Source organism: Gastrolobium bilobum, unplaced genomic scaffold, assembly GCF_033153095.1.
Source record: "Gastrolobium bilobum isolate Gb01-03AN ecotype WA unplaced genomic scaffold, APGP_CSIRO_Gbil_v1 utg15944, whole genome shotgun sequence".
NCBI classification, from domain to species: Eukaryota; Viridiplantae; Streptophyta; class Magnoliopsida; order Fabales; family Fabaceae; genus Gastrolobium; species Gastrolobium bilobum.
Genome location: NW_026895277.1, coordinates 77,931 through 149,081, shown reverse-complemented (window position 1 = coordinate 149,081; position 71,151 = coordinate 77,931). Strand labels below are relative to the sequence as shown.

Genomic DNA, 71,151 nt, shown 5'->3' with positions numbered 1-71,151 from the left:
TTTCTACCTGATTGACGCACCAAACCACACAATATCGCAAACAAACCAAAACCTAGCCACTATTTTGGATTCAGAAAAAGCCAAACAAAGATCCGTTACTTAGTGGATGCTGGAGCGATTGTGAGCACACGTCAGTGTACGGTTTGAAGGAACGACAATTCCATCCGATTTGTAAGAGCAGAGGAGTGGAGCACTGTGGGGACCACTCATTTGCAGCAGCGCGTCATATTGCTGAGCTGGAGAAAAAGAGGATAGTGTGCAAAGAGCCCTATAAAAGGGATATAGGAGTGAGTCATCGGGGAGCTCTCTTCTGTTTTCTGATTTATGGTTTTTCTTAGTTTTTGTTTTCTGAACAATTTTGAGTTTCTTTTAATTTCTGTTTTGTAATGAGATTCTGGTTCATTTTGATGAACTTGATGCATGTCTTTACAGCACTGAGATTGCCGGTTGTTAGGCCAGTGCTGTAATTGTAGTTTTTAGAATTTTTATTTTGTGAATTCTGTAGTTCTGTTACTGTTTGTAAGCCTCACCCCTATGGATAGTGGCTAACTTTTTAGAGGTTGGGTTTAGGTTATACCCAAACCTCAGTGCTTGTCAAATATTTGATTTCCTGGTTTTAATGTTTATATCTCAGTTGTTTAATGTTGTTTCTAATGTTTAAAATTATCTGCATTTTGGCCAAATGTCAGATGTTTGGTTAGGATTTAGTTGTTGAGAAACAATTAATTCTGGATTCTGCATTAGACACATGAACTTAGATGAGAAATCATCTAAGGGATCTCAATTCAGAAATGAATGAGTCCTCATGTAATAGTGGACCTGAATCTCAAGAGTCCTAATCCCACTTGGCATAGAGATATGGAAGTGGGCAACTTTGGGATAAAATAATTTTTAAGAGATTAAAAATTAACAATACAGTCCTGTTAACAGAGAATCTTAGGATGAGCCTTTTGTTAATCAAATTATTTTTCAAGCATTGTGGGGAAGGAGAGCCAAAAACTCAACCCACCTTTTTAAACATCTTTATCAATTCAGATTTTCCAATTTCCTTTGTTATTTCATATTTCAATCTCTATTCCGTTTTCAAAATTTTTGTCACATTTTTCATTTAAGTTGCTCCATTCTTCATTCTTATTTTATAACTTAAGAAAGTAATTCAGAAAATTTTAAAAGAAAAGTGAACAGTAGTGTTTTAGGTCCATTCTAAATTATTTTTACTTTACAATTTTATATCTTTTATTTTTAAATAGTAACTCAATTTTAAGCAATTACAAATTTTAGTCATTTCAAAACGCCAACGATCCTTGTGGGAACGATAACTGGGACTTATAACAGCCCTATATTACTTGTTGTCGCGTATACTTGCGCGCATTACTTGCACAACTGTTAGCAAGGCAACAGACCTCATACTTGTTGTCTTTGCAATATGAGATAACCAATCTCCTATAATAAGATAGTTGTATTTCTCATAAATGTATCTATGTAAAAAGGCCAAAGGAATATAGATATTGGGAAATAATATTAAACAGTGGCATTTGAAAGAATCTAGAAGGCTGAAATTGATATATCGATTGAGCAGCATCCTTAATTGTTGTTTTCTAATGTCAAGCAACATTGATTAATTTTGTACGTGTTTAATACTTACGCATATATGCAGCAAATATATCATGCTACCGGACCAATGCATCCGGAAAGAGTGAGGGGGAAGGAGAGAGGAGAAAGAGAGGAAGAAGGAAGAGAGAGAAGGGGACTGGAGAATTTATTTTCGCATATATGATATCATGTTTTCATGATTTATATTATTTTACTGTATATTTAGATGTTATCGTTTTATAAGAAAAAGAAAAAGAAAAATAAAATCCCCCTTTTTTGTTTTTTGGGTTATGAAATTCCAAACTAGAACAGTAAAAGGCCCTTTTGGACTATGGACAGAGAGGTCCGTTTAATATTTGATTTATTGATTAGACCCAGCCCAGCCCACAAAATATTCCTTTGTTTGGTGATTCCTTCCCACCACTGCGGACTGAGAATCAGAGATGGCGGTGGCGGCCAATTCTGCAAGGAAAACCCTCCAAATAGCTTCATCTTCAACCAGAACCCTATTATGTGCTCGATCTTCATCTGCTTCTGCTTCTACTTCACACGCTGCTAAACTCAATGGGTTTGCTTCTTCTTCTCGAGCTTCTCCCCAGAAGCGCTCACTCTCATTTTCCTGGTAAAGCTCACTCCTTTTTCCCCACATCATCATTTTCTCCCTTATTAGCCTTACCCCTTTTAGTCTATGGTGATTTCATAACTGTACTTGGATATTAAAGTGGATAACTTTTGTTTTTATGCATATGAAATGAATAATAATTATGGTTGCTGTTTAGGTTGCCGGTGCAGTTGGCAGGTGCACAAGTGTCTTTGACTCCATTGCATAGTGCTACTGCTTCTGCATTGTTCACTTCTCTGTTGTCTTTGCACAATAACAAGTGGGGTTGTCTTTCAGAAGGTACCCTTCCTTCCTTCTTGCCTCTTCATTCACATTTTGGTTGGATTATCTTCCACTATAACTTCATGACAACTGCTCTTTCTCATTTTATTTCAATTGTCAATGCCATACTTTTATCTTGAAAATCACAGTTTTGGGGGGAAAAGTAAGAAGGGCTATAGTACATACTTCATGTTTTCTTTCATTTGGAAAATTTGCTTTTTGCTTTAATATGGTTGTACTTTTAACAGCTCTGATTTTGAAAGAATAAGATAGTAAGTCGAGAATTGTCAGGTCTAGTGCTATGTCCTTCCCCCAACTAGATCGTGGGTTGTTCACTTGTTTGCATGTATTAATTTGTGAATTACCACCAGTCCAACATACAATAAAGAACAGGCGTGATGATACTCTGCAATTTTATTTGTTTTCGCATTTCAGGTATAAGATAGTATAAGGATCATTCAAACATTAACATCATTAATTTTCCTTCATGTACAATGTTCTTTTGTACATTTCACAGTTTGCCACAAGATTTATAGTATCTTGTGGCAGCGAGTACCGAAGTGGTAATAATCTTTGGCACGTGGCTAAAGTATTTTCCTTCTTAAATTTATTTTCTGGTTAGTTTTTTTTGTAATTGTAACCATTTCATCACAACTCACGCAATTTCATTAGCAACTGTAGTTGGTAAATTGGTTCCTATTTATTATTGTTAGAAGAGTTTAAGTGTCAATTTAATTCAATTACAGCGCATATGACATCAAAACAATGTTTAAAATACTTAGGCAGGTAAGTTTCAACTTCTACTTCCTTAACAGGAAACTATATAGGTTGCGTAGCTCAGGTTAAGGATACATCATGTATAAGCAAATGAAGTGACAAATGAGTTCAAATTTTAGCCTAAAAGATTTAGTCAAATTAACAAGGGCTCAATTAATGTGAGTTTTTGGAATCAATTTTAATGACATGAGGTAAAACAAATGTGAATTGAGAGATAAGCTCTGACTTGCCAAGTGAAGAAGCAAAGCTGTGGCTTTAGGAATGAGGTTATATTTATGCTGAGGTTGGGGAGGAGGTCCAGACCAACACCTGTGGCATAATGGTTATATTCGAATAAGAGCCTGTTTGTGCATTTGCCAAAAGGGGAAAATGGTTGCTTATAACACTCCTGTAAACACTTCTGAAGACCTACCAATGCCAGCTTGCACTGAAAAACAATCTTAAAGAAGCACGCACTAAGACTTTTAGTATTCAAATGGATTGAGAGAAGAATCTTGTGATTCATTATTATATAATAATTTTTCTTTAATTTAACTAAATTAAGACTTGGTGGAAGAGAGGCTGCATTTTGTTTTGTCGTTCCCCTAATTTTCAACTAGGGCAAAATGAAGACAAGGTTGGCTTGTATGATGTTGTTAGAACTGGATCAGTGTAAGATTAAGAAAAGAACACTCGGGCGTATTGGCCCAGAATATTTCTGGATGTTCTGTTTTAATATGGAAACGAAAAAGACAGATTGTAGAAAAAAGTTACAGATTAAGATATCCACTATTCTAAATACAGAAGAAAAGGAGACTCTGAAATAAAGGAAGAAGTAATAGTTCAGTACATTCGAGAGGTACTGATCTGATCTCTCCTAGCCCAAGTTTCCAATTCCCAGCCTTCCACCTTTCACTCTCCCACAGTTCTTTATCCCCCTCTGTAAAAAACTTCCATTCTAACATCCTAGAAGAATATTCTCCTATCTAATTAATCGGCTGACTCAGCAGGTGCCACAGATCCCCTGCATTTGCGTCTAGAATATTCTCGTAGGTCTGTGGCTGTATCAGATGTGAAAGGCTTTGCAACAGAACTGCAGGCTGCACTGAACTCTATTCTTATTTTCCAAATTAAGTGCTTAAATACAACTGTTAAGAAAAGGGTTTCACTAAAAGGATTGGCTAAGCTCCATTCTAACCGAGTTAGGGCTATCTGGCATGGAGTTTTATTAGTTGTGGATAGGGTTGATTGATAAAGTAACATTGAGTCGACTAATTTATCTAATTATTTATGTTTGAAAAGTATACTTTTTTTTCTTTGCTTAATAGTTCTTACTGCCCTTTTTTAACTTCTATTTTTTTTTCTTTAGATGGTAGCAAAAGTTGTTGCTTTGTAACTTTTTTTTTATGCATCCTATCATCATAGTACTTACCTAGAGTTGATAGGATTTTTGCATTTTGAAGTCCTGCATTGTAAACCATGTAAAAAAAATAAAAAAAATCAATGTCATTTTGAATATCTCCATCCTCATGTTTCTCTATTCTTTAGTATATAGATTGCATTGTCATGTTTGTGTTGGGTGAATTAATTATATAGTGCCCCTGTGGTTGGTAACCCTACCCAGTTGGCAGTATTATTGATCACTGGGTGACAGTTAGATGAATTTGATTGCAGAATCTAATAATAAAAATATAGAGGTACCCAAAAACTTGGGTACCTTAGAAACATCCTTTAATGCTCAAGAACCCTGACATTTACTTTGTTAATGTTGTGACAGGTTTTGCAACGCCTCTATAGCATGCAAATGATATATTGCTTTTAGGCCATCCAGATATCATTGGTGCAAGTTTTGTTTCAATACTTGTTTCTTGTAGGTACTATGATTAATAATGTAATTTGATTATTTTTTCTTTATTTACTGAGACTGTTAAAATGAATTGTTGGCCTGTTGACATTTACAAGTATTTTTGCTATATAGGTTAAACCTTCAATTTGGGAAAATTTTCCATGTAAAATGCATGGCGTTTTTTTAAGTGATTTTGTTTTGCATGAACCTTCAGTTGAAATTTGTATCTTGTCATATCATCTCCTGTTTTTTGGTGATCCACTTGAATTTAAGCTTCAATTTATTTGTTGAGGTGATAGTAGTTGACGACAAGTAATTAAAATCATCAAATTCAAATTAGAAGTTACAGTATATGTTTTGCATTTATATATTTCTCTAAGTTTTTGCATTTAATCTCAACCATGTTATCTATTATTCAAACCTGGGCCCAGTCTCCCAACGTTAGTCTACAGGTTGTGTGCGCTCAACGTAGTTAAAATCGAGTTTTTACTTAAAAATAAAAAAAGGGATAAAAAATTGTAAAAAAATAAAAGTGTTTAGAATTTGATAAAAAAAATCATAAAAATATGAATTTTTTAAAATTAGTGTTTTTTTTTTTTTTTTTGGTAATCTTTAAAATTAGTTTTTAACTATCATGGTTGCGCTCAGACTCAGGAGCGAGCCTCATAATTTATTTTTATCCTTTTAATTCTGAAAATTGTATGGAATCTGCCATTTTGTTTTTTGGGCTAAAGCCATGACGCAACTATTAATTTTGGAACAGTGTCTTATCCGTAATCATGTTTTCTACGTCCTCTCTCACAAATGATACAATATGTTAGATAAAAAAATTGGAGACATAAGATGGTATAGGAACTACTAACTAGTACATATTTGATAAAATTGTTTTGAAATTCAAACCGGACTAGTGAATTTGATTGAAAATTGACGAACCAGTCAGGTCACCGGTTCGGAAAACTCGTAAAATCTAATAAAAAAAATTGTTAAACTTATTCAAAACTGGCGGCGAAAAATTAGGAGGTAAGTTATATTTATAATCTTTTACAAATATTTTATTTTGTTAGATTAAAATTAAATTAACCACTTTCACTTGATATGATTTTATAATCTTTGATTTTCAATTAAGAAAATAATTATAGGAAATTATACGAAAATAATTATAAATATAACCTCTTCTAAAAGAGTAGTTACATTTTCTTTTGTATTTTATTCTTTTGCTATTCTTTTATGTTTAACTATTTTTTCTGATAAAAAAATTTTACATACGTATTGTTATTATTTACTCTCTTTTTTTTTGTAAGCTATTATTTACTCTTTTATTATTGAATTTTTATCTTTTCTATTTTTAAAAAATGTACCTAATTTAATTTATTTTAATTTTATGTTAATTTTATTACTTATATATTATATAATAATAATAATAAATTTAATTATCAGTTTGACCATAATTCAACCAAGTCAAACTATAATTGTGAATAAGTACTTTACCAGTTTGATGGCGTTTGGTTTTGAAAAAATTTTGGTTAAACTTTGCATAATATTGTGTACACTATGGTTTTTATTTAATTTTTCCATGAATATTTACCTATTTTATGAGTTAAAGTTTGATTTTTAGTACGAAGTTTTTAATACTGTCATCAAACCTTATCAATAGTGAAAAATAGATACTTAGGACTTGCAATACGACTCCAGATTACAGAAACCATATCAATCACTTGACTTCTTCTTTTTTTATATTCTCTTCTTGATGGGCAACAAGTAGACAAGTAATTAAAATCTTCAAATTCAACGGTGTATGTTTTGCACTACTATCTTTATTTCTCGAGGCTTCAAAAATCAAAACCATCCTATCTAATATTCAAACCTGGGCGAATCTCCAAATATTACGCTCCAGGTTGCTGTCAGATTCGACAGAGCCCCATAATTTATTTCAACCCCACCTTTTAATTCCGAAAATTGTATGGAACTTTTAATGCCATGATGCAACTATTAATTTTGGAACCCTGTCGCACAATCACGTTTTGTGCCCCGAATTAATAAATATATACTATATTAAAATAATAATTATAATATTAATAATAAATAATATGTTCAATACAAAATCACTGGGAACAAGGACTGCCCCTTGTCTAACCTAGAAAATTTTGATTTGTAGACCGAGGCCTCTCTCAAATAACTCATACGACATATTAGAAAAAGTGTATAGAAGTGGGATCTGGATCCTCTAATGTGAAAAATCACATGACTATGTCATGTGGGAAATCATAACCATACAAAAGTAGATCAATAGTAATAAAAGAGGAGAGAGAAAAATATATTAAAATAGGTAGTTACAAAATCATAACCGTTGATTTACCTTTGTATGGTTGTGATCTTCTCACATGACCATGTCATTTTTTTTTTTCACATTAGAGGATCTATTTCCATAGAAGTGATAGAACTACTGCATATTGGTTAGCATTGTTTTAAAATTCAGATTGGACTAACCACTTTGACTGAAAACCGATGAATTAGTAAGGTCACCGGCTTGGACAGTCGATCCAAAATTGTTGGTGAAAAATCGGTTTGAACTTCTTCTTTTTTGGTATTTTCTTGTTTTATTCAACTAAAATACTTTTATACAAATAAAGTGTACGTATGTACTATTATTATTTGGCACTTTATTATTAATTTTTTATCTTGTAGGATATATAATATAGTCCCTTTATACTAATTTAAAATTTTATTTAATCCAATGGTCTTTTTATTTTATGTTAATTTATTACTTAATATATTATATAATAGTAAATATATATTTTACTCTCATTTGTTTGATCATAATTCAACCTGAGTACAGTCGGATTATTAAACTGTGAATCAGTACTTTTACCAGCTTTAATGACGAAATATTGGTTGAACTTTGCTCTATATTGTTGAGCACCCAATATATGTTTATAATTTTTATAATGCAGGTTATACTTATTAGAAAATAAACATATTATCTATTATTGTCACTTTTATCACGATTATATTAAAATTAAATCAAGCGGTTATGATTTGATATTAATTTTTAGGGTTTTATAAGAGTTATATTGTAGAAAAAATAATTGTGTAATGTTATAGAGATTCATTTTGCGTGCCATAGTTTTTTTTTTTAAATGTGGGCCCCACAAAATATTGTGTGTGTAGGAAAATTTGTTGTGTCAGGTTAAATGACAAATGTAAACCCCTAATTTTTATCATCTTTATGATATTTACAAGGTTGTACTTTGCGTTTTCTTCCATAACAAGGCAAGAATGGAGAAAATGAAAAAGAAGAGATGACAAAACAATGGGAAAAAATGGTGGCGGAAACTTGATTTCTTGCACACAATTTCAAATTAATTTCAACCGTAACGTTTTATTCATCAAACTTATGGTGGCGGAAACTTGATTTCTTGCACACAATTTCAAATTAATTTCAACCGTAAGGTTTTATTCATCAAACTTCTAATCAAATAGGCAACTACAAATAAGAACCATGTAAGAGCAATTTAAAAACCTGCATAAAAATGTTGGAATGGGGTCCCTCAATCAGAAGCGAATCACACGTCATTAAATACAGCACCGACTCAGCACTTGTAGGTCGACCCGAAGTCTACAAGTCGCCCAACGCAGAAAACAAAAAATAGAGAAATTGAGAAGAAAACACAGCAAGTTTTAATGTTGAAAACTTTTTCTAATTCAGAGAACTAAAAACCACAAGATCTAGTCCAAAAAATCTTCTACTGTGAAATAGTATGATTACAATAGTCAAGCTCAAACCTCAAGCTCCATATTCTTTTGTATAGGTGAGGAAAAATTCTTCACTTTTTTCAAAAATCTTCTTTAATAATGAGATAGGTAATATTGATTGATGTGGTTATTCAGACATTGAGCCATGCACCAATAAGTGTGGTGCATACTCAACCACCAAGCAATAATAGAGGAACACATGCAAACAAAAAATAGGACCGACCTTAGACTACCTCTACCTACGTGTATAGCAAAATACTTACTGTTAGGCTCCTAGAATTTGCCAAAACCTATTCAAATAAACGTAAAACAAATTCAAATATTAGTCTAACAACTAATTGGCAACAAAGATAAAATAAAAAATAAAATTAACAAATTATTAATATTCTCTCCCCCTAAAAATTACCCTTGCCCTTAAGAGTAATCTCTTTTACTTCAATTATATTTCCACCTACATTCTCTCCCTCTAAAAATTACCCTTGCCCTCAAGAGTAATCTCTTTTACTTCAATTATATTTCCACCTACAGGAGGCTCCTCTTCCAACTCCATCTTAGCTTCTATGTCACTACCCTCCGAGATAGCTTGAATTGCAAAAAACTTTTTACAATGGTGACTAAGTGCTTAAGTCTTATTGCATAGAAAGCATAAGCCTTTTCATTGTCGTTATGAAATTTTATCAAAAGACAATTGTTTGACCGATGGGTTGCTCTGAAATGGGTTATTCATCGTGGAAAAGGTGGGACTTGTAGTGTTAGAGGATATGCGGTTATTCCGATCCTCATACAATTTAACAAGCTCAATAGTATTAAATAGGAAAGCAAGCCGATTTTCTTGCATATTAGTCTGAAGCATCTCACAGAGCCCACTTATGAAGCAATTTACCTACCTGAACATCTCTAATCATTTGATCTTGGATAGCAACCTCTCAAATTGACTTTGGTATTTCGTACTATACTAATTTTTCTATCTAGTTGTTCATACCTTTATTACCAATAAGAGAAAATGATGGCTTTATTAAGGAAGCATGAGGTGATTCACACAACGGCGAATTAATTTTAACTATAATATTTTATGGTTTTAAAATTTTTAAAGTGAATGTAGATAAGTTATTTACATTCACTCTCAAAATGATGTCATTTTGGGTTGAACGATTAAAAAATTATAATGAGAAAAACTATTATAATCCTGAAATAAATTATAATTATAAAAATACCTTAATTTCCTTCCCAAAACGATATCATTTTCTGCTCAATGTAGATAACTTATCTATATTGATTTGAACCCACATTTTATTCATCAAAACTCTAATTAAATAGACAATTACACATAAAACCAACTAATAATAACTTAAAAACTTGTATAAAAATAAAACCCACCTAATACTACATCTACCCACCTCTACAGCAACAAACTTAAGTTAGTTTTTTGGAAACTTTCAAAACTAAAACTTATTCAAATAAACATCAACCAAATTTAAATATTAATCTAACAACTAACCAGCAACAGAATTAAAATATTAAAAATAAAAAATAACAAACTCATAACATTCTCTTCTATCTAAATCTCTCTCAAGTAAGTTGTGCCGATCACCACCTACCTATTATTGTCTCCGTCCGCTCCCCTCGCAGGAGCAAACTTTCAGTACGGCATAGGTATGAAAATTAGGTGCAACGGGGTATTTTATATTATATATTTCTGAAAATACATAATGTAAAATACTAAGATTGCTATTTTATTCTCTCTCTTCTACAAAATGTTGTTGATGTGTCACATATTCATTGGTCCGTCGCAGGTACTACGTGATTTGGCCCCGCGCATTCTATTTTTTTTTTTTGGAAATATTTCATCGGTTCATCGCTTCGCGATTAGTCCGATTCGGAGCGGGTTCAGGATTAAAGCTTTAAACCACTCCCAAAGGTGGTACTGAAAAGATTCGAACACATGCCCTCACCCCCACCTGCTCAGCCGCCGTGCATTCTATTTCATTGCCTTGTTCCTTCTTTTAATTTCTCCCAAACCCATAAATTAAAAAAAAAATCACAAAAAATTATAAAGGGAACAACGAGCTGAACAAAAGTGCAGGGATGAAAAGAAATCGAAGATAGGAAGGTTCCTAAATAATATTTAATATAATAATCGTTGTAATATAATTATTTTATTGATTTCTTCTCTTTTGTTTTTTCTTTAACAAAAAGATAAACTTGGTAATGCAACCTATTGATATTATTCAAGTGTGCAGCCTTTTAATAGGCAATTGGCAAAACAGATACACGATTTGTTACAGAGCTTTGTTACAGAGAAATGATAAGAGATAAAACAACTATCTAAATTATCTAACTATCTAGTAACAAACTAAAGAATCTGCAATATAACAATCTAACCGTATAATATATCTAACAGTATAATATCCTAACAAATATTGATATCCTAACAATCTCCAACACTCCCCCTCAAGTTGGAGCATGCAAGGATGAAATGCCCAACTTGGGAAGGAATTCGAAGAACGGACGTTGTCCCAATGCTTTAGTAAACAGGTCCGCAAGTTGGGATCTTGAACGGACGTGAGCAGTGACAATGTTGTTGGCAAGAATCTGTTCTCGCACGAAATGGCAATCTATTTCGATGTGTTTTGTCCGTTCATGGAAGACGGGGTTGGCAGCTATGTGTAAGGCGGCTTGGTTGTCACAAATAACTCCATAGGACCTGAATGTGGAACACCAAGGGAAGTAAGAAACGATTTGAGCCAAACTAACTCCGAGGTAGCTGCTGCTATGGATCTGTATTCTGCTTCTGCCGAAGAACGGGAGACCGTGACTTGTTTCTTAGTCTTCCAAGAGATTGGGGATGATCCTAGCATAATAAAAAAACCAGTAATGGATTTACGAGTGAGAGGACAAGATGCCCAATCCGAGTCGCAGTAAGCATGAAACTGTAAGTCACAATCAGACTTAAGAAGTAAGCCTTGGCCAGGATTCCTTTTGAGATACCGAAGGACACGAACGACAGCTTCAAAGTGAGCTTGCTTGGGTTGTTGCATGAACTGTGATAAAATATGAATGGCATAACTCAAATCAGGTCGAGTGATGGTGAGGTAAATGAGTTTACCTATAAGTCTTCGATATCGTTCAGGATTGTCAAACATAGGGCCATCATCCAAGGCGAGGCGATGATTCTGTTCGATGGGAGAGTTCGCAGGCTTACTCCCACTCAAGCCTGATTCGGACAGAAGGTCCAAAGTGTACTTACGTTGACAAAGGAAAATGCCTTGCTTGCTACGAGCAATTTCAATACCCAGGAAATACTTCAGCGGACCTAAGTCTTTGATTTTGAAACATTTGTTCAGATACTCCTTGACTGCTTTACATGCATTAGGATCATTCCCTGCCACTATTATATCATCAACGTAGACTAGGACTGCTAGGAAAGCGTCCCCTCTTTGGAGAGTAAAGAGCGTATAATCTGCCCTTGATTGTATAAAACCATAATGTGTCAAGGAAGAGCTGAGTTTGGAGAACCAGTTTCGTGGTGATTGCCTCAGTCCATACAAGGATTTGGTAAGACGACATACTTTGTGATTGGATCCGTCACTGAATCCGGGAGGAAACCGCATGTAAACTTCTTCACTTAGGTCACCGTTCAAGAATGCATTGTGGACGTCGAGTTGATGTAATTCCCAATTTTTGGCAGCTGCTACAGCAAGTAGTGTACGAACACTCACCATTTTGGCCACTGGTGCATATGTCTCACTGTAATCCTCCCCAGCAATTTGATGATTTCCAGCTATCACCAACCTTGCCTTATAGCGTTCCACCGTACCGTCAGAACGGTATTTGATTTTAAAAACCCTTTGCTTGGGAGAGCATGTTTGTGTGGAGGCAAATCTGTAATGTACCAAGTTTTATTATCTTCCAAAGCTTGGATTTCGTTCCTCATGGCAGCCACCCACCGTGTATCTCGCATGGCTTCTCGAAAATTTCGAGGCTCTTGATTGGCGTCAATTGCTGCAACAAAGGCTCGATGTTCTTTAGAAAAATTAGTTAAACTGACATAATTGCATATAGGATACTTAATACCTGAGGTGACATTGGTTCGGATGAGAGGAGGTGAGTGTGTTTCAGCCATGTGACAAGCATAATCTTGCAAATAAGTGGGAAGTTTTCGTGCTCTCTGGTGTCTTGTAGGCACAACATCTTGAGAGGAATATGGCATTGAAATAGCATCGGAGCTCCCTCTATCGTCCGTAGTGGGTTGCACTATTGTGGCAGTTTCACATGACTGCTCTTCATCGTTTTCTGCAACTACAACGTTTTCAGTTTCATCAGGGAATGATGTAGGCAGCTGAAGGACAATAGGTTCATTCTTCTTTACTCGGAATGGAAATTCTTGTTCTCGAAACTTGACATCTCTTGACACAAAACGTTGTCCAGTCTCGATATCTAACAATCTCCAACCCTTTTGTCCTGTTGGATATCCAATTAAAATACATCGTCGAGAGCGTGGAGCGAATTTGTCATTGGGTTTGGGTCTGAAGTTAGCGAAGCACAAACATCCAAATGTTCTCAAGTAAGTGTATTCTGGTGGGGTTCCATGCAATATCTCATGTGGTGACTTTCCTCCAAGAACCTTTGTAGGTGTTCTATTGATAAGATGTACAGCTGTTAGAATGCTTTCTTCCCAGAACTCAGCTGTCATACCTGCATGAAATAATAAAGCACGCGAGACATTAAGAATGTGTCTATGTCTCCTCTCTGCGCGTCCATTTTGTTCGGGAGTATGTACACACGTTGTTTGTTGTAAAATGCCTTTTTCACTCAAGAGTTGCATCATTTTATTAGACTTAAATTCAGTTCCATTATCAGAACGAATTATTTTGACATTTTTCCCAAACTGATTCTGCACCATAGCCATAAATTTACACATTCGATCATAAGTTTCACTTTTCTTGGCCATCATATATACCCACACACTTCTACTAAAATAATCGACAATAGTTAAGAAATAGTAAGCACCCGAAGAGGAAGGAGACTTGTAGGGTCCCCAAGTATCACAATGAACCAAATAAAAACTTTCTTTACTGCGTGAAGTACTCAAAGGAAACACAGATCGAGTTTGTTTGGCACATTGGCAAACATCACATGCCGCACCAGTAACATTTTTATTCAACGAAATATTAATTCCTGGAATCAAAGACAACATATCATAAGATGCATGACCTAGTCTACTATGCCACAGCTCCATAGATTCTTCTGCTCGAACTGCTGAAACCGAAGCATGCTTGGGCTGAAACACATACACTCCTTCCTTGAGCTCACCCAAACCAATCTCCCTCTTCAGTATTTGGTCCTGCAAAAGGCAATTTTTATCAGTAAAGGTTACCATCCTGCTATTATTTCGCAATAGCTGTGAAACAGAAATCAGATTGCATCTCAATTGGGGAACATATAACACATTGGATAGTTTGAATTGTGCATTAAACATCATTGTTCCTTCTTTTTCTGCAAGAGTAACAGATCCTTTTGGTAAAGTGACGGACAAAGGATTAATCTTTCTAATTTTAGTCAACAAATTCAAGGATCCCGTCATGTGGCGAGAGGCTCCGCTATCAATAAGCCATTGAAAGTGTGTAATCTTACCAGACAATTTATCATTGGATGGCTGTTCAACCAAGGCAATGAGCTTGTTCATAATTTCAGGTGTCAACATTGAATTCGCTGTGACCTGCAGAGGCACATTATTCTGGTAAGAAGCTGCTGCTGCAGCTTGTTGAAGTGCATCACCTTGATAGGATGCTACGGCTGGTTGAGAGCTTTCCCAAGTCTGCATGGCATGAGCTTGTTGATGTCTTCCTCCTGATCGTCCCCTTCCACGTCCCCGTCCACCAAATCTGTTTGCTGGAAATCCAATGACGTTCCAACAACGTGAGGGATCATGGTTGGTTTTCCTGCAATGAGGACACAGCACTCTCTCGGCTTGTTTGCCAGAGATCGTGTGCTGATCATGACTTTCCATCTTGTCTTTCAATCCAACCTGAGCTACATATCCTACCACATTTTCTCGTTCTTCCTGATGGCGGGCAATGTTACGATGAGTTTCTTCTTGCGTAACAATTGCATACACTTTGTTGACATTTGGCAAAGGTGAGGTGTTCAAAATCTGTGAACGTAAATTGCCAAAGACAGCCTCATCAAGTCCCATGAGAAATTGATAAACACGGTCATGTTCCTTCTCTTCTTTGATCTCCTTTGCGTAAGCACACTTGTCTCCACAGTCACACGTCTTGCGGGTTTTACTCCCTTCAAGTTCGTCCCACACAGCTCTTAACTTGGTATAGTATTCACCCACACTATTTCCAAGTTGTTTTATATTAGCTAAACTGGTCTTGAGTTGATATTGACGTGGAGAATTTTCCACGGCATATCTCTCCTTCAAATCATCCCACAAATCTTTTACTTCATCAAAACATTTGATGAATGGCTGCAATTTCGCATCAATGGTATTATGTATCCAACCATTGATCATCGAATTGCACATCTCCCACGCTCGCCATTCTTCCTCGTCATCTTCCTCTGGTTTCTTTACGGTTCCAGTAACGAAACCTAACTTATTTTTCGCTCTTAGTGCGTTTTTCATGAGCTTTGCCCAATTCTCATAGTTGGCTTCTCCACGCAGCATTACAGTTGTAAGCAAAATTCCCGGATTATCCGAACCTGCCAGATGAAATGGCGATCCAGGATCCGAGGGTTTCATCTTGCTGCTGGCCATCTTCCGTAGGGCAAGCTTTCGCACTTTTTCTCACACTGCGGAAGCGTTGTTTAATTTTGGTGGGCTCTGATACCAAGATAAACTTGGTAATGCAACCTATTGATATTATTCAAGTGTGCAGCCTTTTAATAGGCAATTGGCAAAACAGATACACGATTTGTTACAGAGAAATGATAAGAGATAAAACAACTATCTAAATTATTTAACTATCTAGTAACAAACTAAAGAATCTGCAATATAACAATCTAACCGTATAATATATCTAACAGTATAATATCCTAACAAATATTGATATCCTAACAATCTCCAACACAAAACTCATCTTCTCTCCTATGCAATAGTGGAATGAGGAAAGGGGTTACCTTACCTCCTTTTAAATTTAGGATTCAATATTATAAAAATTTTTGACACTTACTAAAAATAAATGGATTTCATATCGGACCCAATCATTTTTAAATGAATGAGATAGAATGTAACCCATTCACTTTTATGTGAAAATGGTAGAAATTTTTTTTTTTGCACTAAAAGTAAAAATATGTTTTCCTTAAATTTATGTGGACATTTAATTATGAGCGTCAATTATGTTATTTTTTGTGAGAATTAATTTTGTTATTTTGGTTACTAAATATTATATTTGTGATACCCTCGCCCTTCACAATATTTTTTGATTCGCCCATTATTTTTAGGCTTCTTCACAAATTCGAAATCTCTCTCTAATTCAAATGAGTCTTTTTAGATAGAAGAAACCGAATATTCACTTCTTCTTCGTTATTATTTATTTTATTTTATTTTGAGAGTAGATTTTTTCATGTTGAGAAAGACATGACATGATTATGTGAGCAATTGTAATCATATAAAAGTGAATTAATGATAAAAAAAGAGAGAGAGAAAAAATATATTAAAATAAGTAATTATTAAATCATAATGATTCATTTACCTTTGTATAGTTATTATTATCCTATATGACCCTCCCATGTTTTTAAAAAAATGAAAAGATCCATTTCTTTTTTATTTTATAGATAGAAGCTGGTGAACATTTATGGCAGTGGGAGAAGGTGCAAGGTTGATTTAATTTTTAGACAAACTTCATTTTCAAACCCTCGTGGATTAATGGTGTATCACTTAACTCTTTATGTTTTCAAATTTATCATTCATATCCATTATAGTTAAATAAGTTTGTCATTTAATCCTATGTGATTTCAAACATTCACTTAGTTATACCTATCCTGATAACAAAAATATATCACTTAGACCCTTATGGTCTTATAAATATAAAATTATTTATTTTTTCTACACTTTATTTTTTATAATTATGATATTTTCAAATAAAATTTATTATTAAAAAAAATATCTAAAGTTATTTATTTTGAAATTATTTTAAAAATCATCTTAAATTTTTAACAGTAATAAGTGATAGAATTAAATTATTTGAAGCATTTTACTGTTTTTAATACTATCACTTAATTCTATCACCAAAAGAGATGACAAAAAAATAGAAGTTTTGAAGCATAACAATATATGATTGAGCAATACTAAAATAAAATAAAAATTATAACAAAAATGTATCAAAATTAAATTCATTGTCTAATTGAACATTGTTATTTATCAAGGAAAAAATTTCGGTGAACAAAAAATTCTTTGAGGTAATTGTTAGAAGCCTTTTATGAAAAAATTTCAAAGTTAATTTATGGGAAAAAAAAAGAAGAAGGGAAAGATCCGTTTACAATTTTTTTTTAAATTTTTTTACAAATTACACTAGGTTCTTCTCGGGAGAAGATAATATAACGAGTGTTCTCCCAAGAGAATACAGTGCAGTTTGTAAACAAAAAAAATTTGTAAATATAAACCGTGCAAAACAAAATTCATAAAAATAACATTTTTATTTTGGTTGGTTTGGTTGCATTATGAATGAGGCTCCAACACAATATGACCGTTAGTCCAACCATTATGAATATTTATGAATTTCAAAAAAGTTTGGCCCTACTTACCGTTGCCAACAGCTAGTTGTTTCTTTCCGTGAAAAAAACTCAGAAGAACCCTGTGAACAAAAACATCAAACCTCCTCATCAGGTTTCTTTAACTCATCTTCATTCCTTTCTTGATCCTAATACTTCTATGCATTATTCATTTCCCTAATCCATCTCATACCAGGTTTCTCTTTCCTTTGAAACCCTTTTCTTTGTTTACGCTCAAAACATTCTTCAAAATGGCAACGCTTGCACCTGGAATTCTATTGAAGCTCCTAAACGGTTTGAACACGGGTGTGAAACCCACAAGCGAGCACCGAAGCTCGCTCTTGCAGGTCACGGACATTGTCCCTGCTGATCTCGACGAGAAAAACCTGTTACCCAAGCAAGGTTTTTACATCAAGGTCTCCGATTCATCACACTCCATCTATGTCAGTCTTCCCTCTGACCAAGATGACTTTGTTCTCAGCAACAAAATGCAGCTTGGTCAGTTCATCTATGTCGATAGATTGGAACCGGGGTCACCGGTTCCGGTAGTCAAAGGGGCTAAACCACTCCCCGGAAGACACCCTCTTGTTGGGACCCCTGAACCGTTGATGGGTCTGAGAGAAAAGGGAGGGAGAACAGAACAACACAAGCCTTCGTCCACTTCAGCCCCTAGAAGAGGTTCTTGGGGAAATAATAGTGTTGGTCCCGATGGCATTTCATCTCCCATGGTTTTCAAGCCTGTTAATTTGGATTTTGATCAGTGTACCCCAGTGAAAAGTTCTATGTCACCAATGATTAGAGGGAGAGTTGGATCAAAGGAGGGAACTCCAGTTTCTGGTATCAGATGCTCTGTTGGTGGAGGGCTTCTTGCAAAGATGACAGATGCTAAAGGAGAAAGCCCTGCATTGCTTAGAAAAAGCTGTGTGGTAGCCACTTCTTCTAACACAAAATTTTCCAGGAGCAGGAGTGTATGTGAACGAGAGCCTAGGATACCTTTAAGTCCCTTCAAGTCATCTGTAGGTACATTGTTCCTTCCTCTTTGATATTTAAAAAATGCTTAGTTAACAATCAATGCTTAGATAGACTTTTATTAAGTGATAAAGTTTTAATTGTAGGAAAAGAAAAGTGGCACTCCCCCACCCCGTTTGAGAAATGCAAGAGTAGCAACTTCCATCAATGTTGCTGGAGATGCTCACAATCAGGACTTGAATGTGTCTTGTCAACCACAATCTCAATCTACAACTAATTCAGCTTTTGATAACTGCAACAATCTTAGCCTCCCCATGAATTTACCAGGAAAGCTGAGCTCGCTGGGGAAGGTAAAAAATTTAAAAGCCATTATTTAGTCTTTCGCATTGGTGTATCTATAATCATATTTATTTTATGTTGCTTGGTTTTTACATGATAGGAAGCTGTACAACAAAGAGAAGTGGCTCAAAAGATTGCCCTTCAAGCATTAAGAGATGCTTCAGCTACTGAGACAGTAGTTCGGTCCCTTAAGTATATTTCTTTCAATTTTACTTTATATTATCTGTGCACTTTTTGTACTATTCTTTGCCTATACTAAACTTAGCAACTGATAAATGAAATTTCTTGTTTTGTGTTGTCTTTCAGGATGTTCTCAAATTTATGCAAATCAGCTCGAGCTGATGCTCCTGCGGCCAGTTTTGAACGGTTTTTGGAATTCCATAACGATATTGTACAAGCAGTTAGTGATATGATGTCCATTCAAGCAGCTACTTCAGCTTCAGAAGTGGCTCAAAAATCAGATAAACAAGCTAAAGAAGAGTCACAGGTTTCACATGTAGTTACGCACAATTCCATGGACCAATTGGGTAATTCTGAACCAAACTCGTCAAAAAGAAGGTATGCTATGTACAAGTCAATGGCTGCCATTCCTGAAAGACATGAGCAGAAAACAAATATGGGGAAGCTTCTGAGATTCAGTACGAACCAAAAGGAGATTTCGGAGAAGAAAGGTTCCACTCCGCTTGCAAAAATGCCACTGGAAACTGTTGTTGAAAATGACGAGAATAAGAAACCAGTATCAGGCAGTTTGAGCAATACAATCAAACTGGGAAAGCAGATTGAAACAGAAGCTGGAAATTGGTTTATGGAATTCATAGAGAAGGCCTTCGAGACAGGTTTGAAGAAAACAAAGGAGGAAGCTTCGGTTGGGGATATTCGGAAAGTTCCTCAATCTCTCATACTAAAAGTTATAAACTGGGTTGAGGTAGAACAGTGCCACAGCAACAAACGGCCTAGTCATCCTAAAGCAGCACAGATAGCACGAAAGTTAAGGATAAAGATGAAAAATCCTTAATGTTTTTGTTCAATTGGTCAAAAATTCTTCAAGATGGTGTGTTCTGGGTTTGGAATAGCAGTTTAATTCTTATGTCACGTGCCACTTAAAGCTTTTTTAAAGTGGATGACTGTTTGCAATATTCAATATATATAGGTATTGTTTGATTAGAACTGAATACTGAGCATCAGGTTTGTGCATGTAGGTAGTTTAAGAATAAATATGAAAAACCCTTGATATTTTCAAGTAGATGATTGTTTGTAATATGCATATATAGCAGTAGTATTTTAGGTATTGTTTGGTTAATTTAATTTTATTGTTGAATAGCAGTAGATGATTTTTTTCTTTTCTTTTCTTTTTTATCAACTTTCTGAAAAAGATTCTTAAAAAACATTATGCAGGCTTGGATTAGTTTAATTGTAGAATTTTCTTTTCTTTTCTTTTCTTTTTTATCAACTTTCTGAAAAAGATTCTTAAAAAACATTATTTTCCTAGAAAAAGTTATTACCAACAATGCAAGCTCTGGCCACATCTCAACTCAGCACAATCCTATAACGATTCACCCAAAAAAAATACACATAAACATAATAATTCTAATGCAATTCTGGCACGGAGCAAGCTGGCTAGTTTAGGATAAAGATACGTGCAACGTTGCAAAGGAACCATGAAATTGGATGCTGCAACGTCGAGCAGTAAAAGAAACTAATGATATATATGAAAAAACTAAAACTAAGGAAAACCGTTTTGTTTCTGCATTTTCCATCCCTTACTTACTGTGAAACCAAATACGCAATAACATTTATAACTAAATAAATAAGGATCGCGTGTACACGCGCATAACATTTCGTTTCTTCTTTTTCCATCCCTTACTTACTCTGAAACCAATTACGCCATAACATTTATAACTAAACTAAGATATTTAGGAAAACACTAAAACTAAGGAAAACCGTTTCTTTTCTGCATTTTCCATCCCTTACTTACTGTGAAACCAAATACGCCATAACATTTATAACTATATAAATAAGGATCGCGTGTACACACACGCATAATACTCGAGTGAAAAAAATGAATGTCATCTTGGCGGCACCGTTTGACGTTCATAACGGCCATTTCAGAAAACTTGCCGTGTGCCCGTGTCCATAAACTCCTTTTAATTTTTCATTTCTAGCTGATTCAGCTTTCGCTTCAGCTTTTCTTTCTCTCTCCTTCTCTGTAGCAAAACCTAGCAGCTACACTAGACTTTGCTCCATTCTCTGCTCTTCTGCCTCACTCGATGATCACTGACTCTGCCATGGCTGTTCCTGTTTCCACGAACGACTCCGTTTGTCTCGAAAGGAAATTCCTGAAACACATTCGCGACAACGTTCACGGCAACATCTTCCTCGAGCCGGTTATCGCTTTTTCCATTCTTCGTTGAAACTTTCCTTCTCGAATAATAATGCGTTTCTACTTAGATTCTCTCTTTGTGCGTTGATTCTATAACTTTGACTCTTTGCGTGAGATTGATTTTTTATTGTTGATCTAGCATATATTGAAGTGGATCCTGTGTTGTTAGTCACTGAAAGAAAATGTGGAACTCTATAGATGATTTTGATGGACTACTAGAATAGTAGAATATGTGTACACTACTTGAAAATGATTGAGTTTAAGCTGCTTAGGTCAATGCATTCATTGTAAATCTTGTACAAGAGTCAGCGACAGAGATTAGAAAAAAGTAATATATGTACTCCTTGAATCAGCTAGGGATGCTTTTTTATATGGAATAGTAATGTTTGAAGTTTACCTGTAAACATAATGAAATTGTTGAATGACGTACTTTATTTAGTGGCACTTAGCTGTCCGGATTGTGTGGTATTTTATAATCATCAAATAAGTATGCACTTTCTTTTGATTCAAAAGTGCAGCCGAGTTTTATTTTTTAATTTTTATATTTTTGCTATTGATTTGCAGATCTTCTTGAAGTTTGTTGACACCGAACAATTTCAAAGGCAAGTATGCCTTACCAAAAACAGAGTCAAATAGTTACGGCGGTTAATGCACTCTGACTTATTTTTCTTCTTCTGTTTCTTTTTTTACTTTTTCAACTTTGTTTATTATGCAGACTTCGTGATTTGAAGCAACTTGGTGAGTAACGAATGAGAATTATTAGAGGAATATATGAGTAGAAAATAATTAGATGTGTTTTAAATGCATATTTATAGGAATGATTTTATCATGGAAAATCATAGTAAATCTTCTTAGCTTCCCTTAGCCCCTTCCTGTTACAAATCTGCTAACAGCAGTTTTTATTTCTGTGCTTTTGCATGTTAGATTGGTTGGCTATAGCTGTAATAAGCATAAACCATAAAGATAGATAGATACAATAGATATTACTTTTCCCTAGTTCAATAGTTGTCAATCAAGCAAGCGTTTTTTGAAACAATATAACCAATCTCATTTTAAATGAACCTAACTTACGAACTTATGTGATCCAGGCCTAAGTCATATGGTTTACCCTGGGGCTGTACACTCTCGTTTTGAGCATTCACTGGGCGTTTATTGGCTGGCTGGCAAAGCTATTGATATCATTAAAAAATACCAAGTAAATATACTTTTTAAATTGTCTTATTTAGATACTGCTTATGAGTTATGAGATTATACTGCTAACCAATCATTTCATGCTTTTAGGGCCCAGAGCTTGGTATTGAACATTATGATGTATTGACAGTAAAACTTGCTGGTAACTGACATCTGTACCTAATTAGTTCTATGTTTTGTTTGATCTAATTTGATTACTTTATTATTAGTTATATCTGTGTCTAGGATTACTGCATGATGTTGGTCATGGGCCCTTCAGCCACACTTTTGAGCGTGGGTTCCTTCCCCTGGTTCTTAATGGCTCCACTTGGTAAATCTGTTGTTCTGTATAAAACATGTTTTATGGGTTGCAATACTTGCATTGTCTATGAAAATGTGTTCTCTTTATATACTAATATGTAGATAATAGGCACATGAGAACTGTTCTTAAGCTTGTATCTATTTTTCAATAGTCAAAGAGAGTTTCAATCTTTTTGTGAGTTCTATTCCAAGCCAAGAAAGATTATAATAGCCAAAAGCAGATAATCCATTATTCCATTATGTTGAATGACCAAGAATATTGTGTGTCCAATTATTGAAATAGCATATTATTTTAGTAGATGACCTTATACATGTGGAGTTTTGTTGTAAACTTTGTTGCTTTACTTTCATTTTTCTGTTAGAAGTTTCATTAGCAATAGTTCCCAAAAATTGTAGTTTGAGACCATTATAATTTATGAACTTTGAGATCATAAGAATGTCTCATATAATGTGTCATTTTAATCTAGCGATTAATTTGATAGTTTTTATGATTCTTTATTATGACTGTTTCATCCCTTTTATTTTATTTTCAATATCAAAGAATCGCAAAACCACTTTAAAGTTTCAAGAACTCACGTTTATTGTTTACAGCAGAAATCAGCAATTTGATAGGAAGCCAAGATGACATTTTCCTAGGCTTGTAACTGTAGCAAAATTGCTCTTCTCTGACACCTTATCTTATAGCTCATTTAATATATTACTTTTTCACATTCCTTTGACTTGAATATGACCATCATAGCTCTTCCTCTGCGATATATTACTTGTTATTATTTTGACTTTGTAAACAAAATATTATGTTTTCTGCAATAGTTTATTGCCTCTGTTGGAATTAACTAGATCTTCACAAAAATGTAATCATTTATTTTTGGAGAATCCATCCTTTTGAATTATTAATGTTAAGACTTTCAGGTCTCATGAGGAAATGTCTGTGAAAATGATTGATCATATTGTTGATCAACACAATATTGATGTGGATGCTGAACTCCTAAAAAAAGTGAAGGTTAGACTGTAATGATCACATGAATCTTCCTCAATGTTTCTTTATGTGGTTTTTCAAAACTGAAATTCAATATGTTAGAAATGTCTGTTCTCTTGATACCCTTCAATATGACAAACAAATGCTTGGGGATCACTGATGCAGTCTGTTCTTCCAGTGCTGGAAGTGTTTTAACTTTTAATGAACACCTTTCTGTAAAGCCTCTACTTTCATTATTTATGTTGCATACTAAAAATATTCCACTTCTAAAATTTTTAATTTTGCTACTTCTTAGTATGTAGACAAGAAAGAAGCTTTGATGCATTTCATTTCTTTATGCAGGAAATGATCACTTCTAGCTCTGACCATCCTGCAGAAAGAGTAAGTCATCTTAGTGTCCAAGGGTTTCTTTTGATTATTATTATTATTTTATTGATGCCATACCACTTTTCTTAACATTATTCTTATACTAATTTCCTTTAAAAAAATGTCTTATGTAAAGGAAAACAAGTTCTTGTATGATATTGTTGCAAATGGTCGCAATGGAATTGATGTTGACAAGTAAGTTGATTTTTTCTGCCTTTCTTTCTTCTCTTGTGTAACTATTATTGCTGCCCAATATCTTGAAGGTAGAACTATAATTAATTCAACAATTGGCAGGTTTGACTACATTGTTCGTGATTCACGTGCTTGTGGCCTAGGGTGCAACTTTCAGCCTGAGAGGTGTTTATTCTATTTTCTGTGGCTTTATCCTGTTGTGCTGGATGTTCTGAGTTTGACAATTTGCACATCACTGCATAAATGCTTGCTTCTTCTTGAAATATGCAGCACTGACTTCATTCCATGGCCGTTTTCTCTAAATGGGGTTGACAATTATAACTAACTTTAATTTTTATTGAATCTGCAGATTAATGGAGACCATGCAAGTTATGGATGATGAAATATGTTATCGTGCTAACGATTGTTAGTATTTACTGAAAACTTAATATCATTATTGTGTGAAAGACTGGAAGTCAATTGTACATTATCCCTGTTTGATATGTTGGTCAGATCTGACAATTCACAAGTTATTTGCAACCCGAGCTGATTTGCATCGAACAGTCTATACACATGCAAAAGTAAAGGTGAGTGTTTTCGCAAAATTTAATGATATGAAAACAAATTATTTTTGTGTTTCAAAGAAAAAACATATTAATTTTATGTTGTTTCCTTTGTCAGGCAATAGAATTAATGGTCGTAGATGCACTGGTGAAAGCAAATCCATATCTTGATCTTGCATCCTCAATTTATCAACCATCTGACTTTTGGAAGGTCTAGAGTATATTGCAAGTTTTTGGTGTTGGGATTTTTTTATTTGGCCTTATGGAACTGTCACTCTTTCTTAAATTTCAGTTAGATGACTCAATTCTTAAAATAATTGAATCTTCTTCCGGGCAAGAGATGAAGGAATCCAGAGACTTGATCCTACGGATCCGCAGAAGGGATCTATACCAGGTACTCTAGCTGATAAATTTTTGAGTAGGGTTCCTTACTCCTTACCTCTTTTTCTTCTGTGATTGTCTTTTTGATTGGAGGAGAGAATTTAATATTCATGTGTAGATATACCAATAATACAAGCTTTGAATATGCTGACAAGTTGATTAAACCATATCTTAATTTTTGTAGTTCTGCAATGAATTTTCTGTTCCAAAGGAAAGACTGGAACACTTCAAAAGCATAACACCCCAAGATATTGTTTGTTCCCAGGTTGAAAAAAATCATATGTCAATAAGATTAAATGTCCATTTTCACTCTGTATATCCATTATATGTTTGTATGCTTTCTTTTTTTGGGTGGCTTGCGATACTCACAATATCTAAATGCCAGTTTTTTTCTGAACAGACAAATGGGGTTACTATAAAAGAAGATGATGTCGTTGTGAGCAATGTTAAAATTGATTTAACACGTGGAAGGGAAAACCCTCTTGAAAGGTACTTGCTAAAGAAACAATTATTTGAGTTAAAGAAACAATTATTTGAGTTAAAGAACTTCGGTATTACTAAACATTTGCTAACTCCGGACATAATATGACAAGTGATCTTTCTTCTTTTATGCATGCACTTCCTGATCCAGAATTAAATTTTTCAAGGTACTGAATTCACTTATATTCTCCAGAGTCATCTTTCTATTTTTTTAATACATTGATTAATAAATACCAATTATTATTTCTTAACTAGGAATTGTAACTATTACAAACTGTGAACACTTTCAGCAAGTTATCTTATAATGGTGTATGGCAACTAGCTGCAAATCTTGTGGTGCTGATAAAGTAATATTGTACAAAGGCAGACAAAAATAGTAAAAATTTGGAGGAAATATAGTATCTGTAATAAGTTTTTTATTTTGGTTCAATAAGTGGTTAGGAGGTGATTACAAGTGCTGACTTTTGTCATCCTTGTAAAAAGCATAATCAAGTCATAATATTTCAAATTACATCTTGTATGGTAGGAAGTATATGCTTATCACTACCATTTATAATTTGTTAAAATTGTTTTGGTTCCTAGTCTTCTTATTGCATGAAGTATACATGGCAGTGGGCTCAACAACTTTATATTATCGTATCAGGACTATGAGAGCAAAGAAAAATTTCCGATCTCAGACGACCGCATCAGTCATTTGTTGCCAGCATTTTACGAAGACGTACTAGTGAGAGTATACAGTAAGAAGCCTGAGCTGGTTAGTAACAACAAAAAGAAAAATAGTACCTTCACAATTCGGAATTGTTTCCAATATGCACTTTATGCCCAAGAACTGATTTTTCAACATTAATCGTAGGTGGAAGCTGTTTCTTCAGCCTTTGAAAATTATCAGATTAAGACGTTCGGAAGGAAAGCACAAGTACACGGAACTCCTTCGAAGAAACGCCATACGAATGGAATCCACTACTTGAACAATCTTCATCATACGCCGTGAGCGGCTCATATGTCTGGCCGCAATAACAAATATAGTAGTTCATATCATGCACTCTACGTTGCGTTGTCTAGAGTTTTTGTGGGAACTTTTGTACGTGCCTAGATCTTTTGTTTTGTACGTAAGTGCTGACGGATGTCTCTTATTGGTTATTTTGCTAGGACAGAAAATTTCAATCTGGTAAGAAAAAGCTTCCAAGCTAGTAGATTGTTAGCAATTTGATGGTTAGTATATGATATGAAGGATGCTATTGATTGTAACCATAACTAAAAAAAGAAATGAAGGATACTGTCGAGGAGTTCTGTATAAGTAAATATCATCCATCTTAGACCGCTACATTCTATTTCTTGGGACATAATTTGCTAACCAAAATATTGTTGGGTCTTTGGCAAAAATGGGAGATAGGAATATTGGAATCTGTTGGGCTTTTCCTCCTTAAATGTTATCAAGGTCCAATGTCTTTGCCTGGCTCAAGAAATTCTAATATCTGCTTTTGATATTTTAGAATATTTCCTCCTCTCTTATATATACTTGTATTATATGAGAGGTTAGGGTTAGATACTTTGAGATAATTTTAAGAGCACTTTTAGGGAGAAGTTTGAGTGTTAGACCTCCTTAGAAAAGTTTGAGAGAATATTACCATTGAAGGTGAGATTTAAGTGTACCGCCATTTGTTGGTGAAGTTTGATATTTTGTAACCCATTATTTGATTTTGAATTAGTGTCTCGTGACTTTTTTACCTGTTCACATTAGAAAAGGTTTTTTCGCGTTAAAATCTTTCGTGTTTTTCTCTGTCTCTCTTCTCTCTGTGTTTTTAGTTTTCCTGTTGCGCTGGCTGACCTAGAGATATACGCTGACCTCTAATTGTGATTGCCGAGCTCCGAGTTTGCATGTGACTTTCGCAAAGGTTTATTAGCTGATATTGAGGTATCAAGTTCTTCCCAATAAAATCTACTTCAAATAATTAACTTTGGACATATCTTGTTTATTTTTGGCCAAAAGTTTTAACTAATGCACAATGCCATATGCCTATTAATTCTTTTGTTATCAATGGCGATTGGGATTTGACTTGTTTAAGAAAATTATTCGTCAATATGAAGTTAACAAGTTTAAGCAAATTCCACCGCCTTTAAATATTTGTAGAATATGAAAAAAATTCTACAAAACCCGGTATCAAAGGTTAGCATTTCTGACTTGGAATAGAAGTAATCCCGAGTGGTAAATAGACATAAAAGGTTAGCATTTCTGACTTGAAATAGAAGTAATCCCAAGTGGTAAATAGACATAGTGTGGCATAACAAGTTCAAATCAATGTCATTACCTGTGATATCTTGCAGTAGTTATGAATTGCCACCTTGCTATATTGGGTGGAAGAATATATTGGCTGCAGTCTATTAATTGGCATCTTAAGTTCGATTGAAGTAATAAATGGGCTATTACATGTTGACATCTACATAGATGGCTTAATTTGGAGATTTACGACCAAAAATTATGTTGCCACCAAATTCAATTTGATACCTCTCTTGAAATATAAGAATTTGTTTATAATTAAAACTTACAAGTCAGGATTTTGCACAAATCCCAAACAAATTATAATAAATGAGCTTTCATTGTATTAAAACATAATAAATCGTATGTTAGCTCGTATAACACTACATTCACAAAATTCACCTAAAATTACTAGCACGACAATACTCTTAAATTTCATCTTTTGAATTTTTTTTAATAAGATATTATGTTTACTTTTTTTCATACATGCTCTACCTATTTCTTTCCATCATTATTAGATTATAGTCTCAATAGACATTTATCATTTCTTTTTTCTCTTTAAGATTGTGATCTCCCGAAAAAGAGTGAGTAATATAGACATAATATCCTTTTTTTTTTAAGGGATAACTTCATTTTCACCCCAAGTGATTAAATGGTTTATCACTTGATCCACTGTGCTTTCAAATTTGTCACTTAGACCCAGTGTTTAAAAATTCGGCCTAGCCATCGACTCGACCGATACCAGGGGTCACAGGGTCACTTCGCTGATCCGATTTTATATATTAAAAAATTAAATATATATCCTATATGAAAAATTCAAAAAAAGTCAAATCACCCATCATCAAACATTCAAACTATACTTAACGTAATTCAACCAATTATTCAATATTACACAAGTTAATCAAAGTATCAAACTATCAAAGTATAAAACACATATTCCAATATAGTTAATGAAGAGTTATATCATTAAACTCAGGCCCTCTTTGTCCTTCTCACGCACCTACAATAGCATGTGAAAGGAGATCCCCTACTAAGAAAGCGACGGAGGAGAGGCGGCGGCACGACGAATCAACGGTGGGAAGAGAAGAACCAGTACAGCGAATGAGATTACCGGATCAATGAGACCAGGTTTGGGTATGGGAGAGAAGATTGGAAGAGAAGAAGAACAATGATTCAGATTTCAAATTTAGTTCTAGATTTAAGCATCAACGAGTTTTTATTTTATTTTATTTCTTTTACACACCAAACGACGTCTTTTCGTGTGTAATTTTTATTTTTTAAACATGCAATGATCCTCTCTGGCCCGGGTGTCCCAGGTTCAACCGAGGGGTTTTAGGGGTCAGAGGGTTCAACGTTCATCCAGGGTCTAACTGCTGACCACAACCCTCAAAGAGAGGGGGTCGGTGACCCGGCGAGGTCGATCCCAGGGCGGGGTTGGATTTTAAACCACTGCTTAGACTCATTGTGATTACAAAGAAGTATCATTTAACCCCTTGTGATTTCAAAGTATCACGTATAGTCATTGTGATTATAAAAATGTATCACTTAGATCCCTTGTGATCTTTTATACACGCATGCGTGCACACGCACACACACATATATATATATATATAATCTTTTTTAAAATGTATTATATAGATATGTGATTAACGATAAAACTAAATAAATTATTTTATTTTATTTGAATTAAATTCATGAGATGATATGCATTTAAATCTTGTGGTATTATATTTTTATAGTAAAAATAAATTTAAGCTAAATATTTATTTATTTATTTCATTTGATATAGTTATAATATCATATTATATAAAATAAAAGTTAGAAAAAATAAAGAGTTTTATATTTATAAGGTCTAAGTGACATATTTTTATTACCATGATAGATGTAAGTGAATGTTTGAAGTCACATAAGGTTAAATAATAAATTTATTTAACCACGATAAATATGAATTATAAGTTTGAAACTATAAAAGATTAAGTAATATATCATTAAATCACAAAGGGATAAAAATGATATTTTCTTTCTTTTTTTTGGGTAAGCAAAATTTCCCTTTTTTAAAAGCACTTTTAAGAAACTTCTAATATTTATATAGAGAAAAAAGTATCTAATCTTACTTTAGATAATTCTGTCTAATGTTCATTGAAACGACGTTATTTTGGGATTGAAAAATAAAAAAATTAGAATGATAAAGATTATTATAACCCTGAAATAAATTAAAATTTCAAAAATACTATAATTTTCGTCTCAAAACAACATTGTTTTGGTGAACATTAAATAAAGTTATCTAAAATAACTTTATAAAAAACAAACCCATTTATATATTTGAAAATACTTGTTACATATTTTGACCTCAGCAATTCAAAGAACAAAAAAAAAATAAAAAAAAATAAAAAATGAAGAAGAAGTAAAGCGTGTCACATTTGTCTACTAAAAAAAAAGCTGTCACATTTTAGAGAGATTTATTAAATTGCGCGAAGCAGGGGATCACACTCTACCTACTTAAAACTTAACGGAACCAGCCTACGGAAACAGAGACGTCAGATATAGGGCACTGGAAGATCATCAACCATCTTAAAAACCAATTTCACCTCTCACTCTCTCAACCTCAATTTCACATAACAATGGCTGATTCCGCCTCTTCTCCTGCAACCCATGGTCTAGAACCCGACCCGAAACACTCTGAATCTGGAGCTCCTAACACCATCCACAACCAATCCGATCCAGTTCTCCCATCAACGCAATCTTCAGCACCATCATCCACACCCCTTGCGCCAAACCCTAATCCCAATCCATCTTTAGCCTCTCCACAGTTACTGCCGCCTCCGCCGCCTACTATATCATATGCTGCTGGGGTTCCGCCGCACGTCCCCGGCGTTCTCCCTCCGTCAATGCCGTCATTCAGGCCGCTGGCTCCCCAGTTCTCTCCCTTGCCCACTCCAGGTGGCGCGCCAAACCTAACATATCAAAATCCAGCTGTTCCGCCGCCTGGTGTGGCCAGCGCTGCCGCGCCGGTTCCGCATATGCCACCGATGTTGTCGTATCAGGTTCCTCCCGGCCAGCCAACTAACCCGGCCCTGCGACCGTTTGTACCGTTGCCAAATGGTTACGCAGCAGCTCCACCACAGGGGACCATGACTCTCCCGGGTGGGTCATTCCGTCGTATGATATTTTATTGTTTGTGTGATTGAAATTGATTTTAATGCTTCTTCATTGGTTGTTCCAAGGTTTTGGACTTTGGAGTTAATTTTATCGATGTGTTTCTTTATTACTTGCGCCGTGATTAGCTCTTTAACTCTGTGTGACATTTTATATTAGTGATGTGAAATGTGTGGAGACTGTTGTTGAGTGTGTGTAGTAGCACTAAAGAAGACTGTTTTGGCTTTGATTGATAGCTGTAACCTTAATTTCAAGTCATGGTTTTATAAACGGGGATGAGTTTTTGTTTTTGTTTTGGGTGAGTTTGGAGAGGTTTAGAAAGTTCTTCATGGTTGGACAAGGGGTATCGATGACAGGATGTTTTCTCCTACAGTGTCTTGATTGATTTCGGTGAGAAAGGTTGGAAGGCTTCATATTGCTTAAAGACACCCCCCTCTACAACTCATTTTTTGGTATGCACATATTTGCCTGGTTTTTTGCTTGTCTTTTACTAAAATTGGAAATGAAGCTTGCACAGAGTGATATTAACAATGAAAAAAAAAAAAACATTTGTTCTTTTGTCGATCTAAATAATGTATGGTTGTGTCATGCTCGTTTTAGTAGGCCACTTTCTGCTAGTTATAAGAGTACTTTCCCTTCAATGGTTTTATGAATTCCAGAAGCCGACCATGTTTGCAACTGAATGCACGTTGACCTTGTGTCATGAGGTATTGCAATCTTTTCAATTCTCTTTTATCTCTATTGCAGTTTCATTCCATTTTATATGCTGCAACATGGGCTGCTATATAAAAAAACCTCATAATTCAACTAGAATTTCTTCTTATTAAACCATGCATGCATGAGATTATGAAAGTTACTATTCGCAATTGGTGGATGGGATAGTTTGAGAAGCCTGCTATATTGCAAGTGGTCACCAAAGGTAAGCACTTTTAACACATCCGTGAATTTCAAACTTGCTAGTATTTCTTATTGTTATCTTCAGGTTGTCATTCAGCTGGTGATTGTTGGCTGTGCTTCCATCTCTATTATGCTTTTGATGTGTGGTAACAGCATTCCATTGTTTTTGTCGCATTTTTTCCCCATATATCTTTAGTGTTGTATTGATTAGTTTATGTTTACATTCACTCATGGCGTGCTCTAATATATCCAGCATAGATGTTTTTCTTCTCTGTTCAGGAATTTCTCGTTATCCCCCTCCATATGGAACAATGGTTCGTCCTATATACCCTCCACGCCCTCCTGGAGCAGTTAATGTAATTCCAGTATCACGACCACCTGTTGCAGGGGTCCCTCCAGTTCGCCCTATTATGCCTCCTGTTGTCAGACCTGCGGTTGCTCCAAGTGTTACTCCAGCTGAGATGCCACAAACCACAGTTTATGTTGGCAGGATTGCACCAACTGTGGAAAATGAGTTCATGCTCTCTCTCCTTCAAGTAAATTTCTAAGTTTTGTCTTTTCTCTGGGGAGGGATGATTTTTTAATTAATTGTTCTCTTTCCAACCTTTCATTATATCTACTAGACAATATGCATTATTGAATCATTGGGTATAATTATAAATACGCTGATTGTGTTATTTCTTTGAAGTTATGTGGAGCTATCAAGAGCTGGAAACGTCCTCAAGATTTATCAAGTGGAACTCCCAAGGGTTTTGGGTTTTATGAGTTTGAGTCTGCCGAAGGGGTTCTCCGTGCCTTGCGTCTCCTTACTAAATTGAATATTGATGGGCAAGAACTAATGGTATGTCTTCATCTTTTATTATTTTTTCTTTGTATTTTATGTTATACTGCATTTAAGTCTTCGCCTTTTTATTTTACTGTGAGATTGAAGTAATCAATATGATATTTTGCTTTTCGGCACGACTATTATAGTCAATGGATCTGAGTCATTTTAATGATCTGAAATTTGATTGAATTACTTGATAATTGTTTGCCACTGGTAAGTAAACAGAAAGGTCGGTACTTCCTTTGTCGTGTAATGGTTTCTTGATATCCCTTCAACATGATGGTATGTGCTTCACATATTCCTGTGGAATTTTTCTTTTGTTTGCCTTTTATTTTTAAGGATGGGAGGGTTTGTTTGTGGAGGATATGTAAAATCTATTATTGGCATCAATCTGAGTCATTCTAGTAAGAGATTTGGGCCTAAACTAGTCATCATTATTTTCTTACAGGTTTTTCAGCCTATTTGTTCATTAGTCCTTACTCCTTACTTACAGACTCTGAAACTGACTGGCATTTTAAATGAGAATTTGCTTTAATATGTTATATTTTTGCTATGGCTTTACATAGTTTTCGGTTTAAGGTTTTTTTTTTTCCGGGGGGTGGGTGGATGGGGAGGGCAGCATTTGGAAGGTTTCATGAAGCGAAGACCCATGTTCCTCTGTTATACAGGGATCTTAAACATTTGGCACATACCAATATTCTGATGTTCTAACTTTCTCCCAAATATTTGGGAGTTGGGACACAGCTTAGAGTGAAGAATGAAATATTTATTAGTTATAATTGGAGTTTTGGAAACTATTTCATTGCATAAATCATGCTTTTTCATTAATTCTACGTTTAGTTGGTATATAGCTTATGTTTTAGACTTGACTGTTTGCTTTGTGCAATGGAGGCTGTACTCTATAATTGAACGTTCTTACCATTTTGGGCATTCATATAAATTCCTCTTATTGCATCAGCAACTTTCCAAATAAAAAGTGTACAAAATTTCTTTGAATAAGGCACATTGTTGTTATTTTAAAAGTCATGTTGGCATAAATTATTTTCTTTTCCCTGGTTGTACGTCCGAGACTTTTAGTCATTTATCTGCTATATTTTGCTGACAGGTCAACGTGAATCAAGCTATGAAAGAATACCTGGAGCGCTATGTTCAGAGAAAAACTGAGAACTCGAAGAAAACAGAAATTCAGGCAGCAAGAGTTGAAAAAGACGATGAAGCTGAACAACCTCCTGATGCAAAGGAGAATGCAAAGCCTGATGTAGAGCACTCCAATAAAGAGGATAATGATTCAGGGAACAAGGATTCCCACGATGTGGCAAACTTTGGAATTGTCACAGATGAAGATAGGGAAACTGATCGAGAGGCTTTAGAAAAGATCACGAAGATGATTGAGGAGAGATTGAAGACCAGACCTTTGCCTCCACCACCTGCACAGCCACCTGGTGATGATTCTGTAAATTTAACTTCAGAGCAACCTGCTACTACAAGAGATGGAGAATCTGATGTGGATACAGAGAAGAATGGTAAGGGAAAAAGACTTCGATTGCTATGTCTATTATCTGTTTAGTGTTGACACAACAGGGCTATATTTTACCATCAGAATACATTTTGTCCTCGGAGACAGTCCTATCTTCTTTTTTTCTTTTCTTATCTTATCTTTTTGAAATAATTATAAGGAGCTTTGCTTTTCAAATTATGTAGAAACAGCTGAAGATAAAAATGAGAAAGAGGCAAACAGTGATAACAAACCAATCAATGAACATGATAGGGCTGAGACCCCTGATAGAAGACATGATAGGAAAAGCAGAGAGAGAGACCGAGATAGGGAACAAAAACGAGAAAAAGAAAGAGAACTTGAAAGATATGAAAGAGAAGCAGAGCGGGAACGTGTTCGGAAAGAGAGGGAACAAAGAAGGAGGGTTGAGGAGTCTGAGCGTCAGTTTGAAGCATATTTGAAGGAATGGGAGTATAGAGAAAGAGAGAAAGAGAAAGAACGCCAGTATGAGAAGGAGAAGGAGAAGGAAAGGGAACGCAAACGGAGAAAGGAGATACTTTATGAAGAAGAAGATGAGGATGAGGATTCTAGGAAGAGGTGGCGTAGAAGTGTGCTAGAGGAGAAGAGAAAGAAGAGGTTGCGTGAAAAGGAAGATGACCTGGCTGACAGACAAAAAGAAGAGGAAGAAATTGCCGAGGCCAAGAAGAGAGCCGAGGAGGATCAACAATGGAAGCAGCAGAGAGATGCATTGAAGCTATTATCAGAGCATGTGGTAAACAATGGTGATGAAATTAAGGCTATTGAAGAGATTACTAATGAACTCAAAAGTATTGTTGCTGAACAAGATACTGTAGCTGATTATGGTCTTGAAGTTTGTATTGGTAATTTTCATAAATATTCTCAATTTGCGTTTTCCTCTCTCTCTCTCTCATATTATTAAAGGTTGTGATGCTTTACATGACAGGTGATGGTAATTCACTAAATGGCATGAAAGATGAAGTGGCCATGGCATCTGTTGCTACAACTGATACACAGTCAAGTGAGAATGCTCCTACAAAGAAGTTGGGATTTGGTCTAGTTGGGTCAGGGAAAAGAACAGCTGTCCCTTCTTTTTTCCATGAAGAGGAGGATGATGATGCACACAAGGACAAAAAAATGAGGCCTTTGGTTCCAATTGATTATTCAACCGAGGAATTGCAGGCTGTTCAAACTACTGCTTCTGGGCCAACTCCACCAAATTTGGCTGCTGCTGCAGAATTTGCAAAGCGTATATCCGGTACCAATTTCAAGGAAGAGAAGCTGGATGGGGAACGGGATAGGAGTAGGCGTTCAAATGAGAAGTCTAACCACCGGGACAGGGACAGGATTGACGAAGATAGCACTCACAAAAGAGATGAAAACAAGGAGAAAATTCCTGACCGTGGCCGGGATCGGGATCATGGGTGTGACAGACTTAAGACTTCTGATAACAGAAGGCTTTTGGATGCAAAACAGTTAATTGATATGATACCGAAGACCAAGGAGGAGTTGTTCTCATTTGAGATAGACTGGACAGTGTATGACAAGGTACATGATCCTTTTCTGCAGATTTTGAACTGTGTAATTATTTGTTCCTGTACTAATCAAAAACATATTTAAGCCATTTGTTTTGTGCTTTTTGGGAATATAGAAACATAAGAATATAAGAATGACTAGAGTCCGGAGAGGGACCTTCTCATTTTTTTAGGAAATTAATCGATGTTCTATTTTATTTTATTTTGAAATTTTATTCTTTAAGATTTCCTTTATTTTTTTCAAAAAGGTTGCACACTCATACAGCTCGTGTTTTGGGGTTTGCCCTTTTTCCTCATACAGCTCTTGCACATTAACTTTTTTAACGTTCAAGCTCCTTTTGTTTGTACAGGTTTTGATTGTTTCGGTTTATGTAGGCTGAATAGTAGAGAAGGTAGTTTTATGTCTAAATCTTTGGTTTTATATTATGTTCTTTTTCAGCATCAATTACATGAAAGAATGAGACCGTGGATTTCAAAGAAGATCAGAGAGTTTTTGGGTGAAGAAGAAAATACATTGATAGATTACATTGTCTCCAGCACACAAGAACATGTGAAAGCATCTCAAATGCTAGAGCGTCTTCAGATCATTTTAGATGAAGAGGCTGAAATGTTCGTTCTCAAGATGTGGAGGATGCTTATCTTCGAAATAAAGAAGGTAGAGACAGGGCTTGCTTTGAGGTCAAAATCATGATTTGTTGATTATTGTGTTTCCTCCTTCCCTTTCCTTTCCTGATGGATTCATATTTTAACCACCATCCCTTGGTATGTCTTCACCCTAAGTGTAAAATGGCTGCCTAAACATAAACGCTCTAATGTAATTTTTCAGTCTGTATTGTTTCAAGATTCAATCAATCATCTGGATAAAGCCCCGTTTTCTTTATGCATGAGAATCCGGTGGCAATTTTTGTCATGTGAATAGTTAGAACTTTGGTTTTGTTGATGACAGTCCTAGACTCCTGGTCCTTTCATTTTTATTTTTATTTTTTTTAAAGAGAACAGTCCTTAATCTTGTGTTAAGAAATAGTGTCATCAAAGATGGTATGCCCTCCCGTATGTAGACCAGTCAAGATGTTGTTTAAAACTGTCAAACTTGATTTTTGTTACCTGATTATTTTTCTAGAATCTTATGACTGGTTTGGTCACACTCGTCGATTCAAGGTGGCTTCTTTGGTGTACCGTTGGTAAAAGGATCACAGGTGGTTCTTTTAATCTTGCTTGCTATACAGATTTTTATAAATATAAACTAGGTCTTTTTATCATTTATGTTTCAACCTTGCATTTAAAACTCTGCTTGAACCGGCTGGTTCAACCTGAAAATCGGTAAACTGGTACCTTTGCCGGTTCGAGTTACAAACTGGATCGGATATGCATTCAAACTGTTTTGGCTCGGTTATAATCGGGTTCAACCGGCCAGTTTTGAAAAAACAGGGACCCACTGGGTTGTTAGTAATACAGCCGCTAATGGTAGAAAAGCAATGCAAGTTGGTACAATTTTATCCGAAAAGGTTTATAAATTGATTTCTTTTTCATGTCCTGGTTGACGTGGAACATAAGCTTCCCACCTTTGACCAGATATATTGGTAAGCTCTTTCCCACTCAGTGAGAACAGAACGAAGCCTGGAATTTGCCACTGCCTGAAGCTTTTCTCCTTGTTGCTTGTGAAGTGGTTGCACATCCTGGAGCAATCTTCTTGTCATCATCCTCTTTTTTTGTCTCCTCGTCTATGATTTTGGACATTGTTTCTGATGTAGGAACTTCACCTTCTTCATTTCCAACCTTGTTGGTCCAGTGCAAGTGCCTCTTGGAGGGTATGTCTTGAGTGTCTTGAGGGGTTAAGGTTGAGGTGGTATCCATGACTAGTGTCTTCATCTGACAAAGGAAAAAAACAAGCTTTAAAAATGGTTGGTAAAGAGAGACAGAGACAGAGAGAGAGAATAAATCTGGTTTCTTCTTTTTACTATCTGGGATAAATATGTTGGGCTTTTAAGTTTAATTAATTGATTCTTTGTAATTCTAGCTATCTTCCCCTTTGATATATTGAGTGCAAGAGAATCCTGACAAAAGAAACATATGCAGCCCCAACATCCACGGTTTCTTGATATTAATTCTTAATTATTCTTGGATCGATATTTGTTAAATACATTAGTTTTGATTTTCTGTTTGTGAAAATTGATATACTTACTTGGGTTGTTTAAGTTAATGCCATCCAAAGTATTCAAATTTCATGTCCATGACTTGTTTGAGGAAATGCCAAAATCAGCATTTGTTATTATTTTAAAATCCAGTTGAACCACTGACTCAATGATCTAGTACTTTGACCGAGTCGATAACCAGTCCGAGTTTTAAACACTAGTTTCAATTTTACATTTATTCATTTATTATCTGTCATTTTATCTTACTCAATCCTTGAGAGAGGCATTCTTGGAAGCTACGGTTACTACCACTACTAGCGCCTGACTGATGTCCAACACCATCTTCTCTAACCCACCACCGTGACTAGTGTTGTCTTTACCAAATCTGAAGCTGCACCTGAATTTGATGATCGCGGTCATGAAGTTCAACAGGCAATACATAATGGAATCCATGAACACGGCACTTGTCAACACCCTCAACCGAATGGTCATCGAAAATAGTTCTCTAGCACCATTGCCGGCCCGCATGATGTGATAGGTAAAAAATATTGAAGAGTTGATCATATGTATTAAAGGAAAAGAAAAAAGATCGAATGTAAAATGAGAAAGATGGGGGAAAAATGAATATATCTAGCATCAATGAGAATGTTATGATCCGAGACCAATAAGAAATACTTGTATGGTATACTCCATTCCCAAAGAAGTGTTTCTTTTTTTTTAATCTCAGATCGTAGTTTTCTGACAAGTACTTGTGTGATGTGAGATTAAATACTCGAGTACTATTACACTTGGAAGACCCTCTCAACATTTTTTTTCCCCAGAGGTTTTAACTTTGGTCTTTTTATGGAAAGCGTGGTTTCTTGCCAGAAGAAGTATTTGACGTCACACCAAGGATAGCACCCAATAAGCAAAATGCCATCTGCACAGCAAGTTACATGGCCTGGAAAGGCACTTGATATCTCGTTACAAGCGAAATATTTTACATTTGGTGCAACTGAAATAAGGGCTTAAAACTTTTGTCTTGGAGACAGGAAAAGAAGGGGAAAATCTGAATATTTTCTTGATTAATAATAATAGACATGATACAGTTTTATTTTATTAATACAGACAAATGAATTACAATAATTTGTACAAGCTTCATCGTTAAAAACAGAAGCTGATCAAGTTATTAGCTCTCTAAAACATGAGCTAATATCAAGAGTAAAAATAACAAAATAACAAGCACATTTATACAACAGTATCTAGAATTCATAATTTTAAAACAAATCAAAGAATACCCAGGTGGAAAAAAATACTGGGTTACCACACATGAATGGATTGTTCTTGTGGAATAGCTGAAGTCTTGAATCCAGAGGGCCTCCTTTCGTAAAAATCATGGAGGACCCTGATGAGGGCACTGGCCTTCTTGCTTGCTCGAGACGTGCCTTCACTGATTTGGGAATATAAAGATCCCATAAGAGAAGGGTTCTTCACTAACTGAGCAACCACATCTACTCCTCCATTTATTGATAGAGAAAGCAATAAAGACACGCAGTGCTCCTTCCCCACCCTTGAAGTGGAAGAATTCAAAATTTCAACCGCTACATGCAAAGCTCCAAATTGAAGAATTGCTAATGTTCCATCACTTTTCTCTGCCAGACTTGCTAGAATTGCTAGCGTATCTGTGACAAGGTCTTCTTTTTCACATGATTTTAAGATGTGAACGAGTAAAGGAATTGATCCAGCAGCAAGCACCCTCCTATGGTTTTCAGGGTGCTTTAGGAGGCCAAACATCGCAACCAAGCCATTCTTTTTACCTCGATCAGAACCATCTTCGATGAGCCTGATCAATGATGGGATTGCTTCTGGTTCCTCCCCTATCAATTTCCCATACTCAGCATTTGAAGCAAGGTAAAACAACACAGCAGCAGCATGCTGACGAGCTTCAATCTTTAGCCCCTTCTTTAATACCCCCACAATCAATTCCAATCCACAATTCTCAACCATCTCATCTCTGCTCTTGTGGCATTTTGAGAGGTTCAAAAGGGCTGCAACGGCATTCTCTTGTGCCGATGAATCCCTCGATGAAAGCAACTTCAACAAAAGAGGGACCGAACCAGCTTCCACCAAACAAGACCTGCTAAAAATGCTTGTTTTGGAAAGAAGCCTTATCTCAAATGCAGCTCGGTTCTTCTCTTGTACTGCTCCATTCTCAAGCCTGCCACTGAGAAAAACAGCCACCATTTTCATGGCTTCCTCTGCTGCTAAACTTCCAGGCTGAACTGTCCTAGTGATGTCACGATTCCGACGACCCATGTCAGCAGCAAAAGGAATCCCATTCTTAAAGCAATACTGCTGAATCAACCTCCGAAGCACTAAGTTTGGAACCAATTCAGTGCTGCTAAGCCTTTTACCTGTCTTGGGACATATTGCATTTCCACTTCTGAACCATTTGAGAATTGAAGAACGATCATAAGTATGACCTGTCTCTATTGTCACAGGATCACTCATCAAATCCAGAGAGATTGGACATCGAAAATCATCAGTGTTGAGGCAACTCAAATTCATCTCACTCTCAATTCCTGCTTCAGATTTCTTGTTACCTTCTTCACCATCATCAATAACTTCCATCACCACGCACCTACAGTAGCTCATGAACCCCATTAAACTGCTCAAAAAACCCACCTTTCTCTTTCCCTCATTCAACCACTCAAACCCAATTTCACCATCCAAAAACTTCACCTCCTTGTTACACTCACTCCACCTACAAACCCCAATATAATCAAGAACCCACTTAAGATCACCCTCATTCGGAGCGACCCGGTTCTGAAACCGGTTCAAAACCGACATAACAACCATCACAGCCCGTTTATCATCGGGCTCAACTTCAAACCTACCCTTCCTCGCTTGCTTCATCAGCAGCACAACCTGCTCTCTTGCTTCCTCCGAAACCTCAACAGAACCGAAAGGGAAAACGTCCAGAGCCGTGGCCATGGATCCGGATAAGACCCGAAACTGATTGGCGACCCGCTCCGACTCCATTAACATCAGCAACCGGGCACCCTCTCGAGCAGAGTCTTCCAGCAAGAAACGAAGCTTCTGGAAGGCCAGATGGAGCTCCGACAAGATCAGGGTCGCCGGATCCGGTAGACCCGACTTCAAGTCTCGGATCTCATAGAGGAACGGTTGGAGAAGCTGAATCAAACGAACGGCGTTTCTCGCGTTTCGCTTGTTACATGGGAAGAATCTATATTGGAAATTCGAAATGTCGTGAGAGAGAGTGATGAGAGAAGAGACAATGGTAGAGAGAGAAACGTCCTCGCAGGGATGAACCGCCGGGAACGACAGTATCCGGCGATCCGACCCTTTTATTTTTCGGATCATAGAAAGAAAGAAACAAAAGAAGAAGTTCAAAGGTTTTGTGTTGGGATTTAAGTCGTTGAGTTTTGTTTTGTCTTGCTTTCATGAGGACGTAGGTTTCGGATATTTATAAGAAGGGAAGTGATGGACACGTGTCGAGATATGGTTTGGTGTTGGACCTGCTGTTAATGGAGGCACGTGGGGTTTTGTGGATCTGTGAAAATGAGGTTTCGGAAGAAGTGACGCGTGGCGCGATAAATGTGGAAAAATATCGTGCTTTTGAAGGTGCGTGGAAAGATAGAGTCGACAGCAACTGAGGTTTACAACGTGGAATTATAAGTTCAACGTCAACATTACAATTTTTTTTAAAAATTGCGGCATTGGGTTGGCAATTATTTAGATTTTAGATTAATTAATTATATCCAATTTCTGGTCAAACCTTTTCTCTTTTTTGTATTTTTGGTCTTTAGATCTAGCTTATGTTAGGCTTTGGTTGGGTCAATGGCCCATATTGCTAACCCATAATGTTCATTTAAGAGTGGACGTTTGTCCAAGTTCAAGAGGAACCATAACTTAAAAAAAAAAAAAAAAAAAAAAGAGGAACCATAAGTAACCAAAAAAATGCTACCCATAGTCTCCGGAAATCGTTGTTTGCAGAAATAGTAACGACGTATTGTTTTTAATTTTCGTTTTATTATTAGGTATTGATTTCATTAAATAGAGAGTAAGTTTAGAAAAATGTGTTGTTGGTATTCTTCTTATTTGCAAAAGAAGTAAAATGGGGTGTCAAATGTGCAGGAAAATGAAGAAATTGTATACTAAGAAGCAGTGGTGGACCTATTCGCTTGCAAGTGAATGCAAGTGCACCCATAAAGTTTAGTTCCAGGACCTTTTTTATACTCCTTTAATGGTCGAAAAAATTGCACCTGTCATTTTCAACTTCCCCGTCTTCCTCATTGTTTGCGCGTTGTTGTACACGCGCTTGCTTGACACACATGTGAGTGTTCTAATACCACTGTGTCCAAAGTTGATTGGTTCAATGATTTTACTATTTTTAACGTTAATTATTTTATTTTATTTTGAATATTTAACGTTAGTTATTTGTCCATGTCTATTCCAGGACCTTATTCCTTCGTCCATCACATTGCTAGTTTTTGGTAGAAAAGGCATAACAAAGGAGGAAATAGTGACCCTTTTGGGTGCACATATTGTTAGTGTTGCATACTATCATTTCTTTTCTACTAGACTTGGTGGAGTACCTGATCAGTGGTGAACCTACTGTTGCGCACTTGCCCACAAGTGTGCAAGTGATCGCAATTTTATTTTATTTTTAATGTATTTAAAATTTTGTTTAAAAAAAAAATTCAAAAACCTTGCCCCCGAATCCCAAAATCCTGACAATAAATATGCAGATATAAATAAAAAAATTTAGGTCCGCCGTTGCTAAGAAGGAAAGATTATTGTTATTTACTAAACATTCAGTTTATTGTTATTGTTAATACATCCATGGACAAGCAACAATAACATGGATAAAATAATTTAGAAGTGGTTATATAATCAATTATTATTTTAAAAATTCTTGGACTTTGTTTCGTCTAGTTATCTCTTCCTAAGAATTTTGTTTTTATTGAACTAAGTGTAAAATTCATAATTTAGAAGTGTTTCCTCTCTTTTTTTAATTAACTTTTATTACAAATAATTGTTATATTTAAATATTAATTTGTATTAAATAAGTGTTTCCTACTCCCTTTCTATTTCTATTCACATTTTATCGGATCAAACATATGATGCTAGATATATTCTAATGATAACAAACAATGGATCAAACATGATGCTAGATATATTCTAATGATAACAAACATTGGTAAGTATGATCATGGTGTAAATAAAACTTTTGTATAAATGTATATTTGCTATGAATGAAAAGCTAAATATTAGATCAAATCATTAAAGTGTCAAGCGACAAAATCAATTCTGCATTATTTTAAAAGATGATCAGTACGTTTTCAAAATATTTACGAGTCAAACTTTTTGGAGATAAGTTATCAATGTGAGATAATCAACAAGGATGGGATTCTCTGGGATATGCTCTTTACAGACTATGGATCATAAAATAAAATAGAAAGAAAAAGAAAAAGGAAACTTAAAGGCAAGGGAAAACATGATCCAAATTCCTATTGTGCGGCTGATAGCTGTCTTCTTTTCAGGTCGAATTGTCCACTAATTATTTATTTATTTAATTATTTTCTCAGCTGACAGTGGCTTATCTACTGCGGTGTAGCTTGATTTATCTTCTCGATTTTCGATAAAATGGGAGTAGGTATTTTTTTATGGGCTTTATTAATCTCCATTAATAGGAGGTAAGATATCTTCTATCACTCTCACAATCATGTAGTGGGATTCACATAATTATAAAATAAAAAAATAAAATAAAATAAAAGCACACGAATCGATGTCTTAACCAGAAAATGAACATATCTTCTGTGGCTGAAGATTAGTTTTTCCCTTCTTTTATAAAGGATATAAAAAAACGTAAAGATAAAGATAGTATAAATATGCTACACTTTTATATTTAATAAATGATATATCCAGCGATCAATATTTGATATTAGTATTGAGAATATTTTCATCTCACAGTTATCTCTGATTTATATGGATTTGATATTTATTATGTTGTATGAAATAAAATTATTTCTTATAAATATTTTAAAATATGTGAAGTCCATATAGGATAATGTGAAGCGAAGAGAGAGAATTTTTTTTTGTATAATTTTATATGTATATAAAAAATAATTTTATTTTCACATTAAAAACATTGAACGCATATATTGTGTGTGATCAGACCAAATCTTTACAACTGGGCCGATCATGTGATCTTCCTCTACACAGGCCTGGAACCGTCTTGGGTCAGAGCATCTTGCAGTTGGGCCGCTTTATTCCATGGGTCTTCGATGGAACGCGATGAGGGGTGTACCTGCAAGACACTCCGACGCTCAAGTCAGATATGGTTCAAGCAGGTTTAATTATGTAGGAGAAGATTATGTACCTTAGTGTTGATACATGTATTTATAGTGGAGATATGAGCAGCTTGGAGATGTCTTAATGCTGAAGTATACTTGGAGATGAAGTATCTTGAAGTTACTTGCTGCCATGTTGCCTTTAATGTTGAGGAGCTTTGCTAAGATAAGCTTTAATATTGTGGTGCTTGATGGGATAAAGCCATTAATATTGTGCAGTTTGATGGCTGTCATGAGCTTGCTATTATAGCAGCTTGTGAAGTTTGTTGTCTGTCATGGTGCTTTTAATATTGTGGAGCTTGCAGCCTTCTTGGACTAAGGTTTTGCTTCATTGTGAAGGCTTTAATTATGGGCCTTGTATTTGTATAATATTTATCCAGATCAGTGGAAACGTGCTCGTGACATATCCTATCAACTTTTTAATTTTATGAGATATTGCTTATATCATTATTCTATATTTTAACCATGAAGATTCAAAAGTCTTCAAAAAGTCGTCCCATGGAAGGCCATCGCGCGAGCATTTAATTCTTCAAATTGTATAGGCCTGTGGGCATAATACCATTGCGTAATAATCATATATTGATAATGTTCTTACACGCGACCATTGCTCAATGGTTTGAGAACCAGCTTTAGATACCTCTCGCTTCCACAGTAGTTAATCGCTTTAACACTCTAAGAATTTAGACATGTCAGAGTAGATACCCTAAGTTGCGCTTATTAAGATTAGTCATCCTTAAAGCTGATATATCTTTCTGCATAATCCTCTCTATACTTAAAACAATATATATCCCCATGTGCCTTTATTGGAAGCAACACTCTAATCCATGCTTCTCTGAACTTAAGATCATATCCCACCTAGGGATCTTTGCTTTGACCATCTTTGAGATAGCAAGTCCTTAGTAGCATTCTCCACCAACGTGCGGAGACACTAAAATATTGGTAGCATCGTGCAAGGTCTCCAACATGATAGGTCCAGCATTGAAGAGATCCATTTTCATAATATCAGGAAAGATACTATTAATCATATTTTCATAATACGATTTCATCATCGCGCATTCTCCTATAACCATACGAATACATCCCCCACAGGTTTTACCATGTAGTTTATGAAGAAGTAAGAAGTTTTATCATGACACGTGTAAGGAGTGAGAAACGGATAAGTAATTGGATAAGTTCGAATAAGATATTTGAAAGGTTGGTATATAGGTTCTTTTGGAGAACTGTGTCCTACTAAGGAACCAATACTAACTTCCTGAATCTTACACGTGAGGAGTTTGAACCTTTGTCGGGCCAGACCGTTTCGTTGTTCCTTTAAAAGGGGTTGTGTACCATCGCGCTGGAAATGGCGAGAAGTTTTACCATGACACGTGCAAGGTTCTTCTGCGCGATGTGCAGCATCCATGGCGGGATGGGTAGCTTCTTTTGCGCGATGTATAAACAATGAATTATATATTTTTTAAACATGTTAAGCTATACTGTAGAGAGAGGTAACGATGAAGACCAGTATTTTTTTTAAAAAAAATTAATGACCCAAATCGTGCCACTTGATCGTGGACTTGTCTTCAGTGCCATGCCACAAGACTTATATGTGTTTTTGGTGATATTCCTTCAACTTGATGTCATATATAAGCAAGATACCGTTAATCCATTTTGTGTAATACTGGCAGCAGCGCGCGTAGTACCTCCCAGCATCACGCACTACGTAAGGTTTTACTGGTATTGACTATACGTTGAACGTATACTTCTTTTCGTGACACTTTGGGATTATGATTTTAGGTCCTATAAGATGAACCTTGTGCGTTGGGATTATGGAAACCACAACTGTATAAGGAAAATAATGAAGACTATGTAGACCAAATAAAAGTGCCATCGCGCACTTGGAATGTGACCTCAGGTTCTGCCCAATAGATAGCTTAAAAGTAATCTTGACATCGTTTGGCGTTCTGCTTACACGATGTGATATTGAAATTAATCAATGTAATGGAAAATTCTTCCAAGAAAGCATGGCAACAAGGGATAAACATCACGCCCCAAGGGATAAGCATCACGCCGTGATACTTAGATTCATAAGCCCCGTACTGGCATCGCGCCATGATACTTTGGATGGGTATTATCATTACGGGATGACTAACATCTTTGCGAGATGATATAAATTCAATAACTACTGGTAAATAAAAAGCTCAAGGCAGATTACATGTACCTTTTGGGGTAGGAATTGAAGTTTACCTCTTCCCACAGACGGTGCCAATGATCAGACCAAATCTTTATAACTGGGCTGATCATGTGATCTTCCTCTACACAGGCTTGGAACCGTCTTGGGTCAGAGCATCTTGCAGTTGGGCCCCTTTATCCCATGGGTCTTCGATGAAACGCGATTGGGGGTGTACCTGCAAGACACTTCGACGCTCAAGTCAGATATGGTTCAAGCAGGTTCAATTATATAGGAGAAGATGATGTACCTTAGTGTTGATACATGTATTTATAGTGGAGATATGAGCAGCTTGGAGATGTCTTAATGCTGAAGTATACTTGGAGATGAAGTATCTTGAAGTTACTTGCTGCCATGTTGCCTTTAATGTTGAGGAGCTTTGCTAAGATAAGCTTTAATATTGTGGTGCTTGATGGGATAAAGCCATTAATATTGTGCAGTTTGATGGCTGTCATGAGCTTGCTATTATAGCAGCTTGTGAAGTTTGTTGTCTGTCATGGTGCTTTTAATATTGTGGAGCTTGCAGCCTTCTTGGACTAAGGCTTTGCTTCATTGTGAAGGCTTTAATTATGGGCCTTGTATTTGTATAATATTTTTCCAGATCAGAAGCCCCCCAGCTCGTTGCTTATGCCGAAGGCATAAGGAGCGAGATGTAAAAATGCATTGCGCTTGTTCCTTTATCTGGGACTATGGTCTGTACTTTGTATGAATACCTAAGAGCTTCATATTTGTATCCTGCAGTTTTATACAGTTCATAATTCGTATTTCATAAAGTTGGCATACCTTGTGCATGTTTTGGGGTTTGATGTTGCTGAATATGTAGCTATAAGTGTCGCGCTTTTGGAAGGAATTTGGCCCTAGGTGGGGTTCATCCTGCCTTGTATCGCGCTTGATCATGGAGGATCGCGATAAGACTTGGAGGATCGCGATGTGAATAGTTCTGATCCGTTGAGAGGATCCTTGAGAGGAGTCCTATTGCTTGGAGGATTCGTGGGAGAATCTTGTTATTTGATAGGATCCTTGATAGGCATCCTGTTACTTGGAGGATTCGTGAGAGAATCCTGTTATTTGTTAGAATCCTTGAGAGGAATCCTGTTACTTGGAGGATTCGTGGGAGAATCTTGTTATTTGCTAGGATCCATGAGAGGAATCCTGTTACTTGGAGGATTCGTGAGAGAATCCTGTTTGTTGATAGGATCCTTGAGAAGAGTCCTGTTACCTGGAGGATTCGTGGGAGAATCCTGTTATTTGATAGGATCCGTGAGAGGACTCCTGTTACTTGGAGGATTCGTGATAGAATCCTGTTTGTTGATAGGATCTGTGAGAGGACTTCTTTTACTTGCAGGATTCGTGAGAGAATCCTATTTTTTGCTATGATCCTTGAGAGGAATCATGTTACTTGGAGGATTCGTGGGAGAATCCTGTTATTTGCTAGGATCCATGAGAGGAATCCTGTTACTTGGAGGATTCGTGAGAGAATCTTGTTTGTTGATAGGATCCGTGAGAGGACTTCTGTTACTTGGAGGATTCGTGAGAGAATCCTGTTTGTTGATATGATCCATGAGAGGACTCCTGTTACTTGGAGGATTCGTGAGAGAATCCTGTTTGTTGATAGGATCCATGAGAGGAATCCTGTTATGTTCTTCATTGCGCTTTAGCTTGGAGGACTTTTCTTCTGTTTGGTGAAACCTGTAATTTCCATAGATCTCACAAAATAATAACATTATATCATGGAGATGATAATTGTAACAAGATCATGTTAAAATAATAATGTTGTTGATAGGAAATGTAGCATTTGTTTTTGAGTTTGTCTGTGTTCTGTGTTTCACGCGAGATTTTTGTCTTCGCCTTTTAGCAGTCGTGGAGCCCTGCAATCTCTTATGAATTTCACAATAGAAGTAGTTAAGATACCTCAAGATAAGGGCATATAAATCAGATAAACTGTTCTAAGTCTATCTTCATTCTCAGTAAGATTGAGATCGTCACTGTTCATGATCCCTGCAACTTTCATGAGTTTTCATAACAGAGACATAAGATTGTCAAAATAAGTCATATATGTCACAATTTGTATCGCTTGAGCATCCTGCAAGTTTATGTAATCTCTGTGATCTTCAGTAGTGATTTAAGCATTCATGATATCTTCTGTCGATAAATGGTACTGATATGTACATCTCAGTGGTCTGGAGTTTTATGCGAAAGCGAATGGCGATATATTGGCTTATGTCTTGGTCCCATCGCGCATTAATCAATATAGTGCCCTGTCATTTTGTAAGTAGTACCAATACTACAGGCATTATAATCAAATATATGCTGGGTCTCGCAAACTTTATCTAATCAAATATATTTGTAAGCAAAGTATATGTTGGCACGAGCACGATGCTACGAGGAGTCTTATGTCGTGAGTTGTCACCGTGGAAACAAAACGGTATAGACCGTAGTTCCAGATTGTTAAGTTAATATATGTAGCTTACATGCTTCCACCCTGTATCGCACGAACGAATACTTCCATAACCTTGGTTATGATACATGTAAGGTCATCTACAAATCGCGCAATGGTACTTGAGTTGGGTAAAATATGCCTTCCTTTTCGAGGGAGTTCCTTGACAAGCTACAACAGTACTTGAGATATAAACCTTCTTAAGGTTTTAAAATTGTTTCGTTTGTTGCTCTCACAAGTCATAATCGCGCAACATCTGGGAATTATGCACACATATATGGGAGATGTAATGGTTTTGGTAAAGAATCATATGAACTTTTCCAACTGATATTTTCACATGAATTTTCCAGATGATAAGAGAAAGCAGCAACCGAAGCTCGATGATTCGAGTACGTGCACTGATAAGAGACGAAGATGAAAACGTATATGTGTAGCTATATTCATCCATGTACTATTCCTTCAATCCTCTAAGGAAGTCCACGCACATGTTTTAGTTTCCAGAAGCCCAGGATAGGTATCTCTTTTTTAGATTTTTGCGCAGTGCTATTATAATTTACGCAATAGTGTAACCAGCTCATAAAAATCATGTATCAAGTCGCATGATTAAGTACATACAACATGTATGCATGCAGGATATCATGGTGTCTTTGTTTGCCACGACGCGATACTCTCTACTTGGAAATAACCAACAAGAAATATAATGTTTAAGATTGAAGTCGGTGAAGCGGTGGTCTGATAAAGCATCTGTAACCAAATGAATCTTTAACCTTTATGAAATAAGTGGAAACGTGCTCGTGACATATCCTATCAACTTTTTAATTTTATGAGATATTGCTTATATCATTATTCTATATTTTAACCATGAAGATTCAAAAGTCTTCAAAAAGTCGTCCCATGGAAGGCCATCGCGCGAGCATTTAATTCTTCAAATTGTATAGGCCTGTGGGCATAATACCATTGCGTAATAATCATATATTGATAATGTTCTTACACGCGACCATTGCTCAATGGTTTGAGAACCAGCTTTAGATACCTCTCGCTTCCACAGTAGTTAATCGCTTTAACACTCTAAGAATTTAGACATGTCAGAGTAGATACCCTAAGTTGCGCTTATTAAGATTAGTCATCCTTAAAGCTGATATATCTTTCTGCATAATCCTCTCTATACTTAAAACAATATATATCCCCATGTGCCTTTATTGGAAGCAACACTCTAATCCATGCTTCTCTGAACTTAAGATCATATCCCACCTAGGAATCTTTGCTTTGACAATCTTTGAGATAGCAAGTCCTTAGTAGCATTCTCCACCAACGTGCGGAGACACTAAAATATTGGTAGCATCGTGCAAGGTCTCCAACATGATAGGTCCAGCATTGAAGAGATCCATTTTCATAATATCAGGAAAGATACTATTAATCATATTTTCATAATACGATTTCATCATCGCGCATTCTCCTATAACCATACGAATACATCCCCCACAGGTTTTACCATGTAGTTTATGAAGAAGTAAGAAGTTTTATCATGACACGTGTAAGGAGTGAGAAACGGATAAGTAATTGGATAAGTTCAAATAAGATATTTGAAAGGTTGGTATATAGGTTCTTTTGGAGAACTGTGTCCTACTAAGGAACCAATACTAACTTCCTGAATCTTACACGTGAGGAGTTTGAACCTTTGTCGGGCCAGACCGTTTCGTTGTTCCTTTAAAAGGGGTTGTGTACCATCGCGCTGGAAATGGCGAGAAGTTTTACCATGACACGTGCAAGGTTCTTCTGCGCGATGTGCAGCATCCATGGCGGGATGGGTAGCTTCTTTTGCGCGATGTATAAACAATGAATTATATATTTTTTAAACATGTTAAGCTATACTGTAGAGAGAGGTAATGATGAAGACCAGTATTTTTTTTTAGAAAAATTAATGACCCAAATCGTGCCACTTGATCGTGGACTTGTCTTCAGTGCCATGCCACAAGACTTATATGTGTTTTTGGTGATATTCCTTCAACTTGATGTCATATATAAGCAAGATACCGTTAATCCATTTTGTGTAATACTGGCAGCAGCGCGCGTAGTACCTCCCAGCATCACGCACTACGTAAGGTTTTACTGGTATTGACTATACGTTGAACGTATACTTCTTTTCGTGACACTTTGGGATTATGATTTTAGGTCCTATAAGATGAACCTTGTGCGTTGGGATTATGGAAACCACAACTGTATAAGGAAAATAATGAAGACTATGTAGACCAAATAAAAGTGCCATCGCGCACTTGGAATGTGACCTCAGGTTCTGCCCAATAGATAGCTTAAAAGTAATCTTGACATCGTTTGGCGTTCTGCTTACACGATGTGATATTGAAATTAATCAATGTAATGGAAAATTCTTCCAAGAAAGCATGGCAACAAGGGATAAGCATCACGCCGCGATACTTAGATTCATAAGCCCCGTACTGGCATCGCGCCATGATACTTTGGATGGGTATTATCATTACGGGATGACTAACATCTTTGCGAGATGATATAAATTCAATAACTACTGGTAAATAAAAAGCTCAAGGCAGATTACATGTACCTTTTGGGGTAGGAATTGAAGTTTACCTCTTCCCACAGACGGTGCCAATGATCAGACCAAATCTTTATAACTGGGTTGATCATGTGATCTTCCTCTACACAGGCTTGGAACCGTCTTGGGTCAGAGCATCTTGTAGTTGGGCCGCTTTATCCCATGGGTCTTCGATGGAACGCGATTGTGGGTGTACCTGCAAGACACTTCGACGCTCAAGTCAAATATGGTTCAAGCAGGTTCAATTATATAGGAGAAGATGATGTACCTTAGTGTTGATACATGTATTTATAGTGGAGATATGAGCAGCTTGGAGATGTCTTAATGCTGAAGTATACTTGGAGATGAAGTATCTTGAAGTTACTTGCTGTCATGCTGCCTTTAATGTTGAGAAGCTTTGCTAAGATAAGCTTTAATATTGTGGTGCTTGATGGGATAAAGCCATTAATATTGTGCAGCTTGATGGCTGTCATGAGCTTGCTGTTATAGCAGCTTGTGGAGTTTGTTGTCTGTCATGGTGCTTTTAATATTGTGGAGCTTGCAGCCTTCTTGGACTAAGGCTTTACTTCATTGTGAAGACTTTAATTCTGAGCCTTGTATTTGTATAATATTTATCCAGATAAGTGTGTTTATCAAAATAGCTTTAATTTGTATCGGAGAATATACTAAAAGAGAGATTGCGTTATTAAAAAAAAAAAAAAAAGGAGAGATTGCGCTCTTTCGAAGTTATGGAAAAGTATGAATTAACAAGATATTCTTAGAAATTATTTTGAAAAAGATGGTTGGAATTATTAAAAACTATGTGTTATTAATTTAGATTAAATTTTTAAAAATATAAATGAAAATTTAAAATTATTTTTTATAAATGCATAATTTATTTAAAAGAACTTGCATTCAAATTTTAAAAGAAGAAAAATTGAGTATAAATTATTTTTAAGATGGTATATATAAATTAAAATATTTTATATTTAATACAATTGATACAGAAATAATTTTATTTATGAAAATTCCATATTTAATTAAACACATAAATATAAAATATTCAAATAAATAAGGAATTAGAATTAATTAAACAGATATGAAAATAGTCTAAATAAATTTTATTTATAATTAACAAAGAAAATAAATAAAAGAATTGAGAGAGAACTGAAATTATTAAACGTAAAATGAAAATAAACATAAAAAAGGAAACGAAATAAATCATGTATTCAACGAATAAAAATAATACTAACATTAGATTACCAAAAATAAATAAATAATACTGACAGAGATAGTTTGACTTTCAAAAGTGAAAACTGTAATTTAAGTACAAGAATAAATTGTTTAATATTGAGTGCAAACTTTAATTTACAATATAGGAATACATGAAGGCTCTATGTAAATAGAGATGCACTGGCAAAGGGATGCACTATGTATTTTCATCTTAACTAACAATTCGCTATAAGGATAATTAAGATCAATTCAGCCAATGAGAATTTAGCACATTCAGAAATGCACCTCTAAATAGAATTTTATAACAGAGTATTAATAATAACAAAAAAAGATAATTGATTCAAGTATCCCACCAAGAAAAAGAAAAAGAAAAAGAAAAAATCAACATTGCCAGAATCTTGGATGAAAGATAAACATGATTTTATCATCATTATCATTGGAGCCTATTTATTAATCTTTTCATCAGATAGAGGAGAAGAAGCTATTGATGTTGTTTCAAAGCCATGCTGGGTTCTTCAAGGGTGTAACAACAGCCTTCACTTGCAAGTAGTTCTTAAGACTGTATTCTCCTTTTTCTCTTCCCTGTCCACTCATCTTATACCCTCCAAAAGGAATTGCTGCATCAAATGTATCGAAGCAGTTCACCCACACTGTTCCTGCTCTCAATGCTCGAGTCAATGTGTTTGCAGTGTCAATGTCCTTTGTAAACACCCCTGCTGCAAGACCATAGCGTGTGGCATTTGCTCTACGAATCACCTCACCAATATCACTGTCATCAACACAAATATTAGTGCAACATAGTAACATAACAACATTATTATCTCTATGGCAAATAGGAAGGAATCATTGCTCTCTCTTACTTGAATTTTAATATGGATTGCACTGGCCCGAATATCTCATCCTTTGCAATCAGCATGCCATCCTGGTAATATTTGTTACAATTAGTGACACTAGAAAATCACATTTTCAGCTTCATTGATGAGTGTGTGCGCAAGTAAAAAGATATTAATTATTATACCTGAACATTTGAGAACACAGTAGGCTGAACATAGAAGCCCTTGTTGCCAAATCTCTCCCCTCCAGTTTCAAGGGTAGCTCCACTTTCAACACCGGATCTAATGTACTTCAGTATTTTCTCAAATTGTTCTGAATCAATCTGATTTGTTTGGATCATACACAAAATCATCAATATGCCCAGTAAGGGTGTGCCAAAAAAAATCAAATAAACTGAACTGAGTAGTGAAATGATACAAAGTGCACCAAAAGAATTATATTTTTTTGAACTGGTTCTCAAGGCTTGAACATTTTTATTCGAATCAGTTCAAGAACCGAACTACTTTTTCAAAACCAGTTCAGTTCAAGAACCAAATCACTTTACATATTTGGTTCAATTTGAGTTAAAAACTGAACCGAACCATGCTCGTTTTTATGAGTGTAAAAAAATCGAAATAAATTGAACTGAACCGCGAACCAGACCGAACCGCATCACATTTTTTCAAACTAATTTAAGAACTGAGCCATTTTCTACAAACCGGTTCAAGAACAGAACCACTTTTCAAAACTGATTCAGTTTGCCCGAACTAAACTATTTTTCTAGTTTGGCTCGGTATAGAGAACCAAACTGAACTAATGCCCAAACATTTTAACACAATGTCATACATTAAGACATAAGGTCAAGGATGACGGTGTGTTACCTGAGGACCTTGCTCTATTCCCTCTTTGAATGGATCACCAACAGTACGCTTCAAAGCACGTGCCTTTGCTTTCTCAATAAACTCATCGTACACACGTTCATGTACAAATGTTCGAGACCCAGCACAGCAGCATTGTCCCTGAATGTCACCATAAGCACCAATCAGTTTTTCTAATTTTATCTGAACTCCATGAAAGAGTATTGTTTTACAAGACAAACTCTATATTTGTATTTACCTGATTAAAGAACAATGCAAAGTGTGCTAGCTCAACAGCCTGATCTATATCAGCATCTTCGCATACAATAAAAGGGGATTTCCCACCAAGCTCCAAAGTTACAGCCTTAAGATTGCTCTTTGCAGCAAGTTCAAGGACAATTTTTCCGGTACTAGTTGAACCTGTAAAAGCAATCTTCAAGAAAACGTCAAAAAGTTAGGACTTAAGACTATAAGACACTATTAAAGCCTAATCATCCATCTGGGTGAAAATAATTATTAAATTAGAAATTGAAACTTCTTTAAAAGAGTAGTAAAGAAAAACTTTAATTAAGACATATTAAATATACTATTGCCTATAGAGTTTTTTAAGAGAACCAGGGACATGGCCTGAAGCTGAATAACTCTTTTCTAAGCATATAGTTTGCTACAAGAATTTTATTTGGCACAGGAAACTCATTCCTGCTACCAGCAAAATCATAACACTACTTTACTAAAAGGATTTGCCAATGCTGAGTTCGAAAACAAGTGAATACTACTGCAAAACTAAATATGTTAATACCTTATCTACATCCATGTGACTAGCAAGAGCAGCACCAGCAGTTGGACCAAAGCCAGATATTATATTTAAAACACCAGGAGGAAGCCCAGCCTGCCAGAGAGACATAAATTTGGTATGAACATTCAAGATATATGTACCAATCTATTCATTTCTTTCAACCAAATAAATGAGCACAACAACATTAACAAGTGGAATTAGCTTATCATAATGAAATTTTTACAAAAATATGCAGACCAAAGAAAGAAATCATAGTTATCTAACCATTGGTTTAGTTCCGTGCATGGATAATGGAAGTTAAAAAAATAAATTGAAACATAATTTTGCTAATAATTAGAAGTGAGATATATGATAATGTTTCAGTACTTGAAAAAATGAAGCAAATTTGAAGGAAATAAACTAAAACTAATCTTCTTACAAAAAGGAGTATGGAATATCACCCACCTCATGAAGTAACTTAGTTGCATATAAAGCAGATAATGGTGTCTGCTCAGCTGTTTTCAGAACAATAGTGTTACCACAGGCCAATGCTGGGCCAACCTTCCAGGCAAACATGAGAAGTGGGAAGTTCCATGGAATGATTTGACCCGCAACACCAATGGGTTCATGCAATGTTTGCACATGATATGGTCCATCAGCTGGAACTGTGAGACCATGAATCTTATCTGCCCAACCTGAGGAATTTGGAAATACAAGTGTTAGTACTAGTAAGTTTCATAAATGCTAAAACAACAAGGAGACAAGTTATTTCCACATACCAGCATAGTATCGAAACAGGCGAACCAGCATTGGAATTTCAATTTGAGCAGATTGTGCATATGGCTTCCCATTATCCCAAGTCTCAAGTGCAGCAAGCTCATCATTATGCTTTTCAAACAGATCAGCAGCACGCAATAATACCTTTTGTCTTTCCTATAACAGAAAGAAGAAAAAAAGGATTTAGTTGAATACTCATCATGGGACTAAAGATCATGACTTTGTACATTGTTCAAGAAGCAAAATCACAATCAGAAAATAAGGTAAAGGGTAAAAGTACATAGGCTGTCATCTTTGGCCAAGGTCCATGATCGAATGCTTTGCGTGCAGCTGCAACAGCACGATCAACATCTTCATGGTCACCCTCAGCAACATGAGAAATCACTTCTCCTGTCCTGGGGTCCAACGTTGGAAAAGTTTTGCCTGATGCCATGGAATCACAACATTAAGACACCTGATAAACTTCAAAAACCAACCTTTTTTTTTTCTCTTTAGTTTTTTTTTTTTAATCAAAATGCTAACTTTATGTCCAAATGGTGAAGTGGATGGGGTGAAAAGAAGAGGGAATAGAAAATGCTAACCAGAAGCTGCATCCACAAATTTTCCTTCAATTAAGAGCTGGGTGTGTTGTACTTTAACTGATGGTTCAATTGGTTCTTCAATGGCAGAAGCAGTGCTGTATTTACTGAGCCCTGTACCTAGGTAACCACTCCCACCTGAATATCAGAACAAGGGTCAATGGCCTTAAAGTCTTAAAAGTAAACCCACTAATGAAGACTCCAACTCAAAAACCAAGGCTTAAAAAAAAAAACCAAAAAAAAACACAAATCAAAAGCATGATTATTTAGCATGGCATGTGCTCCAACATAAATCTAACTTCACAGTTTGCTACAACTACACCATGAAAGTAACATGTACTTGCAGGGTCAGTGAAAGAAACAGGTAGTAGCTGACAAGAACATGGACCTAACAATAAATGACATAACAGATACTTCACTACATATAGCACTTACAGGTACACAGATCTTGGTAAAGTTCCAAACTTTTCATATCCCTCCCCCTCCCCCACATGGGGATGGACCTATCATTTTCAAAGTACCTTTCATTTTCTCTATTTCCAAACAATCAGATTTGATCCAATCATCTCCGAACCAATTGGAGACTATCGTACGAATCATAAAACGATCCAAATCCACCCAAAATTGGAATTTGACGGCAGAAAACAAATTAACCAAACCCAATAAACCAAATCAAATAAAATATATATATAAAAAAAATTGAAGAGCACTTCATTTTCGTTTCTACATGTCCACAAGAACTGAGCAATAAAATAATCAGATCACCCCATAAACTTGGAAGTGACAAAAACAACAAAGTACCTCTAGAAAACACAGAAGTAGTGGAAGCAGAAACAAAAGAACGAGATAGCAGCCTTGAGATCCTAATTGAAGAAGCCATGGTATATTTTCTTTCTATTTTGGTTTTCCTCTCTTCACTATTATTTTAGTTCAGTTTGTGAAATGGTAGCAGCTTTATATATAGCTGCAGTGTTAGCAGGTCAAATATAAAAGTACACCAACCCTTTACCATCTACAATTGTGAAAGAAACACAAATGCACAGTAAGTCATGTGAGATATAAACGCATGAACAACCAAAAGTTATGTTGACATCCCAAAACACATTCAGTGATGGCTTTTCATTGCTCAATTGAACCGTTGAATTATTAGAAAAGGTTATTATGGTGACAACTGGCAATCTCAGCCTTTGGTTGTTTCCTTTTATATCCCCTTTCGTTGGTTTGGTGGTAACTTTCATTTTCTTTTTGTTCTAATCCTTATCCATACCCACAGCCACAGGCACGTATTTCTATTCCTATTAATTTGGCAACTTTAATTTGGCAACTTTAATAATTGGCACGCATTTCTTTTCTCGGTTAAATTTAAAGTCCAGGATCCATTTTGCATAGAATTTTTTGGAATTTTCTTAATTACTCAGGTTAATAATATTAAGATATGATATTACATATAATTCTTTTTATGCCCTATTTTATTTATTCATTTCTAATACTGTTGTATCATAATCTTACAAAATATATATATATATATATATATATATATATATATATAGGGAAATTATGCTCTCATGTCACATGAGAGCAAAAAATTTTCCTACACAGATTCGTTTTTCGTGTCAATTAATTTTTCTTTTTTTTTATAATATAAAATGTGAGACCCACATTTAACTTCTCTCTACTTTTTTTATCTCATGCAATCCTACAACATGAGAAAATATGAACTCATATATATATATATATATATAAGGTTTAAGTTTTATCACGTTGCTGCAAAGTGAAACTTTTTTACAGCACACACAATCAATGGTGGAGTCTATAATTGATTAAAATAATGAAAAAAAAATGGAGTGATGTGATGTTTTTTTGTGTGTGCTGCAAATTTTTTTTACTTGATGTCACGTGACAAAACTTTAACCCATATATATATATATATATATATATATATATATATATAGATAGGGTGAATATTATTTGAGATTATAATTTAATAGTGTTAAACAAAAATAAGTAGAGTATGTATACAAAAAAATAGGTATAATATCTTATCTGAATAATATTTAAAGTACAATATTAACTGTTTTTTATTTTTTTTAGGAGGTGAAATATTTCTGCTTTTTTGTTTGATATTTTTTAGTTTATATAATTGAAAATATTATTAAGAAGATATTTATTGTAGATACTGAATGTACGGCTGTGATTCAAATTGCATCGGATATGGATTGTTGACTTGTCGTGACTTGTGATTTGGTATGAAAGCCGACTAAATTGGCATACCATGTCATGCTGACTAGTTCAATTTTTCTTTTCCTTTTTCTTCATTTGGCGTTTATCTCTTATTTGATTTTTATTTATGTATGAGATCAGAAAGCGACATGTGTTATGGAAATTTAAGTTGGGTAGAACTTTCATTTATTTATTATGTGTATATATACACAATAAAACGTAATTTGTAAAATTAAAATAATAGATTCTTTCATAGTTTATACAACGTTATATATGATAGTAAAGATGAAATAGTTATTCTATCTATTTTTTTTTTTTTATTATTCGTCAACACCATTGTACTAGAATCTTAATAGGAGAGAAAAATAATAAAAATAATTGAGATTATGGTCTAAAGGTATATGAGAGTAATAGACAAAAATAAACAAATAAAATGGTGGGTAAAATAATTTATTCCTAGTAAAAATATAGATAATTGATGTTTTATTAAAATTTGTGATATCTTAATTATAATTTTTTTTTTATCTGTATCTTTTCGTATAATCTTATTAAATTGAAATTGCTGGTAAAAGAAATTATTCTTGTGGGACCAACAATGAAGTTGACGTGAGTCTAATGTTTGTAATTAGGATAATGAATTATATACTTACACTCTTTTTTTCAATTTATATACATTATAGTGTGCACACTACGTATGTGGCATGATCTAATCAGTCAAAACTCAACGACTGATGTATACAATGGCGTGTTTCATGTTCAAATTAGTGAAAACAAAATGCATATTATACAAATAATATAGGATGAGTATCCTAATCTCTAGCTTTAAATTCACACTCTGGAACGACATAAATATTCTGAATTTGGCTCAACCGAATAAGCTTATTTCTTATGCTTATATGCGCTGGAGTTAATGGTAGTGAAAATGCAACAAGTAGTTCGAAATAAAACTTTTTGCCAAGATATGAAGATTATTGATTTGAAGATCAATTACTTTTTGGCTTTCTTTTCTATTTCACAAGATTATAACGTCCTTGGATGATTGCGGATCATTAATTTTCATTTGGCGTTGTTCCTAACAATTGGTAGAAATCCCAAGGAAAACAGGTGGATGAGAATAGTAACAATTCTCATTTTGAAGTTTTTGTTAATTTAGAGGAGGTAGAGATGTTCATGTTAATCATAATGGTTTAGTTGAGTAAAATCCCAACTTGTTTTGGCTAATCATTAGGGACAAGGAAGTCATCCCAAATCCCAATAGAGGGATAGCATAGCAGGTTATCAACAAACCTCATAAAGGACCCAATGGTCAGGTGGCCCTACGGGTTCAGCCAGATTCTAGTGCAAAAGTTAGAGTGAAAGAAGTGGTTTCTCATTGGCCATGCGATGTCAATCATTCATAGGTCAGTTACTTGAATCAAATATAAGATCTAGGAATGGCATTTGGCATGAGCTTACTCAAATTTCTTTGGCGATGATAATCCGTAGATTGTGCTTGGCGATTTCAATGCTCACCTTATGATAGGGAAAAATATTTTCAGTACTATCGGTTTACTGATCATTTGATATATTGTTTATTAAATCTGAAAAAAGTAACACATTTACATTACTTTTATTTTTATAATTATTTTTTTTAATATATTTATTTATTTATTTTGATAAGAATGTACCTATATCTGTTACACCGAAGATTTACTCATAGTGGGGGGCTACTGATTAGACCCTTTTTGTGTAAATTCTCAGACTGTTTAAATGAGCATCACCTAATGGATATAAAGCTATTTGAAGGACCTCCTCTATATTTTAGAAGATTAAATGATTTTGATCATGTCAAAGCATACAGAACTCATTTTAAAGATGCTAAAATTTCGGGTTAGATAAATTTTAGATTCTTTGTAACACATTAAATATATCTCTAAGCATGATTTCAAGCTCCATTGCATACCATTGCATACCATTGCATCTCATATTAAAATTTAATAATTTTTTTATGGGTTTAGTTAAAATTATAAACTAAATCAATTAATTAAATAGGTTTTAGAAAAAAATAGTTTTAAAATTAAGTGATATTAATAAAATAAAATAAAAATATAAAACCCATCAAAAGTAGCTTTTACAAAAAGTTAGTAATCAATATATAGAATCTACAGGTCGCGTAGGTTAATACTTTTGTAAAATTAAATCAAATAAATAAAAAATAAAATAAAATAAATTTTTTTTAACACATATGAACCATTTAACGTGTAGATGTGATCTTGGTAAGATAGGTTAGCTTTTTGTTGGTAAAGCATTTTTCTATTAGGGGCGTTTAATAAAGGAGATATTTTTTTTTTACCGGAGAAATATAATTAATGAGAATATGGTAGGAAAGTAAGTTAGATGAAAAAGTTTTAAAAAAAATATTTGGTTCACCGAAATTTTACCAAAGAAATTTATTTAAATTTGCAAAGTCTATATTTGGTTGAATGTAAAATAGTGATGGGAAAATTGGTTGAATTGACCAAAATACCCTCATTATCAATATTTTTCAAACGAACCACTGCCTAAGAGTGAGAGTCCAACGTCAATAACTTAGTTTCCTTAAATACCACTTCCCCACCTATCCTAAAATACCACACCCAAAGTGGTATTTGTGAACAGTTAGTTTCAGCAAAAAAACAACGCAAGTCTAATTGCCTAGGCTTCCTACTCTACTACTGGTCTTCTTTTTTTTCAAAACTTGAACCAAACGTGGTCTTTTTCAATACCCACCCATATTTTCCCATCAAACTCAAATGAAAACCTGTACCAAACACACTCTTAGTATAATAAGTGGCAAAAATCGAGAAAAGTTCTGTACAAGAAATCGAAAAAAAAAAATCATTTTCTGAGATCCCCTTCGTCTTCTTCGTTCATTCACACTAAGATCGTTCTTCAAAAGTCCATCTTCTTCGACCTGCAAAAAAATACAGCACCTATTATGAGCGAAAATTTTCCTTGAGATCAAGTCTCATAAGCTACCTTGTGTGAGAGTGATCTGTGATGTTCCTCTAATCTTCCTCCCAAAAAAAATCTCCAAATTTCCTTCAACAAATTTTCTCTTCTTGAACCCTAAACAAAGTGCACCACTATTGATGAGTCTCTTGATCGATTTCTGAGTCAAGATTGGTGACTTGGAGTGTTGTTCATGATTCTACAAGTTTGGAAAGATTTAATTCAAGATTCTTGGAACTAAGGTTGAAGAACCCTAACCACATTTCTGTTTTACTTTGCTGCAAATTTGAGATCTCTTGAGGCAATATCTTAAACCTTGTTTTGAGCATCCTTTGGTATATTCTTGAGACTTGATATTGTTGATTTGATTTTCTGTTTTTATTTTGATACATTGTGAGTATTCCAATTTCTCTGTTTGATTTTAAATGATAATAATAAAAATCTTGATGCTCTTTGTGTAAGATTTGTGTTTCTAATTTTTGTGAAAGATCATTTAAAAATATTAAATCTGAATTTGTTTTTATAACTTGTTATACATTGTGTTAATTCAGATTTTTGTTTGAGATTCACTGTTTAGAAGCCTAATCTTGAACTGTTCTAGAAATTTTATTGTTGGTATATTAAATCTGAATTTTCTGTTTTAATTGAGGAATATTGTGCTTAAAATTCAGATTAATTGTGATTTATCATTAAGAGATTTAGCTGGAACTAATTCTGAAATTGTTGTGAAATTTTGAGAGAAATTACAAATATGATTTTTCTATATATAGTGTGATAGTTTTTGTTTAAATCAGAATTTTTAGTGTACATCATTTAGATACTTGATATTAATAAATACAAGTTCCTTATTGCTGAAAATTTACAATTTGTGATACATATATTTGTGCTCTAAATTTTCTACATACATCATATCATTTTGGAGCTTGTTGTTGTACTTTATTTGATATATCAAGTGTGATAGGACTTTGTAATAGGTTGATAAATTTTCTGTTATAAATCTGAGATATTGTATTGTTTATTTAAAGTGAAGTGCGCGTGTGTGAAAAATCTGTCCTAGGTGTGTGGGTGCAACCGTGTGGGATAACGACCTTGTACTTGGCTTGAGAGTGTGTCTCAAGGCCTGGAGCCTCAAGAATCCACTAGAGAGAGTGGAGGTCTTGTGTGAGAGGAGTTGGTGAACTCCATAGGTTCGGCTTGAGAGAATTCTCAGAGCTTGGAGCAGTGTAGGCACTAGGAAGGTTTTTGATATTTTATTTGATTGCTTGTATGACGCGTGTTTGTAAAACAGGTACACTTGTTATAAATAAAATATCTGTAGCTACTTCAGTCTAGACGTAGCACCCTACTTAGGCTTAGTGGGTGTGAACCAGGATATATCGTGTCTCTTTGTCTCTCTTATTTAATTTTCGAATATTCTATTTTTGAGACAAAAAGTAACACCGCTTCTGGTTTGTTATTGTTTCTACTGTAGCAATTTTCTGATATATTTTGAAAGTGTTGTAGCACCTTACAGGTTCTGATATAATTGTTGTAGCATTTAAACTGTTTTCTGGTATTTGGAAATTAATCATTTTTTGTTTTAAGTAAAAAAGGTTGTTGTTGCGTTTGCTCTGTAAAATAAAAGGTCAGGTACGTTTTCTATTGATATACATCATATAGAAATCATTTTGGGCATATAGGGACCTAAGGTAAAATTAGAAAAATTATTATAGTTGTGTGACTGTTATCTGAACTGAACTTGCAAAATAATTTGATAATTGTCAATCTTGTTAAGTTGGTGTGGTGATTGAGCTTAATTGTTCAACTTTGTCTATACTTTACAGGTTTAAAGATCTATTAAGAAAAAGTTTTTTTGAAAAATTTGGAAACACCTATTTACCCCTCTTAGGTGTTCTCCCGCATCCTCCTGAAAAGAAGTCACTTGCCCAACACTATTCCCAAGTAAACAGAGGTAGTTTAACTATGGTTCATAGGAAAAATAACATAATTATAGTGTTGAAGTCGTGTGATGGTTCTAAGGTGTATATGGTCAGAGCTAGTTCTCAATTTCAGCTTAATACGTATTTCATGTGGCAAGTAAATTTTTTAAAATATATATTATTTTATTCCTTCACAAAAATTTATTTTATTTTTATTTTAAAATTTTAAAATACATATAATTTAGTAGTCTTTATAAAAATTCGGCCTCGGTGCATTGGCCATTTCTTTGCAAGTGTCATATGATTGCTTTGAGGTTGTTTATCTTCAAATTCATGGGTGGTTAAGAGTATACAAGATATGTGCAAGTATACGCTGCCACAAGCAATATAAGGGTATTTAATACCCTATTATCGTCCCACGGAAATCTTATGGCGAAAAGCTTCAAAAGCCATATTTGCAATTGCCTAAAACTGAATTTTTAACTAAAAAAAATTGTGATTAAGGTTGATAAACAAAAAATAAAATAAACAAAAGATTAAAAGTTCACTTGGAGTTTTCTTATTTAAATTTGAAATCAATTTCTTAATGTGTAAAATTAAAGAAATAAAACAAATTGAGAATATTATTTTTGAATTTTTCGAATTGGTTATATTTTGCAAGAATTACTAAGAATTTAAGTGAATAAAAAAAATAATCAGAATTGACAAAGTGTTAAGAAGTCTAATTAAAAACTGGGTTGAGTTGTGATTCCTTCCCACATCCCTTAGTGTCTAATTGCTTAACAAAATTCTTTTACAATTGTTTTTCAGTTGGTAGACTAATGTAGATTTTTAATCCCTTAAAAATCCTTTTACTTTTTATTCTCACACAATTTATCCCTAAGCAGGTGAGACTAAGAGCTTGAAGCTCTTTTTGGCCACATGAAGGAGTAAAAATCATATCTGAACTACTCCCTCAAAGAATCCCCTATTTGAGTCCATGAGCTCAACTCATTTTCCAGAGAAATTTATTTCTCTATAAATTCCCCCTAAACTAACTCATTCCACACGACCGAAATTAAATAAAATTTGAATAGGTAAATCAGAGTTGAACTAAAAAAATTAAACATTCATTCCAGAAAAGCAATCAACTCCAGTCATTGTGGTTAGTTGGGGTATCAGTCACCCAACCCTTGGAAAATTTAGCTCAAATCCATAGAGATTGAGCTTAACAACAGTAATGAAAGAGATACAAAGAAAATAAAACAAAACAAAAAGTTAAAACCACACTACGATTACTATCCACTGAGATAGTCTCGCCATTATGCGCACATTTACAAAACAACGCAAAATAAAAAGCTACTCCAATACCAGAAACACAAAGCAAAATAAAAACGAACACGAAGAAGAGGAAATACAGAAGAAGGTGATAGCGAGAGAGAGCCTACAATCTTTTCTCCTTTCTTTTTATATCTTCTTTCCCATATGCATGGGCCTTGGGCTCTTCCCTTTTGTTCCTACGTGTAAGTCCATCACACGTACACTTGATTCTCTCTTGCGATGCACAGCCAGCCTAACACTCACACCACCCAGCACTTTTAACAAACTCCAGCTCACCCAATCGGCTATGGTCAGTGTTTGGTGTTTTTCTTTTTTAAGAGAAAACGTTTAGGTCAAACTTTTGGATGAATGGTTGATTGAATCACTAAGAGGAGGGGTTTTGTGGTTCGGATGGCCAACAGAAATCGAGATGGAAGATTGATTAGGAATGACTTTGTGGTTGGATTGAGGTAGGTGGTTCGAAATGGTTAGGGCTTGATGATATTTTGAGTGTTCTGACCAAATTTGTGGCTTTAGAGGTCTATACCTTCTTTCTTCCACTTTTGCCCTTCTATTTCTCACTTAGACAAACTCTTGTGTTGAAGTGCAAAGCCCATTTCATTTTATTTTTCTCTGTTTTGAAAAATCCTTTTTAACTTGATTTTGTGGGCCTGAAACATCAAAACACAGCCCATTAATTTTTAACTCAACAAAATTTCAGCTTAATGTAATTAGGGTCAGAATTTATATAAAATGTATTTTTTTTAACATTTTTAGATTAACAAATATGTGTTTTAAGTCACATTTCATCGACTTGTCAGTTTTCAAAGATTAATGATGTGGACATGCCTTTGATTTATGATCCTTTATCTTTGTGATTGTGCAGTATTTAGCATGGGTCCACTCCAAAGTTACATCTTTTGTGGTCCACTCAACTAAATCAAATAACTCGCCAACAACGAATATGTATTCTTGCTACATATTCGTTGATCTACGTCATTGGGTAATCTGATGCAACCTTATATTTGGGTGGCCTTTCTTGCTTCTTCAATTGTTAGAATTGTTTCTGTTTTGGTAGCCTTTACAAATTGTAGGTATAGATCGTTTATGGTAATAATTCTACACAAATGGGTGTTTTGGTCGGTGGTGTTTATATGTGTCTCGCCTGAAATGGCTGGATTTATATTTTTTATACACAAAACTACCTGTTAGTTCTAAATAAAAATTACAGTACCCATTTTAATTTTTTAGAAAAAAAATCAATTTATAATCCATTTGAAATTCAAAATAAATTCAGTTAATCGAAATCGAGGTCCCTCCTAAATTTAAAGAAGATTCACGTTAATCACTCAAAAGAACTAACATGAATTTATTTTAAATTTCAGATAGATCACAAGTCGGCTTTTTTTAAGGAATAAAATTGAGCTCTGTAATATTTATTGAGAACTAAAAATATACTTTACTCTTAAATTTAAGTATAATCTCATGCGAATTTTTAAGTTTTTCATCATTATCCACTCCTAGTAACTCAATGGCTGGGTTTTTTTTTCCAGGTTTGCAAGTAAATTTCCATGTTTTATGAAAACTAAAAGAAAAGAAACTAATAACTTGATTTAATTAAAATGATCTTAGTTGGAAAGAAATTTTAAAAATCAAAACAAACTAGATCAATTAGAAATAGTTGATTTGAATTTTCTTTTGGAAAACTAAAAAACAAAACCCTATAACTTTCTTCATAATCATTTATCCCTTCCTCAAAATTTTGAATCATTTATTCCCCGATTGAAAGTTTTTTTATCATTTTCTCCCCAAAGTGAGGGGTAAGTGATAAAAAAATTTAAGTCAGGGGATAAGTGATAAAAGAAATCTAAATAAAAATGTAAATGATTCAAAAATTTTGTGAAGGGGATAAATGATAATTAAGAAAACTCGTAGGGAAGTTTTTGAAGTTTTCCATTTTCCTTTTTCCTAATAAACCTGATCAAAATTAACATGTGAAACAGCCTTGTCTCTTGGCATTCATAAATTCTATCAGGCTACTTAATACATGTTTAAGTGAATTTTTTAAATTCATTTTTTTTTATAAATTCTTAACAAGTTTTAAAAAAAATGATTATTTCCAAAAAAAAAAATGTTTTCCTAAACATTTACGTTAGAATAATTGTATAAGCTGCTTATTTCCCTCGCCTTTCTTATATGATTGTATGTTCGTGCTCAAAAAAAGTCTAACTAAATAATTTCTCACAAGTTTTCTTAAACTTTACATTTTTATGAAGATTTAAATAAGAGTTTAGTCTTTATATTTTCTATCTATTTAGATATTAATTTCTATAATTATATTTTTGGAATATCAATTCTTATATTTTTGCTTATTTGGATTTTGATCCCTTCGAAACTAAGAGTTTAATAAATAAAAACTATAGGCACTAATTATTTATATAAATAAGAATTAATATCTTATTAAGTAAAAATTACAAGGATTAAAATTTAGCTTAGTAAAAGATAAAGAGTCGATATTTCGTAAGTAGAAATCAATACACAAATGAATAAAAAAATAAGGACTAATATAAAAAAAGAGAAAAATGTGTATCATTTTAAAGGACACAAAGTTATGTCATTTTAAGTGAGAGAAAGAGATAAATTATGGGAGGAAGTGGGGGAAAAAGTTTTAAAAATATGGGTCTCATTTCTTTGTGAGAGTAAAATGAGGTAAGGTGCGTCGTTTAAAATGACAAACCTTTTTCCCATAAAAAAATAAACTATAAAAAATGAATTTCAAATTAATTAAAACTATAGGAATAGGACTACAATTTTGTTTAAACAATTTATTTGTTAAAATTTTATTTTTGATAAGGCCACTTGAAGTTTTTTCAAATCTTTAAATGTAAGATTATTCCTGTTCGAGTGTTTGTTTTATGAGTTTTATTAATCTCATGTTAAAGGATGTAAGTTATCTCATGTCATAGTGATAAACTTGTGGGCTCCACCACCTGAAAAATAAAAAGAAAAGAAAAGAAAGAGGTGACACAGTTATCGAAGGGTGTGTAGGAGATAAATTTATCACATATAGCATAAGAGTAATTTTTCCCTTCTTTTATCTTAATCACAACCTATTTTATTATATTATTTTTCTTTATATATAAGTGCATGTTTCTCTCATCTTATTTTAAAAAGTGTTATATGGCTAACTTTGCTATACACCAACATTAAAAGAAAAGTGAATTTTTTTTATGATAATCTTTTCAAATCAATAGATTTTTATAGCTTTATGGAATTTTCTCATACTCTTGAAACGTGATACTAATATTATCCTCAGGGGCGTTTGGTTCAGGTTTTTCGTTTGATTCTCCATCCATCTTGAATTGGCATTTCATGATTGCTTTGTTTGGTAGAAAGAATAAAAAAATTTAGCCATGCTTCTCTTTTCCTGAGCCTTTGACAAGCATATACAAAAAGGAAAGCAAATCATTGTTGAACTTTACCACTTCGAATGTGGTATTCGTAAAAAACTAGCTAAATCGCAAAAAGGTGAACGAAGAGCTTACCATATTACCCTCTTCTAAGCACACTTGTCTATATCTCTGAAATACCATATTAAGGGTTATTTTCAATATTTCAACACATTTATCCATCATTATTTCACCTTCAACCAAACAAAGACTCATAAAATTTAACCCACTTTTTTTGGTAAAATTTTAGCCAACTAAATAACTTTTTTTTAACTTTCCTACCATATTACTGGTAATTGCATTTACTTGATAAAAAAATATTTCCTTTACCAAACGTCCCATCATTTCCACTTAGAGTAATTATTTTTGATAGATCAATCAAGTAAAAAATATAACTATATAAGGGGCGTGGTGGCATCGCTGCAATGTAATGCATCAGACATAAGAAAATATATATATATATATATATATATATATATATATATATATATTATTTTATACTAATCCTAATTACTTCTTTAATGCAAGTAGTTTTTTTTTGATATTTCCACAAGCTTTGCTCCTTTGAATCGGTTATGAGACCCGAGTGCATGGCAGGTCAAGAAAATATTTTTGATACTAAGGATTAGAGGGGTCAATGAGTCGGCCGGCCTAACAGGGACCTACAACTCAGCCTATATCTGGTCAGACTTGACTTATTACATATAGTCAAATAGAACAATTTAAGGCTTCAAAAAAAACCTATTTAGAAAGTAGGCCATAGGCTTTCTTTTACATGTCGAGTTTATAAGCCTACAAGCCGGCCTATATCATATTATTTATTTTAAATAAAATAAATAAATTATTATTTTAATAATTTTGAATAATAAATAAAGTAATATTATTTTAGTTTTTTTTTTTAATTATTGAATACCTAATTGACATAAATAGACTAACAGATCTAAGTCAAGATTTTTTATTTTTAAATATAAATCATGTCAGATTTATAATTTGGGTCTATATAGGACTAACAGACCAGATCTAACCTCTTTAAGTAAAACCTAATTCAGCCTATTTACTCCCCTCCTAAGGATATATTCAACATTCAATACATATTTTATTAAAGGAAAAAATATTATACTTTTGCTACAGAATTGTTTTTTCTGTCACACTCACCTAAAAAAGTGAGTCTCATTATAAAGAAAAGAAGTAAAAAAAATTTAATTTGATCCATTAAGTATGGTAGAAAAGAATTTTTTATAACAAAAGTAAAATATTAAATCTTTATTAAATATGAAAAAATAATATATTTATATAATATTTATGTTTATAATTATTTTCTTTCATATTTTTTTATTTTATCTTTTTTTTTGGTAAAGAAACATCTACTCTCGTTGCAACAAAAATCGACTCCAGAACTAGAGAAAAATCTATTATACTACCGTAGCACCATTTGTTTGGTGCTACCGGCCAATAGAAATTCATAAATGATTGTGACATTAGTACATGTAAGAGAGAGAAATATTTTTTTTTATCCAAATGTCATTTGCTCAATGAAATATTACAGTTATATAGAAGATGTTCACCCAAGACATAGATATTGTGTGAAACTCTACTTCCACTGTCTAACTGACAAGTGCAAAACAAAAAGGAAATCAACAAGTTGTAAAATATCCGAATCCCAAAGAAACCCTAATTAAAGCCCTATCATTTAGACTTGTACTTTTCAAGTTAACACCTAACATGCTGACATGCACATCTTTGCGTTGTTTGGACTGGCTTGTATTACAGCCGAAAGCACCATTTACCAAACAAGCACATACCCCAAACTGCATCCACTCAAAGCAGATTCTTTTTTACTTTCCAAGGTACCCCACTTCCACGACCTTTACTCGTGCATCTATTTTTTAAGGTCTGTATTAAACCCATTAAATATTGTATTGGTTGTTAATCATTTTTAATAAAATTTTAAATATTTGATATTAAATACTTAATAACTCACTTGGATTGGATTCCATAATTACGAAGGTGTCATATTCATCTTAAATTTGAGATTTTTTTTTTCTTTCAAAAATGTTAAATTTTGAGAGCAAAACTCAATGGTTCTATGACACAAATGAAATTCATAATTTTTTATTTTTAACACAAAATACACTTTGAGATATTAATAAATATCATATATGAAGTTAAATACATAAAAGATAATCATATTAAGTGATAGCTAACTTTTAGCTTAAAAGATATTATGCATTTCAATCATATCAAAATTATTATTTTCGGAGATAATTTCTCGCAAAGGTGACCAAATTTGAATGATTAGATTTTCAAACCTAACTTTATAAAAAAAAGAAGAAGATGAATTTTAAATTAAAGTGACTATATTTATTACGATTTTAGACTTACCATTCTTAAAACGTATTTGATTATTGTTAGATTAGATTAATTTAAGGCTTTAATGTTTTTAAATTAAATATAGTTAATTTATTTATATTTACTCTCAAAACAACTCATTTTGAGTTGAAAGATTAAAAAATTATAAAGAAAAAAATTATTATAATCATGAAATAAAATTACAATTACAAAAATATATTGATTTTTGTTCTAAAATAATGTCGTTTTAGGCTCAACATAGATACCTTATTTATATTGGTAGCAGGAAAAACTAACCTTTAATTTAAATCAATGTCAGCTATGTTTTTTTTTTCAATTGATTTCAAATTCATCCAATAATCTTACCCCTTTATATTTGAGCGA

The 71,151-nt window shown here is 34.4% G+C and overlaps 6 protein-coding genes across 14 annotated transcripts; 4 read left to right on the top strand and 2 right to left on the bottom strand.

Annotated features, from left to right (window-relative positions):
- The first annotated feature begins 1,987 nt into the window (after positions 1-1,987).
- LOC133303700 (protein NUCLEAR FUSION DEFECTIVE 6, mitochondrial) lies at positions 1,988-5,223 on the top strand. The gene is made up of 3 exons (XM_061503660.1): positions 1,988-2,215; positions 2,373-2,494; positions 5,010-5,223. The coding sequence occupies exons 1-3, from the start codon at positions 2,037-2,039 to the stop codon at positions 5,027-5,029; spliced, it is 321 nt and encodes a 106-aa protein (XP_061359644.1). The 5' UTR covers positions 1,988-2,036; the 3' UTR covers positions 5,030-5,223.
- A 12,577-nt stretch (positions 5,224-17,800) lies between these two features.
- LOC133303708 (uncharacterized) lies at positions 17,801-19,872 on the top strand. Its single transcript, XM_061503667.1, has 6 exons — positions 17,801-18,565; positions 18,665-18,767; positions 18,801-18,868; positions 18,958-19,049; positions 19,164-19,424; positions 19,497-19,872. The coding sequence occupies exons 1-6, from the start codon at positions 17,801-17,803 to the stop codon at positions 19,870-19,872; spliced, it is 1,665 nt and encodes a 554-aa protein (XP_061359651.1).
- A 1,270-nt stretch (positions 19,873-21,142) lies between these two features.
- Positions 21,143-26,656, top strand: LOC133303657 (uncharacterized). Its single transcript, XM_061503605.1, has 18 exons — positions 21,143-21,241; positions 21,802-21,839; positions 21,953-21,975; positions 22,326-22,432; positions 22,519-22,570; positions 22,654-22,738; positions 23,638-23,728; positions 24,207-24,265; positions 24,365-24,427; positions 24,612-24,667; positions 24,755-24,828; positions 24,923-25,015; positions 25,097-25,198; positions 25,370-25,450; positions 25,586-25,674; positions 25,817-25,832; positions 26,309-26,419; positions 26,519-26,656. The coding sequence occupies exons 1-18, from the start codon at positions 21,143-21,145 to the stop codon at positions 26,654-26,656; spliced, it is 1,377 nt and encodes a 458-aa protein (XP_061359589.1).
- A 3,789-nt stretch (positions 26,657-30,445) lies between these two features.
- On the top strand, positions 30,446-37,187 carry LOC133303617 (RNA-binding motif protein 25-like). 7 transcript variants are annotated; one of them, XM_061503580.1, is made up of 8 exons: positions 30,937-31,066; positions 31,452-31,530; positions 31,738-32,511; positions 32,664-32,816; positions 33,907-34,324; positions 34,503-35,177; positions 35,261-35,862; positions 36,289-37,185. In XM_061503580.1, the coding sequence occupies exons 3-8, from the start codon at positions 32,206-32,208 to the stop codon at positions 36,538-36,540; spliced, it is 2,406 nt and encodes an 801-aa protein (XP_061359564.1). In that variant the 5' UTR covers positions 30,937-31,066; positions 31,452-31,530; positions 31,738-32,205; the 3' UTR covers positions 36,541-37,185. The 7 variants fall into 7 exon arrangements, with proteins under 7 accessions (XP_061359533.1, XP_061359573.1, XP_061359564.1 ...); XM_061503549.1 differs by lacking the exon at positions 31,452-31,530 and having other exon boundaries at positions 30,446-31,066; positions 32,255-32,511; positions 36,289-37,187; XM_061503589.1 differs by lacking the exon at positions 31,452-31,530 and having other exon boundaries at positions 30,932-31,066.
- A 1,987-nt stretch (positions 37,188-39,174) lies between these two features.
- Positions 39,175-41,396, bottom strand: LOC133303682 (U-box domain-containing protein 19-like). The gene has a single exon (XM_061503637.1). It carries the CDS (start codon positions 41,342-41,344, stop codon positions 39,281-39,283), a length of 2,064 nt encoding a protein of 687 aa, XP_061359621.1. The 5' UTR covers positions 41,345-41,396; the 3' UTR covers positions 39,175-39,280.
- An 11,655-nt stretch (positions 41,397-53,051) lies between these two features.
- On the bottom strand, positions 53,052-57,561 carry LOC133303597 (benzaldehyde dehydrogenase, mitochondrial-like). 3 transcript variants are annotated; one of them, XM_061503531.1, is made up of 11 exons: positions 57,356-57,561; positions 56,565-56,692; positions 56,264-56,406; positions 55,986-56,139; positions 55,672-55,901; positions 55,231-55,320; positions 54,691-54,864; positions 54,456-54,593; positions 53,780-53,917; positions 53,622-53,683; positions 53,052-53,530 (listed from the first exon to the last, which is right to left on the bottom strand). In XM_061503531.1, exons 1-11 carry the CDS (start codon positions 57,439-57,441, stop codon positions 53,257-53,259), a joined length of 1,617 nt encoding a protein of 538 aa, XP_061359515.1. In that variant the 5' UTR covers positions 57,442-57,561; the 3' UTR covers positions 53,052-53,256. The 3 variants fall into 3 exon arrangements, with proteins under 3 accessions (XP_061359515.1, XP_061359523.1, XP_061359506.1); XM_061503539.1 differs by having other exon boundaries at positions 56,565-56,668; XM_061503522.1 differs by having other exon boundaries at positions 56,565-56,699; positions 57,363-57,560.
- Positions 57,562-71,151: the final 13,590 nt, after the last annotated feature.

Excerpts from the sequence above, each read along its gene's own strand:
- LOC133303682 (XM_061503637.1), bottom strand. The coding sequence starts at position 41,344 with ATGATCCGAAAAATAAAAGGGTCGGATCGCCGGATACTGTCGTTCCCG.
- LOC133303597 (XM_061503531.1), bottom strand. The coding sequence starts at position 57,441 with ATGGCTTCTTCAATTAGGATCTCAAGGCTGCTATCTCGTTCTTTTGTT. Across the intron at positions 54,594-54,690 it reads TTGCATTGTTCTTTAATCAG|GGACAATGCTGCTGTGCTGG; the intron begins GTAAATACAAAT and ends GGTGACATTCAG. Across the intron at positions 53,918-54,455 it reads GAATAGAGCAAGGTCCTCAG|ATTGATTCAGAACAATTTGA; the intron begins GTAACACACCGT and ends CAAACAAATCAG.
- LOC133303657 (XM_061503605.1), top strand. The coding sequence starts at position 21,143 with ATGGCTGTTCCTGTTTCCACGAACGACTCCGTTTGTCTCGAAAGGAAA. Across the intron at positions 24,428-24,611 it reads TGCAACTTTCAGCCTGAGAG|ATTAATGGAGACCATGCAAG; the intron begins GTGTTTATTCTA and ends TTGAATCTGCAG. Across the intron at positions 24,668-24,754 it reads ATGTTATCGTGCTAACGATT|ATCTGACAATTCACAAGTTA; the intron begins GTTAGTATTTAC and ends TATGTTGGTCAG.
- LOC133303617 (XM_061503549.1), top strand. The coding sequence starts at position 30,544 with ATGGCTGATTCCGCCTCTTCTCCTGCAACCCATGGTCTAGAACCCGAC. Across the intron at positions 31,067-32,254 it reads GGGGACCATGACTCTCCCGG|GAATTTCTCGTTATCCCCCT; the intron begins GTGGGTCATTCC and ends TTCTCTGTTCAG. Across the intron at positions 35,178-35,260 it reads TGGTCTTGAAGTTTGTATTG|GTGATGGTAATTCACTAAAT; the intron begins GTAATTTTCATA and ends TTTACATGACAG.
- LOC133303700 (XM_061503660.1), top strand. The coding sequence starts at position 2,037 with ATGGCGGTGGCGGCCAATTCTGCAAGGAAAACCCTCCAAATAGCTTCA. Across the intron at positions 2,216-2,372 it reads CGCTCACTCTCATTTTCCTG|GTTGCCGGTGCAGTTGGCAG; the intron begins GTAAAGCTCACT and ends GTTGCTGTTTAG. Across the intron at positions 2,495-5,009 it reads GTGGGGTTGTCTTTCAGAAG|GTTTTGCAACGCCTCTATAG; the intron begins GTACCCTTCCTT and ends ATGTTGTGACAG.
- LOC133303708 (XM_061503667.1), top strand. The coding sequence starts at position 17,801 with ATGGCAACGCTTGCACCTGGAATTCTATTGAAGCTCCTAAACGGTTTG. Across the intron at positions 18,768-18,800 it reads TCAGGACTTGAATGTGTCTT|CTTTTGATAACTGCAACAAT; the intron begins GTCAACCACAAT and ends CAACTAATTCAG. Across the intron at positions 19,050-19,163 it reads ACAGTAGTTCGGTCCCTTAA|GATGTTCTCAAATTTATGCA; the intron begins GTATATTTCTTT and ends GTTGTCTTTCAG.